At 32.8% G+C, this 72089-nt stretch overlaps 1 protein-coding gene and 2 long non-coding RNA genes across 7 annotated transcripts; all 3 read left to right on the plus strand.

Annotated features, from left to right (window-relative positions):
• The first annotated feature begins 16930 nt into the window (after positions 1-16930).
• On the plus strand, positions 16931-17871 carry LOC128282389 (uncharacterized). The gene is made up of 2 exons (XR_008272654.1): positions 16931-17459; positions 17615-17871. It is a non-coding gene; the product is annotated as an uncharacterized LOC128282389 (long non-coding RNA).
• Positions 17872-27908: 10037 nt separating this feature from the next.
• Positions 27909-28818, plus strand: LOC108486162 (classical arabinogalactan protein 25). The gene has a single exon (XM_017790037.2). It carries the CDS (start codon positions 28172-28174, stop codon positions 28586-28588), a length of 417 nt encoding a protein of 138 aa, XP_017645526.1. The 5' UTR covers positions 27909-28171; the 3' UTR covers positions 28589-28818.
• A 5701-nt stretch (positions 28819-34519) lies between these two features.
• LOC108458529 (uncharacterized) lies at positions 34520-39275 on the plus strand. Of its 5 annotated transcripts, XR_008272831.1 has the most exons (8): positions 34520-35072; positions 35182-35331; positions 35463-35545; positions 35692-35896; positions 36653-37143; positions 37411-37478; positions 37661-37755; positions 38940-39275. It is a non-coding gene; the product is annotated as an uncharacterized LOC108458529 (long non-coding RNA). The 5 variants fall into 5 exon arrangements; XR_008272829.1 differs by lacking the exon at positions 35182-35331 and having other exon boundaries at positions 34521-35153; XR_008272830.1 differs by lacking the exon at positions 35182-35331 and having other exon boundaries at positions 34521-35072.
• The last annotated feature ends 32814 nt before the right edge of the window (positions 39276-72089 follow it).

A 72089-nucleotide genomic window follows, 5' to 3' on the forward strand; every position in this document is an offset into this window, starting at 1 on the left:
ATTGTCAGAATTTTTGGTTTGGCCAATAAGTACCAAATTTTTCTTAAAGTTTCCCCTGTTTCATTGTTTGACTAATCTGACCACTCCTCACTACGAATCAAATTTCTCATTGTACAGAATTCAAAATATGTTCTCGTTTATTTCATTTGAAACTAGACTCATTAAGGAGTCTAAGCATATAAATTTCATCTTATGACCATTTTTGTACAATTTATAATGATTTTATATAGACAGAATATAGGATCTAGAAGTCATTCTGACCCTGTCCCACATCACTTCAAATATCTCATTATCGGAAATTCTTTTGCTTACACGGTTTCTTTTATAAGAAACTAGACTCATTAAGATTTAATTAAATAATTTATTATACTTCTAACTCATCTCCCACAATTTATGGTGATTTTCCAAAATCACGTTACTGCTGCTGTCCCAAGCAGATTTATTTCCAAATCACTCTTTCACACATACCTTGCATGCATGTTATTTAAACATGCATATCACAAATCAATCATCACATACCTATAACTTCACCTATCTTCCATTTTTCATCAAAAGAACATAAAACAACAACCATTTCCTTCATGCAAAAAAATTATCATGTTTGCTAGTAAATTTAAAGATAAAATCGAAAGTGTAAAGGTTTAAGTACCTTACGGCAACAGCATGGAAATAATCAATTTAGGTCATAAAACAACAATAGAAATTCATATTTGCTCACCACAAAACACATGATTTTGGTCATCAACAACCCAACTATTCATCTCATAAACTCAAGCCGAAAACCGAGAATCATGCATGGGGTTTGCATGCTATAACAACTTACTCAATAATCCAAAATCATCAAATTTTATTTCATTTCACTTACCACCAAAAGAATAGCAACGCATCAGCTGAATCCCATTCCGAGCCTAGCCTTGTGCAAGCTCCTTCCCTTTCTTCCTACTACATTCTCCTTTTCCCTTAGCAAGTTTCTTGAGGAAATCAGCCCCTAAAGCAAACATGCAATAACCTATCCCCTCACCTCACCCTTCCAATGAACAAAGAAATTCCAGCTGAAAAATTCTCTCCTCCCCCTTTTTTTTTCTAACTTTTGGCTATCAAGAACAAGGATGGACAACTTGTTCTTTTCACCCTTTTCTTCTTCTTCTTCTTATTTTTTTTAATACTTATTTCCTATTATAAAACCATGTAGTCATTATAATATTAATACAAAATGCTTATATTTTGTATCCCATACCATCATGGTCGGCCACTTCCTCTAAAGTGGGGAATTTGACATGCAAGTCCACATTTTTTTCCACCATGCATTATTTGCCCACTACAATTTAACCATCACATTTCCAAAGTTTCACACATAAGTCCTTTCTAATAACTTTCACATACAATTGACAAAATCAAAGCATGAAATTTTCACGCATGCACTTTCACATATATTAAACAAAAAATATAACATCTAATTATTTCTGTGACTCGGTTTTGTGATCCCGAAACCACTTTCTAACTAGGGCCAAATTAGGGCTGTCACAGCCAGTGTAAGACATGTCTGGGACATGCATCGGCTACGAGATGTGTCAGTATAAGACCATGTTTAGGACATGGCATCGGCACGAATATGTGAGAGCTAGTGTAAGACCATGTCTGGGATATGGCGTCGGCCTCAATTTTGATAGTCAGAGTAAGACCATGTCTGGGATATGGCATCGACTTGATGGATAAGCTAGTGTAAGACCATGTCAGGGACATGGCATCGGCATATGTTTAAGGCTTAGTGAATGTCCGATAGTTTTCTGAATGGTTCAACGGTGAGAGTTACAATTTAAGCTAAATGAGAAAGGTTATGACCATATTGTGAGTGGTACAGTACTTACATAAAATTGATGAGATGTGAATTCAATTCATGTTATATGATTAGTAAGGAATGAATATGAGCATGTTGAGTAACACAGGTATGCATGCCAAGCTCATGAGAAATGACTTCAGTTTATGATGCACATTTAGTGAAGATGTAAATAGGTAATTCATGCTTATGAGAATGATTTTGTGATGACCTTCTGATTATAGGTCTATACTTATGATGTATGAATAAGTAACCTTACCAATTTGGTGAAAATGAATTAATATGGTGTGATAAACATAATATCGTTAATTTACACTAAAATAGTTTTGGACAGCAGCCATAGTCTGAATTTAAAAATCCACCAAAAATTATGTAAATTGAGTTAGAGGCTGAATAAAATATTAAATTAAATTCTAATTAGTAAAATTTCACATAGAAGAAATGATGTAAGCAAAAGAGTTTCATATTATAAAATATTTTAATTGTTGTGAAACAGAGTCAGAATGACTTCGAAATCCTCTATTTTGATTTGATAAAATGATTGAAAATTGTAAAAAAATATTTATGAGTTATAATTTATATTCTTAAAATTATTAATGAGTCTATTTTAAATAAAAATATATGATAACATCATCCGAGTCCCGTACTATGAGATAATTAATTTTTAGTGAAGAGGGTTCAGAACTGTCAAACAGCAAAAAAGGGTAACTTTAAGGAATAAACTCTACTAATTGGTTGAACCAAAAATTCTGAAAATTTTATGGTAAGAATATATGTGAGTCTTGTTTCAGGTAAAATAATTTGGAGTTCCGTAGCTCTAGATATAAATAATTTAGTGACTATGACTCGAGAAAACAACTTGACTAGAACAAGAGTGAAAATGCAAATAGGGTTGTATTACCATGAGAAGCAAGTTGATAAATTGCTTATTATTTTCATACGGTCTTACTAATCTATAAAGCTTAATCCTTTTCTTTCCTTTCCTTTAGTTTTTTTAGGTTAGCTCGGGGTTGGAGATCGTCGGAGGAGCATCACACTATCAAGTCGCTATCTTTGGAATAATGAAGCATATATTAGAAATTTCAAGTGAGTGGCATGTATAGAGATCTAGTTGATTGACATGTATTAATTTGCTTTGGCCAAATGTGTTGGCTTATATTGAGTTATATGTATATGGCCATGAGATGTGGCTCATATTGATTATAGCTTGTAAGCTTAGCTATTCATGTCATGTCTAATGTTTATAATGTTATTATGTTTGTTTGCCATGCATGGTTAGTAATATGACATGTGTGTCGAATGTATGCTCTATGACCAATTGAGGTGGTCATAGCCATATATAGTAATTGCCGTTATAAACAAAACATGATAATGATTGAATATGAGTGCTTGATGAATAAGTTGGTAACCATAGAATAATGATAAAAGTGGTCATCAAAATGACAAGTCTTATGAATGTGAAATAAGGAGTCTAGACTTGGTATTGTATGAGTAGATGCATTACTTGTAAGAGGACATGTTAATGTTAAGGGTGTGTCTTAATAAAGAGTGTTTAATCACTAAAATGATGTCATGATTTGCGATTTTGATGTGCATAAGGTTGTAAAAGATTATGGGTAACATGAAGGCTTGGAAAATAGCCTAAGTGTTGGCCACACGGGCTGAGATACGGCCGTGTGTCTCAACCGTGTGAGGGACACGGCCTGGAGACAAGGGCGTGTGGCCCAGCCGTGTAGTTCGATGTGCATGCTGACGTCATAAATAGAGAGTTACACGACCTGAGGACACAGGCGTGCCAAAGCCACACGGGCGTGTCCCTATGTCCACACGGGCGTGTGACCCTGTTTCATGGGAAAATTTTCTAAGTTTTCCTGAAACTTCTTAAAGTTCTCGGTTTAGTCCTGAATCGATTTTGATGAATGTTTTGGGCTTTGTAGACCCAAATAAGGGACGACATGCATGTGTTTGAAAGGTTTTGAATTAAAAGAGATTTTATGGCCCGATTTTTGCATGAATGTGTATGTTTAAGTTCGATAATGCCTCGTACCTGTTCCGGCGTCGAACACAGGTAAGGGGTGTTACACATATGCCCGTGTTCTAGGCCGTGTAGCACACACAGCTGAGACACACGCCCGTGTCCCTACCCGTGTGCTTAATTCTGACCATTTTGTTTTCTCGAATTTAAGATGCAGGGGACACACGGCCTATCTACACACCCATGTACCAGGCAATGTGTCACACACGCCCGTGTGTCTACCCGTGTGGACAAAATAAAGTCATTCCTAGCTTCATTTCTCACCCAAAATCATAACAAATTCCTACACCAAACTTACATCCAAATACTAACCAACCCAAGCATTGAATTCAAACAATTAATAACATCTAACATGATATATTGTTACAAGCATTCATGCTTAAATCTTACCTTTCTGAATCAATCAATAAGAAACACTTATGTTATCTCCATAAAATAAACTTAAATACATATATATACATGTACCAAAACATAATCATCACTAGCCATTCCAATGGCTAGATTACTATAATCATTTACATTTACAAGCCAATATGACCAATATAACCTACACATGCCATTGTAACCATGATTGCTTTACCATATTGTACCGACATGGGCTGATAGATAGTGTGAGTGATCTCCGCTAAGCTTCCAATCCAAAGAGCTTCTGATTTACTCAAAAATAGGGAAATAATACTAAGTAAGCATAAAATGCTTAGTAAGTTCGTATAACATGGTATTTAACTTACCATTCATTCTATTTTGAGCTAACCATGTAAGGCATATTCAATAAATTTGCCCTCAAGCCCTACACATATCCTCATCGCCCTTATTAGTCATATAATCCATAATGACATCAAAAACATATATGGGCTCAACAATAATCAAGTTTTCATGCACATATGGTTTCCACAACATGTATTCATTTAACATGTATAAATCATCTCTTTGTATTTCAAGTATAATTTCATAATAGTTCATCTCGAGTTCAGATCATTTTATATCAGAACTTTACCCATATTACTTGGAATAACAAGGTCACGATTAGTACACTCAAGGTGTACAAGTCTATAATCAAGGATGCACATACTCATCAAATAAATTTCATGTACAATATCATCATTTCATATTTTCATATATCAATTATCACGTATCGTCAATTTCATGTATTTCAGGCCGATATGTGTAATAACTCATTTGTTATTCATATCTTCTCATGTAAAGAAATTTTACCCGTTGAATTTATCTAAAATATCGATGGATATGCAGGTAGTACACTCGAGGTGTACGAATCAGGATCCATCAATTCATGTCTAATGGTACCCATAGGGTAATATATCAGAGATTACACTCTCGAGCCATACATGTATACAACAGGATCACCACTCCAGGCCAAATCCTTTTTATGACATATGCTAAAGAGCTTGATCTAGATTACCCGCCTGGGCTAAATCCAATCCATAACATATGCTCGAGAGACCTTATATCAGGATTACCCATCTGGGCTAAATCCTTTCTGTAATGAGGACAATAGGATTACTCGTTCAAGCTAAATCCCGTCAGCAACAAATGCAGGACCTCAGTCATTTCGGAAAATCACATATCCATCATTTTTCCATTTATTCAACCGGGATTTAAACATTTTTCAAGCATTATCAGGCATGCGATTATTTTATATGTCCATAAAATTCATATAATTTAAATGATCACATTCCACATTCATTCCAAGCATAAAAGTAACATTTTTTATCGTTTATCCTTTATCGGGCATTATCGTTGATCGGGCTTTGTCAAGTATATTTTCACTGTCATATACTAATCCGATATTTATATAATTCACAAACACAACCTCTAATTCAAGAATATAAAATACACAATTTTGTTACACGAACTTACCTCGACAAATATTCGCGTACGAAAAATCTACTAATCCGATATTTTCTTGTTTTCCTCGTTCTAGGTCCGAATTTGGTCTATCCGGTTCTATACGAGTAAATTTAACATCAATTTATCATATTTCATATTCAAGTGGACTCAATTTTCATCCTAGGCAAAACTATCATTTTACCCCTAACTGTTCCATAAATTCTCATTTCGTCCGGAGGTTCGAAATATGAAATTTATGCAATTTATTCCCTATTACAAGCCTAACCAAAATCCCGTTACAAAATTTACAGCACATGTATTCATAAAAATTCAGAATTTTTCATCAAATTTCACAACTTTACATTTTAGTCCCTAAATCATGTTTTCATTAAAAATCACTTTGTAAAAGTTGTTTATCTATCAAAAATCTTTCATATTCTACCATAAATTTCTAATTTTCAGCATATTCTTCCATGACCCAAATTACATACCTTGATAACTTTTCAAATTAATCCCCCAAATAGATAGATTAGACTATCTCGATTCCAAAAATACAAAAATTACTAAAAACGAGACCTAATTTCATACCTTTTTAAGCTTGGAAAGTTTTCTTCCTCTCTCCTAGGGTTTCCATAGAAATTTTGGGGAAGAAGACATGAAAATAAAATAATAATTTCTTTTTAATTAATTATCATTTTTTAATTTTTGTGATTTCCAATTTAGTCCCTAATCTTTTCTAATTTTTCCATAGATGAGGCACAAAAAATCTACATACTTTTCTTTAATGGTCTAATTACCATATAAGGTCCTCTAGTTTTGAATTCCATAGCTATTTAATCATTATAGCTACTAGAATTTAACTTTTGCATTTTATGCAATTTAGTCTTGCTTGTAATTAAATACTTAATCGATAAAATTTTCGTATCAAAATTTTCACACAACATGACAATCATAATACGGACCATATAATTAAATAAAAATAAACTTTATTTTCGGATGGATATGTGGTCTCGAAACCACTGTTCCGATTTCACTGAAAAATGGGCTGTTACAACTCTCCCCCGTAAGGATTTTCGTCCTCGAAAATCTTACCAGTAAAAAGATTCAGACATTACTTTGTCACAGTTTCCTCTAGTTCCTAGGTAGCTCCCTATATATCATGTTATTGTCAGAAAACTTTTACTAAAGCTACATTTTTATTTATCAGTTTTTCCCTTCAAGTGTCAGAATTTCAATCAATCTCTCGCTGTAAGTTAACATTGATCAAAGTAATAACAGATGATGATTTGATCGATACTGTCATAACACATATACTCATAAAACATTGTGAACTCATAAAACAATAATTCCATTTAAAATAATTAGCCAGCTTTCCAATATGATAGATATTGCATTTGAACATAAACAATTTCATATGCCTCCGAGAATAACAGAACTTATAGAGTACCCAGAAGATTTTGCTGTAATATCCCTGATTATAACTGCTGCATTCAGATATATGTGCAATTTCATCACTACTCCACTGACTAATAAAGTCATCAATAATCTTACATTATTCAGCTCACTTAAAGAGTTAATTCAAAAGAATTTTCGGCTAATCTGTTCTGTAAATATCATATCTGAATAAGTCATTTACTCATGAATAACTTCTTCTTTAACAATGACATCACATATTCAGAATAATCCTTAGAAAAATTTGATATCTCTTTTAATACCATCTTTACTTATTAACCCATTCTTAATTTTGACTACATTATTAATCATTCAGCCTTTGAACCCTTCTCTCACACTTATGAACTTAATCAATATAAATCTTGTGAATTTTCATCAGTTTTAATCTTGTATATTTTCATCGTATAAAACTGTACTGGTAAGGGGGTAGAGATCGTAAGTCTCAATATTTAACTTTCATAAAGACACACGCCTGTGTTCTAGGCCGTGTAGCACACAAGGTTGAGACACACGCACATGTCCCTGCCCGTGTGCTCAATTCTTAGCATTCTGTTTTCTCGAATTTAAGATACAGGGGACACACGGCCTATCCACACTCCCATGTACCAGGCCGTGTGTCACACATGCTCATGTGTCTGCCCGTGTGGACAAAATACAGTACAGAAATGTAACCGTATATCCAGAATTTCTTATAACTGGTTTCAGAATCGGAATTTAAATTGTAGATCTCTATCAAAAATAGCAGAAATTAACACATCATGTAATCTGACAATCCCAAAAATAGATAATTCAAGCAATCTATCAAGCGAGAAATCTGTTCATGCCAGGATAAAATGTGCAGGCTTCGTCAAACAATCGATAATTACGCAAATAGTATTTTATTTTTTTTTATTTTTCATAGACAGGGAGAATCTTGATATAAAATTCACAATAACTTTGTCCCATTTCCATTTCGGTATTTTCACTAACTATAACCATCTTGAAAGTATCATCGCTATCTTGCTGATACATCCAGCATTTAAATATAGATTAAAAAATATCACTTTTCATTCTGGGCTACCAATACATCTTTTTCAAATTGTTGTGCATCTTATCATTTCCCAGATAAACAGACATAGTACCACTGTGATCATTCATGTAAAATTTTATATAAAACTTCCAAATTCTTCAGTACACAGGCTTTATCTTGGAATAACTATCCTGATTCAATAATTATCTCATTTTGTACCCGTTTAACTTACAACTCATTATCACTTTTCTGGACTTCATAGATCTATTGTAGAAACAGCAGCTTAGCTTTAAGCTTAGCTAAAATTATTCTTTCATCAGACAATAGCAATCGAGTATTTCTTGCTCATAAAGCAAACAAAGAAGTTCCTACTCAAAATATCAACAACTATATTTACTTTTCCTAAATGATAATCAATTACCAAATCAGGGTCTTTCAATAATTCAAACCATCTAGTCTTGTTAGATTCAAATCTTTCCATACCATCGGGTGTTTTAAAATTTATGATCAGTATATATATATGGTATTTTCACCATACAGATACTGTTACCAAATTATCAGTGCGAACACAATAATTGTCAATCCAAGGTCATATATTGAGTAATTCTTTTCCTGTAGCTTTACCTGATTGGAAGTATAGATCATTACTTTACCTTTCTTCATCAAAATACAGTCTAATCCATTCAATGATGTATCACTGTGATAATAAATTCTTTACCCGATTCAGACTAAACCAGAACTGATGCTTCGACCATCAGGGCATCCAACTAATCAAAACTTTACTAACATTTATCAGTCAATTCACATCTTACATCTTTCTGTAATATCCATATCATTGATGTAGCTATCATAGAAAACACTTTCACAAAAATTAAAAATGATTTTGAAGCTTTAAACTATTCCGGGGTCACAATCATCAAATACGTTAAAACCATAATACTATAATAGATCTGACAATTCCATGATATAAATGGGACAATACCTCAACCTCAATGATATTTTTCAAATTAAAAAAAAAAAGGAAAACCAAGGGTGGCTCCAATATCAACCAGTGCAAAAATACAGTTTCCATAATCTGTGTTCCATATTACCAAATTCCTATGCTCAAGTCAGAATTCATAACAGTAGTAAGTATAGTTACCACTGACCAATGAATATCTCTCATAGATAAACCATGTTTGAATAATAAAGAGATTGATGGTATCTCAGAGAAAATTCAGAAGAGTGAGTGATATCACGTATACTCAGTAGAAACAACTGTAACAAAGACAATATAATTTTACATATTCACAATTCAGGGCTTTAATCAGTAGAAGTAGAAAATGATATCATATGAACCTTATCATCCAATCTTATATCAATCATGATAAATTAGAAAGCCCAAGTAAGATAAAGTAAAACCACTCATGAATCAACTAGACTTACAGTAATTCCATTTAAAATAATTAGCTAGCTTTCCAATATGATAGGTATTGCATTTGAACATAAACAATTTCATATGCCTCTGAGAATAACAGAACTTATAGAGTACCCAGAAGATATTGTTGTAATATCCCTGATTATAACTGCTGCATTTAGATATATGAGCAATTTCTTCACTATTCCACTGACTAATAAAGTTATCAATAATCTTACATTATTCAGTTCACTTAAAGAGTTAATTCAAAAGAATTTTCGGCTAATCTGTTCTGTAAATATCATATCTGAATAAGTTGTTTACTCATGAATAACTTCTTCTTTAACAATGACATCACATATTCAGAATAATCCTTAGAAAAATCTAATATCTCTTTTAATACCGTCTTTACTTATTAACCCATTCTTAATTTTGACTACATTATTAATCATTCAGCCTTGGAACCCTTCCATTCTTAATTTTGACTACATTATTAATCATTCAGCCTTTGAACCCTTCCCTCACACTTATGAACTTAATCAATATAAATCTTGTGAATTTTCATCAGTTTTAATCTTGTATATTTTCATCGTATAAAACTGAACTGGTAAGGGGGTGGAGATCATAAGTCTCAATATTTAACTTTCATAAATACACACATATCCCTTATCCTGTATCATTAACATGTTCATTATAAAAAATTTATTTCATACATTTATGAATCTCGTTTCATCATAAGTAACATTTTTACTCAAGCACGTGAGTATCACTCCTAGCAATATTGGAATTAGCTCGATTGGAAAGCATCTCTGTCTATTTGTAAAATAATTTCCATCAGAGTTGGGAGATATCATACTATCACAGGTTATATAATGGCATGTATTTCTAGACTTCATATATGCTATGTTTAGTACGATAACTGACTAAGCCGTAGCTCTGATACCACTAAATATAACTCTCCAAACTCGTATTTGTCGTCTGAAAAGCGTTACGGAGCATTATCAAAATTTTCAGAACATTTACAAATAAATCATGTCAATCACTGTTCTTTTTTCGAGATTATTCATAACATCCCTTCAATGGACCCTCGAGCCCTAATACGATCACTAGAATCGAGTCAGGACTTAATCAGAGACTCTGAGAATTTCTCGCGAAATTTTAAAAATTTTCCAAGATGTAGGGCTCACATACCCGTGTGGTCCAAGGGACACGCCTGTGTGACCTTAGAACAGGCCCATGCTACAAGCCGTGTTCAACCCCGTGTAACTCTCTGACTTGTGCACATAGCCATGCCATACGCCCGTGTGCTATGCCGTGTTGTTAATTAAATTCTTTCGAAATTAGGTGTAGATTTCACACGGCCAAGACACACGCTCGTGTTCTAGCCCTTGTAGCATACACGGTTGAGACACACGCACATGTCCCTGCCCGTGTGCTCAATTCTGAGCATTCTGTTTTCTCGAATTTAAGATGCAGGGGACACACGGCCTATCCACACGCCCATGTACCAAGTCGTGTGTCACACATGCTCATGTCTCTGCCCGTGTGGACAAAATAACGCTATTCCTATCTTCATTTCTCACCCAAAATCATACCAAATTCCTGCACCAAACTTACATCCAAATACCAACCAGCCCAAACATTGAATTCAAGCAATTAATAACATCTAACATGATATACTGTTACATGCATTCATGCTTAAATCTTACCTTTCTCAATCAATCAATAAGAAACACTTATGTTATCTCCATAAAATAAACTTAAATACATATATATACATGTACCAAAACATAATCATCACTAGCCATTCCAATGGCTAGATTACAATAATCATTTACATTTACATGCCAATATTACCAATATAACCTATACATTCCATTGTAACCATGATTTCTTTACCATATTGTACCGACATGGGCTGATGGATAGTGTTACTAATCTCCGCCAAGTTTCCAATCCAAAGAGCTTCCGATTTACTCAAAAACAGGGAAATAATACTAAGTAAGCATAAAATGCTTAGTAAGTTTGTATAACATGGTATTTAACTTACCATTCATTCTATTTTAATATAACTATGTAAGGCATATTCAATGAATTTGCCCTCAAGGCCTACTTATATCCTCATTTCCCTTGTTAGTCATATAATCCATAATAACATCGCAAACATATATGGGCTCAAAAACAATCAAGTTTCCATGCACATATGCTTTCCACAACATGTATTCATTTAACATGTATAAATCGTCTCTTTGTATTTCAAGTATAATTTCATAATAGTTTATCTTGAGTTCAAATCATTTCATATCAAAACTTTACCCATATTACTCGAAATATCAAGGTCACGATTAGTACTGTAACACCCCTTACCCGTACTCGATACTGGGACAAGGTACGAGGCGTTACCAGACACATACTTAGACACTTTCGGAAAATATGGGTTATAGGATTTCATTCTAATTTAAAACCGACCAAACAACATCATAGTGTCTCAATTATAGACCTACAATGTCCAAAACATACATTAAAAGTGATCCGGGACTCAACCGAAAACTGTAGAAATTTTAGGAAAATTACTAGGGTTATGCCTCACACGCCCGTGTGGAGGCAAAGCACACGCCCGTGTGCTTAGGGACACGCCCGTGTGTCCCACCCGTGTTGAATTATTTGAATATATTTTTCATTTCAAACCTATAGGGATTTTTACACGGCTAAGCACACGCCCCTGTCCCTGGCCCGTGTCCCTCATACGGCCTAGACACCTAGTGTCATCGCCCATGTTCAAAAACCCGGATATTCTGTTTATGATGTCATCATTCATTTTGAGGCACATGGCCAAGGTACACGTCCGTTTGCTAGGCCGTGTCCTCAACACGGTTGAGACACACGACTGTGTCTCTACCCGTGTGTTTACTACCATGAAAACTGACCTAAGATTTTAAGTACAGGGGACACACGACCAGGCAACACGCCCATGGGGCTGACCGTATGTTATACACGGCCTAGACACATGCCCGTGTGTCTACTTGTGTGGACCTTTTTAGGGCTATTTTCCAAGCCTTTGGTCACCCTCTTTCATCATACACACTTAAAGACATCAATGGTATTTAACATGGCCTAATTATACTCTTAAACAACCTTGACATAACTCATTGCATGTTAACATCATCTCATCGGTTTAGTACATGCTAAATTATCCTTTTCGTATTAGGGAATAACATAGCACATTTTACATTTCACACTTAGGCTATATTATAACCATATACCATTATATGCTATGTCCACTCTCAAATTATTAGGTCCCATTTCAATCATCCATTCATGATAAGCCTCATCATCATATCTCATGAAACATTTAAACATAGACATGCATCATTTGTAGGTTTACAACCTACATCAATATGAGCCATATCTCATAGCCATATACAAAAGAATAAGTATATCATTTAGGCCCTTACATTGGCTAGCCAAATGACACATATAACAAAATAACCAAAAATTCTATGTATGCCATTAAACAAAATAAAAGTATCTATATACCAAAGCAAAACAAGTCAATAGTGTGTTGATTCTCCAACCGTCTTCCAATCTTCACAAGTCCACGAGCTTTGTAAAACAGGGAAAAGAGAAGGGGGTAAGCATTTAGATGCTTAGTAAGTTCGGATAACCGAAAAGTAAACTTACTGGTTTATTAGCATACAACCATATTTAGGCAATAATTTCAACAAGCATGAAATAGTTTCCCTATCACATACACTCAATCATCAAGTTAGTCTTATAACAATACATCATGTCATTAGTCTTAAATAAGCTCATCAATTCAATATTTCCATTTCTATTTCTCATGTTAATCCGGTTGAATTCCTCGAAAATCTCAATGGATAGCCCAATTACCGTCAAGTCATACAAGTGATCATCTCTAGTACGCACTCCCATGAACCTTATATCTTACGGCGGGATTACCAGTCTAGGCTAAATCCTCCATAGTAGTAACTCATAGAGCAATGTCGGGATTACCAATCCAGGCTAAATCCCTTTCAATGACAATTGCTCTCATAAGCTCGGATCTGAATTACTAGTCCAGGCTAAATTCAGTCCTCAATCGGATTACCCGTCCGGGCTAAATCCTTAATGCACTCATATTCTTCGGGAGGCTCGATCACTCAAGGAACACGCGTCCAGGCTAGATCCTTTCTATTTTGAGATCATCGAATTACCCGTCCGGGCTAAATCCTTTTCTGCAACACATGCAGGATCCCATGTCATGTAAGCCATAATTTATCCATCGAATCTCCCTTTCTATTTCAACCGGGACATTTATCATTTTTCATTTATACAAGCACATTTTATGTATTATCATGCCATGAATATCCAAATTTTCATACATTCAAGAATATGCTTGTTTAAGTATATTAAGAGTTTACTTCGGGTTATACGAACTTACCTAGTAATTGCTTTAGTTTCGTATTTCAGTTATTCCGAATCCTTTCATTTTCCACGGTCGACTTCTAGAATTGGTTCGTCAGGGTCTATATCAATAAAATTTGACTATTAATACATCAAATTTTCCATTTTAGGATTTAAAACTCACCCCCGAAAAAATGACCAATTTGCCCCTAACCTTTTACACTTTTACAATTTAGTCTTAAGGCTTGTATAATGAAATGCATGAAATTTCTAAGTTACCCAAGCCTAGCTGAATATTTTTCTTGCCTATAGCAGCCCACATTTTCTTTCATTTCACATTTTTCTACCCATTTTCACAACTTTTACAAAATGGTCCCTTGAGCCATTTCCATGAAAAAGTACTTAGTAAAAGTTGTTTACTATCCTTTAAACTCTCATATTCCTCCATAAATCATCAAAACACAAACATCTCATGCATGGGTAAATTTATAAACATGAACCTTAGCTTGAAATATGGGTAGAAATAGAGAGAGCATGTTACAAGGATCTCAAAAATACGAAGAGCATTAAAAACGGGGCTAGGAAGCACTTACTATTGAGCTTGAAATGTTGAAAACCCTAGCTATGGAGAGCATGGAAATTTCGGCAGCATGGAGAAGATGAATGACAACATTTTGGCTTATTTTTCCCTTTTTATTCTTTAATTAACCAAATGACCAAAATGCCTTTCATTACTAAACTTCCAAAATTTTCCATGTATGCCCATTTTTGTCCAAAAACTTAAAAATTGGGAAAATTACTCTTTAGGGACATCTAATTAATAATCCATAGCAATTTCATACTAATTTCTTCTAGAACCCGAGTTTTGTAATTTATTCAATTTGGTCCTTAATTTCCGATTGGACACCTTACACATAGAATTTTTTCATGAAACTTTAACACATGCTTATTTTCATATCCTAGACCTCATAATGATCATAAAATAACTATTTTAACATCAAATTTTTGGTCACGAAACCACTATTCCGACTAGGCCCTAATTCGAGATGTTACAAGTATACTCAAGTTGTACAAGTCTATAATCAATGATGTACATACTCATCAAATAAATTTCATGTACAATATCATCATTTCATATTTCCATATATCAATTATCGCGTATCGTCATTTTCATGTATTTCAGGCCTGTATGTGTAATAATTCATTTCTTATTCATATCTTCTCATGTCAAGAAATTTTACCCGTTGAATTTATCTAAAATATCGACGGATACGCAGGTAATACACTCGAGGTGTATGAATCAAGATCTGTCAATTCATGTCCAGTAGTACCCATAGGGTAATATATTAGAGAGTACACTCCCGAGCCACACATGTATACAACAGGCTTACCAGTCCAGGCCAAATCCATTTTATGACATATGCTCTAAGGAGCTTGATTTGGATTACCCGTCCGGGCTAAATCCAATCCATGACATATGCTCAAGAGAACTTATATCAGGATTACCCGTTCGGGCTAAATCCTTTCTGTAATGAGGTCAATAGGATTACTCGTCCGAGCTAAATCCCATCAGCAACAAATGCAGGACCTTATTCATTTCGAGAAATCACATCTCCATCATTTTTTCATTTATTCAACCGAGATTTAAACATTTTTCAAGAATTATCAGGCATGCAATTATTTCATACATCCATAACATTCATATAATTTAAATGATCTCATTCCACATTCATTCCAAGCATAAAAGTAACATTTTTATCGTTTATCCTTTATCGGGCATTATCGTTGATCGGGCTTTGTCAGGTATATTTTCAATGTCATATACATATATGACATTTATACAATTCAAAAACGCAACATCTAATTCAAGCATACAAAATACACTATTTTGTTACACGAACTTACCTCGACAAATGTTCGTGTACGAAAATCTACTAATCCGACAGTTTTCTGTTTTCCTCGTTCTAACTCCAAATTTGGTCTATTCGGATCTTTACGAATACATTTAACATCAATTTATCAAATTTCATACTCAAGTGGACTCAATTTTCATCCTATGAAAAATTACCATTTTGCCCCTAATATTTCCATAAATTCTTATTTCGTCCCTAGGCTTAGAATATGAAATTTATGCAATTTACTCTCTATTCCAAGCCTAACCAAAATCCCATTACAAAATTTACAGCACATGTATTCATAAAAATTCAGAATTTTTCATCAAATTTCACTACTTTACATTTTAGTCCCTAAATCATGTTTTCATCAAAAATCATTTTGTAAAAGTTGTTTGTCTATCAACAACCTTTCATTTTCTACCATAAATTTCTAATTTTCAGCATATTCATCTATGACCCAAATTTTATACCTTGATAACTTTTCAAATTAATCCCCCAAATAGATAGATTAGACTATCCCGATTCCAAAAATATAAAAATTACTAAAAACGGGACTTGATTTCATACATTTTTAAGCTTGAAAAGTTTTCTTCCTCTCTCCTAGGGTTTCCATAGAAATTTTGGGGAAGAATACATGAAAATAAGATGATAATTTCTTTTTAATTAATTATCATCTTTTAATTTTTGTGATTTCCAATTTAGTCCCTACTCTTTTCTAATTTTTCCATAGATGAGTCACCAAAAATCTACATACTTTTCTTTAATGGTCTAATTACCATATAAGGACCTCTAGTTTTGAATTCCATATCTATTTAATCCTTATAACTACTAGAATTCAACTTTCGTATTTTATGCTATTTAGTCCTTCTCATAATTAAAAACTTAATCGATAAAATTTTCGTATCAAAATTTTCATACGACATGCAATCATAATACAGACCATATAATAAAATAAATGTAAATTTTATTTTCGGATTGGATATGTGGTCCCGAAACCACTGTTTCGATTTCACTGAAAAATGGGCTATTACACTCCATTTGCTTCTCTGTCTGCATGTTGAAATTAAATAGTGTTCAAATTTGATGCCAACATCTTAATCTCTCCAATATGCATCCCTATTTTAGATATGTCGGTTATCTTTTTTTGAATCTTCACAATATTCGTTTTTGTATCCCCTTCCACAACAATATTTTGAAAACCCATATCATTCGCAAATTCTAATGCTTGGATGCAAGATATAGCTTTGGTAGAAAAGGCATCTGCAACATGAACATTCTTTCGCACCCCACTTCCCATTACCAGCCCTAGATCGTTTCTGGCTACAAACCCTGAACACGGCTAATGAAGATCTGGTTTGAAAGCCGCATCAAAGTTCACCTTGACTTTCAGACTTTGTGGAGGCAGCCCCTGAGATTTCATGGTCACCTTCTTTTTAGTTAATTTCAGTTTAATCTCATCCATTTCCCTTATAAAGCTCTCACTTTTTGTACTAATCTCCTGAATTGTCTGTCTTTTTCCTTCCATCACATGTTGATTACGGGCATGCCAAAGTGCAAACATAGTAATCGCTATCTTTCAACAGGTAATAACACAGCTCTTCTGAAAGAGAAAACCAAACTAGCTCCATATATTGTTCGTATCAAAGACGAAAGAGAAAACCAAACTAGCTTCATATATTGTTCGTATCAAAGACTTTTAGCCAACCTATACAAAACTTATCCCATACCTCTTTTGCAGGGCCACAATTCGTGATAACGTCCACCGTTGTTTCTGGAGTAGACCCATATCTTGGGCATATTGAAGACAGAGCAATCATTCTATTGTAAAGAATATAGGCAGTAGGGATAAAGTCATTTAAAATGCGCTAGATTGTAATTTTAATTTTAGAGGGTATTTGTATCTGCCAAAGCTTTCTATATTTTTCGTAGCTTCCCTGTAAATCATTTTTTGTAATCTGTCGACTGAGGAGAACCCTGTAACCACTGCAGACAGAATACTGTCTCATTCTTTCGCCCTTCCAAATGATCCTGCCTTCCATAATAGAGTAAGATAAAGGAATGCATTTGATGGCTTCAGCCTCTTCGTTTGTAAACAAACTGGTAATAAGCTCATCCTTCCAGCTTTTAAAATCTTGGTCAATCAAATCTGCCACCATAACAACGGTAGTATTAATCGGAGTTTGTTGAATTTGTCCACCAGCCTATTTTTGAATCCACCTATCTCTCCAAATTGAGATTTGTGTGCCTGATCCCACTCTCCAACCCGCCCCATCTTCCAACACCTTTTTTACAACATAAATACTTTGCCAAATATATGAAAGGTAAGCTCCCAACTGGGCATTCCGACAAGGTAGTATTTAGGTAATATTTAGCTTTAAAAATACGCGCAGCTAACAAATCAGGCTTGATAACTAATCTCCAACCTTGTTTTGCCAATAAAACAACATTGAACTTACGTAAGTCACGAAAACCCATTCCCCCACTATCCTTCGAGTGGCATAAATCTGCCTATCTGCACCAATGCATTCCTCTTCGATTTGAACTTTTCTGCCTCCAAAATCAATTCATCATCTATTCCAGTTCAAAACATAATGTTTTAGGTGATAAAAAAACATAAGATGAATATATAGGAAGAGCTTGTAACACTACTTTGATAAAGATCTCTTTCCCTCATTGCGATAGAAGTCGAGCACTCCAGCTATTAACCTTTACCCTCATTCTGTCCCAAATCTAATGAAAAGCCTTTTTCTTTTTCCTTCCCACCATAGTTGGGAGTCCCAAATAACGCTCTATACTACAGGCTCTTCGTACTCCTAACTGTTTAACTATTTGCCTACCAATTTCCTTCTCAACATTCGAACTAAAGAAAATCAAAGACTTAATCAAAATTTACTTGTTGACTAGAGGCTCATTCATATTTCCCTAAAATTTCTTTAATCACTTGCCCTCTTTCTTTCGTGGCCTTGACAAACAAAATACTATCATCCATAAAAAAAAATGTCACAAAAGGACTCCCTCGACATACTTTTACGCCTAGCATCGTTCCTTTTCTTTTTGTTAGATTCAACAAAGTGGAAAAACCCTTTGTGCATATTGGAAAAAAGATATGGGCTTAGAGCATCTCCTTTGTCGAAGTCCTCTCCCTAGAATAAAGACTTTACTAGATTCATCGTTGACCATAACTAAGTATGATACAGAAGATATGCAATGCATAATTAGAGCGATTCATTTTCCATCAAAACCCATCTTATTCATCATTCCTTCAATAAATCCACATTCTACTCTATTATATGCTTTGCTCATATCAAGTTTAAGAGCAAAAGAGCCTTTTTTTTTTTCCCTTTCCTCCTATTCTTTAGGGCTTGCATCAATTCATACACCATAAGTACATTATAAAAAATAAGTCGTCCAAGCACAAAAGCTCTTATGCCTCATCAATACAATCATCCAACACCATCTTCAAACAGTTTGCAATTACTTTGGAGATGATTTTGTACAACATAGAGCACAAACTAATAGGACGAAAGGCAGTCATAACATTGGCACTATTATTTTTCAGAATAAGAATAATCTTTGTAAAGATCTCCTTTAAAGATATCTCTCGATTAAGGGCCTTGAGACAAAACTTTGATATATCGGTACCAATAATATGCCAAAATTGTTGGTAAAAAATAGCAAGAAAGCCATCATACCTTGGCGCCTTAGTTGATCCCATATCTTTTACCACCTTCTTTATCTCCTCTTCTTTAAAATCCTAAATAAGGGCTTCATTCATGTACTATGTCACACTCTTGGAGACCCCCTCATAAATCTCATTTTCATTGTTGCGACCTGAAGTTTCAAAGATTCCCTTAAAATATCGAACTGCAACCCTCAACATCTCAGCTTCCTCTTTCCTCATAATCTCATTCTTATCTTTCAATCCCTTTATTCTATTTATCTTATGCCTATAGGTTGCATAATTATGGAAAAATTTTGTGTTCTGGTCTCCATACCTTAGCCAATTAGTTCTGGATCGTTGCTCTTAATGTAATTCCTCCTTGTTAATCTCCAAATTCAGCTCTAGCTTTGCTTTGATAATTTCCTCCAAAGTGTCATCATTAAGTGCTGCATTATACAGGTCATGGAGTCGGCTTTTCAATCGACTAATATTCCTTCTATTTTTCTTTTTCCTCTTTAAGGCCTACAGCTTTAATCTTGCTCCAACCGATAAAAGACGATCTAAGACATGCAAATGATTATTAGCATTCCACAAAATTGTAACTTTTGCCTCATAAGAATCTTCCAATAACTATGCCATTTCAAAATTAAAATAAAAAAAAAAGTTATTAACCTGTTTACACGAATGCACCATAGCTACAGTATCTATTAAAAATTGGAAGTGGTCCGAATAGGAATTATTCAAATGCGTTATAGTATAACTAGGAAAAACAACATACCAACTTGAATTTGCGACTCCTCTATCCAGCCTCTCTATAATGTTATTGGAAGCAAAATTTCCCTTTTCCCATGTATACCAACGCCCTGGATAGCCCATATCAATTAACCCACACCTATCCAATGCATCTTGAAAGTCGCGCATTGGTCTCTCCTCTCTACATCTTTCCCTTTGTTTCTCCTGATTTGACATGATTTCATTGAATTCACCCATAACAACCCACGGATTATCATAACTATGGCAGAGATGTTTAAGTAAAACCCATGATTCCTCTCTTCTTCTTCCTTCTAGGGACCCATAAAACCCGTAAAACGCCATTCATACTACCATCATCTCCAGTAATCATCACATCTATATAGCATGAACTAAAAATACAAAGGTCAATAGTATAATCATCTTTCCATCCTAAGCAGAGTCCACCTCTCGAACCATTCATTGAGACATCAATACCGTTACAGTAACAATACTTCCTTCTGATCTTTTCCATTCTACCAGCATCTAATTTAGTTTCAATAAAGAAAATAACATGGGGACAATACTCTTTCAACAAATGTTGAATTCTACGAACTGACCGTGGATTCCTCAGTCCAAGGACGTTCCTACTTAAGAGTTTCATAATGTTCGGCTTACCTGCTTAACAAGTTCAACCATTTGATCGTTCAGACAATCCTCTTTCCATATTTCTAATGCAATTATCAACTCTTGTGCCCTTGGAACTAACGAAACATCATATAGTCTGAGCCTTTTTTTTTTCCATCCATAACATTCATGGGCATATCTTCATTCAACATTCCTACATCCATTAAGTCTGACACCTCCTCATCCGTATTTGGTAACTTTGATTTGCCTGCTCGGTTGATTCCCAAATTACTTCTCGCATTGTGTATGAATTTAGAGAAATTGATATTTATATTGGATTTCCCTATATCCTCTCTTGGTTCCCCCAAATTAACTCCCCAATTTTCACTCGGTTCCCTTAGCCGAACACTGCCACCGATCGTCGCCTTCTGTGATGGAGCTTTTAAAGAAATATTCCATCCTAATGGCAATTCCTTGCTACCTTAAACCATTGGAATATGACAGAAACTTTTTCTATGACCAAACCTTCCACATAAGAAACAAAAAGTCGTTAACTTTTCATATTTGAAAACCGCAAAAATTTCTTTTGTTTTTGCTATCATGAGTTTTTTCTTCCACTTCAGAGGATGATGAATATCCAGCAAAACCCAAATTATCATAAAATTATTTAGTCTAGCTGCAACTACTTTCGCATCACATTCAAGGAATTCTCCAATAAAATCTCCAAATTGTTTCGCCATTGACTCAAAGTACATGCCCGTCGGAAGATTGTGAATTTGCACCCAAAAAAGCAGTTTTTAAGAGCGGTACTTCGATTGGATCTTCTCCTTTCTGTAAATTCTAAAAAACAAGTAAATGATTATTGAAAGTCTATGGCGATCCCTTCACCACTCTGGCCAGATCAGCTTCACAATAAAATCAAAAAAGAATTCTTTTGTCCCTTATATATGTGATTGTAAACCCACCAAGAGGATGCCACAGATTGGCCAACACTATTTTCATCGACTGAAAAGTGACTATTATAGTTGTAAGAAAACATCCTACTAAACATAGATACGAGGTTTCTTCTAAAGGATCATTCACTTGATCAATCTCCCATCCCTCTATTTCCCCATTCCCCTCTTCATCCTCCAATCTCAAGTCCACCAAAGCCTCTTCCATAATCTACTCAATATTCTCAAATCAACGTAAACTAAAAACTAAAAAAAAAAAAGAAAAAAAAATGCTACCGAAAAGCATACGAAAAAAGGCTATCGAAGAGCATACTCATTTTTTAAGTATTGAAAAAAATAGAAATTAAATATTATCATTTAAGAATATGTTAAAAACATAAAAAATAGAAATTAAATATAAACATATTAAATACATAATACAATTTATTTATTTTTGTTGAAAAATTAATGTGCAATAATTCGCGGTTTAGGGATTTCGGAAGTCTAACTTTTCTAATTAATCTAATTTTACCTCTTGGTCATCATTTTACCAATGAAGTAATTTAATCCATTTTATCTTTTGACCTCACTAAATTAAACCGATCTAATCGAACAATTGCTCAATAAGATCTCCTCTTGATCTCATCTATCTAGATAGTCCCTTAGAGTTGTCAAATCAAAATTTTCAATTTTATTTGGTTTAGTTCAAATTTTACAATCTAATTCCTCAACTTTAAATCAACCAATTAACATTTCAATCAATCAACTAAGTATATACTTTTTAATTATATATCATATTAAAAATATTTATTTTAAAATTTAAGTTGTTTTAAAATTAGATGGAAAAGATTTTTTGGGTTATTAAGGTATCGACTGGAATGAGCTCAATGAATAATCTTTCGCGTTCAGTAAATTCATTAAGGGGGTAGACGCTGACCACGAATTTTAAAACTGCTTCATATTTAATGTGAGAATTTAAACCTTCGACTACTGATTAAAATAAGATTTTATCTCTTTCTCTTTTATTAAAAGGTTTTATTTTTGGTTGGGAGGGGTGGTTAGACATAAAAGGCTGTCTTAAGTCAGTCCAGTGACTAAATGGCAAGTATTGCCATGGATCATAAAAGAAATTTAAGTGAGGGGGACCTTCTTAGTATAATGTTAGGAGATGTCCTTAATATTTACATGAGATTATGATAAAATTCGAATAGTAGTACTAAATAATATGGTAGTGAGTATTTAAGCAACTCATGTTGGCAAGCATAAAATAATTAATTTGCTCCATTACTTGGCTTTTGTTTTTTTTAATATATAAAAATATATATTTCATTATAATTATTTTTATTATTATTTACAAATGGCATAAAAATATTATTCTTGCCATTTAACTTGGTTATTTTTCGGTTATTTAAATGGCGAAAACTGAGATTGAAAATTTTGAATAACATTTTATGGATTCTGAAATAATAATAATAAATATGTTATAGTTTAAACGTTAAACATTAAACTGCTTTTTTTAGCTAAATATTATAAAAAATAAATTATTTATTTAAATAATATGTGTTTAAAATTATTTATTAAAATAATATAAAATGAATAGCATTTTAATAAATTTAACATCATTTGTGACAATTTGAGTGTAAGTCAAACATCAATCCAACAAGACAAAAATCTTCGTCACCTTAAGATACTAAATAGACTATAAAAATAAAAATTTAAGTTATAGTTCAAAACATATTATTTTAATAAATAATTTATGACTAGTAAATAATAATTATTTTCAAAATGTTTTGGTAAAAAGTTATTAAAGTTGAGTATTTAGTTAATAATAAATATTTATTTGTTATAAATTTGGATGGGAAGGGTAGTTAGAAATAAAAGATGGTGTTAAATCAGTTGGGTGAAAATAATGAGAGTTGGTTGCCATACAACATAATGGAATTAGTTTGCTCCATTACTTACATCAAAAGTGGAAAACCTAAAAATATTTATGTCATTTCACTTCCTCACTTACCTACGCTACCATTGTCTTGTTATTGTTGTAGTGGTTCATGTTCATGTCGTGGCTATGGCTATGGCTATTGTCTTCTGTTCAATAAACCCCGTAATTTACGCCAACTTCACTTATCCTGTCCGACATAACTCTTGTGTTTCTTTAAATCTTCTTTCTTAGTCTTTCCTCTTTTTAAATAGTTTCAAACAAATATTTCTTATTACGTAATGTTCTAACTTAAAATTTTTAATTTAATTTGATGCTTCATTGCATCAATTCAGTCAATGAAACAACAAAAAAGGATTAAAAGTATAAACTACAAATTATATGTTTGTAAGACGGTAAATCTTTAACTATTTTATGAATTAAAATATCGTTATACCCTTAATCCCTCGAGTATAGCTTTTTAAGAATTAAGGTTATACTTCACTCTTCGTAAGCTTAGTTTATTCTTCGAAATAAGTACCACATTTTGGAAAAACCCTCACATAACACTTCTTGGAACACTAATTGGGTGAACTTCTCTCCAAACACCACTCTACAATATGAAAAGTCCTCGAAAACCTCTCGATCCAGGCACTCTTGCACACAAACCACGTGAAAGCCTCACTGAACCACCATTTATGACACCAATCGTCAAACACTATTTTTATTTGACATGATTGATAGAGTTTGTCCAATCGTCAACCTAGCAACCACACCTAAACCCAAGTGTACCACGACAAACCAACTAATGTAATCATCTCCGATCACTAATAACACTAGGACATGTAGTATATTGGGATTACAATTCACAGTATATAACCAAAAACGATTCCCAAATTGGGAGATCAAATCTCTCTCTCTCTTTCTCTGACTACCCTCTTCATCGTATATCACCCTTAACCTCTCTTTAACCGCCTCTATAATGACTCTTTACCTTACCTTAAGCTAGGTAAAACGGCAAATACCTTCACAACTTCCTTTTTTTTTTTTCTTAAAATTATTTTTTAAAAAAACTGTCTTTTAGAAACTTCCCATATTATATAACCAACTAGAAAATCCATTTTATGTCTTTTTTTTTTTTAATTTCATTTTTATGCTTTAAAATTTTTTTTTTAATTTTCACCCATATAATCGATGTTTCAATTCTAGTAAATATAATATAAAGGGTTGCCTATGACCCCTTTCAATAGCAAGTAGAGGTGATCATGGGTTGGGCTATCCAGCCTAGCTCGAAGGCTCGCTCGAAAAATTGGAGGGTTTGGGTAAAAATATAGGCTCGAAATATGGGTTTGGGCAAAAAAATGAGGCCCGTTTAGAAAATGATTCAAGCCTCGGGTAAAACTTTTTGGTTCTGCCCAGCCTGCCTTACCTGAATTATATACTAAATAATTTTTTTTATTTTTAATCATATTTATTTTTTTATTTTCAATTTTAAGATAGCCAATTTTTATTATATTTTCAATTTGTGTATTGTTTTAAGAATTATTTTAGTCTCATTTTTATTTGTTTCTTATTTTAATATTTATTTTTATATTTTTAAATGTATTTGATTTATTATATTTTTAATTTTTTATTTAATGAAATAAGCTAAAAAAATTAATATGGGCCGGACTGAGCCAAGCTCGGGTTTAAAAAACAGGCCTAAAATTTTATCTGGATCCGGCCCAAATCCGACCCGCCTAGCCCACGATGACCTCTAATAGCAAGTAGGAAGTCCTAGGTGCTTTGAAATCTCAATCTCAAATATTACAATTTTAAGTTTATTTTGATGACTAGTTCAGATACATTTGATTTATAGTTTTAAAGGATTTATAAACTAATATTAAATATCTTTAATTCAACAAAAAAATATAATGTAAATTTTAAATATACTAAAATTGTATACAAATATAAAATACTTACAATATAGTAAAATGTTGTTATAGAATGATAAGGATAAAGACCAAAATCATATTCAAGTTGTTTATCTTGAAAAGATTCAGACCGAACTTGAAAAAAGAAATAAATAAATTTAGAACTAAAGAAAACAAAAACAACTAAAAAAATTCAAGAATAAAAAATAAAGAGTCAAAGTATAGATAAATAAAGAAATCCAAAATTAAAATAATGAAGATGGATCAAATAAATCGATGGATATGAATAGAAGATAGTTGTTCAGCTGAACCCCTTTAAAATATAAATCTCAACAAATTTAATTAATGACTCTAATCAACCCTACAATAAATAATCCTTAACAAATTGAAGGATGAATAATGAATTCCCATGTCTCCTTAAAGAAAATCCAGAAGAAAAATCGTTTATAAAAATTACAAGAAAGCAATCTTGTACGAAAGAAATTAACTTCAAGAACTGAAAATTTTATTAATGAATGAATCAATGCTTTTAATGAATTATGAAGAGGATTTTATATAGGTTAACTGATTATATTCAAAAAAACTTTCAGGTATAATGAAACTCTAATTAATCTAAATAATAGTTTTAGTATAACTAAATTTTCTTGTTGAGTAAGAAATATAAAACTCTTAAACAACTTTAAATATTTAAAATATCCTAAAATTCAAATAAATAAATAATAAAATAATAAAACTTAATAGATAAAATATCGGTAATCATATATAATCAGAATTAGACATTAAACTCGAACTTAATATGCTTTAAACTTGAATTAAAACCTAAAATTCGTAATTTCTCGTAATAAATCGTCTAAAAACTTTGATCGCACAGTCTTTAGTAAAATGGTCATAACTTAAGCGTCTGGAGTCGAAATCGAATGATTCAAAGTGTGAGATAACTCTTCGAACGGTATGTAGACATCTCAACTAAAAAATGCTTAGATTCCATGCAAAAATTCATCGCAAGTCAATTGATCTTCCTAATTTGAAAATTAACAGCTTAATTAAATTAATTTTAATAAATTCTACCCCATCCATGCATGTATCTTAGCGGAGACTATTACAGAGATGGTTGATTGTATAATGTAAAATCAAATTAGTACAAAGAACAAGGGACAAAACTTGATTCAAATGGAGCGGTGGTTAAATTTCTTGCCAAACACCCATTTATCATGGATTCAAATAATGTTATCCCATCTTCTACTTGAATATTATATATAAAAATTAGATAAAATCCATATATAACATATACACAAAATGAAATAATTAAAGGTCCACACGTGTATAATAATTCAAATTTAAATATTTGTTTAAATGTATAATTTCTTATATTAGTAATTTTTTTTTGGTAAAATCATTTTTCTTGGATACCAGTTAAATCTTATATTAATAATATTTAAATGTATAATTTATTATGTTCATTATTTTTCAAAATGATCGTGTACCAGACTGTAGGGTTTTAACTTTTCAATACTATCATGAGGTGGGAAACAAACTTTTAGAGTAATTTAAACTTTCCTCAATTCAAACGAAAAACTAAAATAAATGAAAAGAAACCCTTACATGAGAAAAAAAGATTATTTCAAATTTTAAAAAATTGTTCTCACTTTTTTTAATTAAATTTGACCTTTTAATTTTTAAAATAATTAAATTTGACCATCAACTTGTTAAAAAGAATTAAATTATTGTTTCCTAATAAAAATATTAATTAAAATATTAAATTTTTAAACATAGTAGTTCGAATAACAATCTACATGTAGTTCATACTAATTTTTAAATTTTTATAAAATTTTTATATTTTTTAATTTTAAATAATTTTATTTTATATTTTAAAATTATTTATTGATATGACATATAAGACAAATAATATTATGTCAACATGATAATATATATGGAGTGATATACGGTTCTTATACCAACATTATTAAAAATTAACAATATAGTCAATATATACATTAAAAAATAATTTAACTCTTTTTAAAAAGTTAAATATTAAATTTAACTTAAAAAGAAAATAAAGAGTAAATTAATAAAATATATAAATATTAAAAGCGGGGTTTAACATTATTCCTATAAAAATTAAGCACAGTTGAAATTGATTAGCCAAAATATAAGGATTTGCCGAAGTCACGGGCTGTAAAGGAAGAATCATCAGCTAACGAACATGTCACACCAAAAAAACAAAAAATCACTAATCTTTTTTCTGTTGTCTTCTTTTCTACATTGCCAACCTGTATTTTCTCACCACTGACCCCTTGTAATTTGCCACGTTACAATTTGGGTCTCAATAGAGATACCCTTAGTCTTTCCTTTTTAAGGGACTCCATCATCACTCCCTACTGCCTCTTACCTAAAGCCTCACTCCTTTTTCTCCCACCTTTCCTTTTTGCTTTTCTTCACTACAACCCCTTCTTCATTTACCCACATATTATATATAACATTTGACACTCAACCTTGATTTCTTCATCATTAGGAAATGGCCTCCTTTTGCTTTCTCTTACTACCCATCATGATCATGTATTTCATTGCTTCATCACCTTTGCCATCTTTAGCTTCTCGGCTGAGTTCAGATACCCCAACGATATCAGCATCACCAGTATCAGTGTCGGATCCTCCATTGTCCCCTTTCCAACCATTATCACCTGATATTGCTCCTTTGTTGCCATCTCCTGGTGGAGTGGTGCCTACTAGTGGCTCATCGATGCCAACCATCCCTTCCACCCCAAGTCCCCCTAACCCCGACGATTTCATCGCCCCCGGTCCAACTTCCGCGTTCGAACCGTTCGGACCATTGCCGGTTTCTTCTTCATCTCCAATATTTTTGCTTTCGTCTCTACACTTGACAACTTTTTCGGTTCTGGTAGTACCTTACTGCTTACTGCACCTACTGTAAATTCATTTGTTGATTGTAATACTTTACTCTTTAATTTGCTCATCTTCCTTCATTTATTATTATTTTTTGTTTCAACTGCCATGGTGCATCATTATAATGTATCTAGCTAGCTACTGTAATAAAATCCGAACTACAGTGTATGATTGAGAATCATGAATCATGTGTTGTTCTTCGCTATTAAAGCTATCATGGCTTTTAAAATCCTTTAGTGAAAACTTTGAATTTTAAAATTTGGATTTAAATTTTAATAATGGTGTGAATTGAGTACTATTTATTTTATGCTTTACATAATAAATTAATCTCAATCTAAATCTAAATTTTAAACATTTATTTTCAAGTATTACATCAAATTTTAAAGAGAATGATATAGGAAAAATAGGGATGTTTATAATTCAGTTAAAATTGAATTAATCAACTAAATTAATTTAATTCGGTTAATTAATCGGAGGTCGATTAATAATTTTTAAAATTTTAATTATTAGTTAATTCAGTTCAAATCGAGTAATTAATCAAATTAAATAATTAACTGAATAAATAATATAAATTATATATAATTTTTAACTATTTGTTTAGTTGTTAACTTTTAAGATTTATGTAGTGTTTTTAATGTCTTATTTGTTATTTTCATTTCCATTTAATTTTTTTAAACTATTAAAAAAAGAAAATGAATATTAGTAATGTTTTTTTATATATTTTATACTTATTTTAATCAAAAATAAAAATATATAAATTTTGGTTAAGAGCAATTCGATTTTGGGTATTAATCGAACTTACCATTTGAACACCCTAAATAAAAGTACCATAGAAGTTCTTATAGTAGGAGTGAGATTACATTTTATACACTTTACTCAGAAAGAGATAAATTTGTTATTCTGTTAAAAATTTCATCAATTTCTATTATTAAAAATTGATCTTTATACATCAACATGACATACATGTAGCACATCACGTATTACTATTTGATTATTTCGTTAGACAAGTCAATTTTTAATAACATAAATAGATAAAATTTTTAACAAAGAAAATTAATTTATAAAAAATAATTTATTATTTTTTAAAATCTACAAACGCCAAATAATAATGAATTATGAAAATGAAGGGACGCTATACCGGCCGGGGATATGTTGATGATCCTATCGGTTGTCACATGATATAGTAGGTGCGTGGCATGTGAGGCAGACCGAATGACCAAAAAATTGGTGTCTTTTTGTTTCATTTGAAGAATTAGAATCCATCACATGTTGGCTGATTGTATGATTAAACATATAGAAACAGGTGTTTAGGTAAACATGTTTTGTCTGTTTTGAGACTGCCTTGCAATCCAATTACTTAATTGGCGCTTTTTCATTTATTTATTTCTCCTTTTAGAGTCCCATACTGCACTTACAACACCACCTACACGTGAATTATTCATAGTTAAGTATTTTGATATATACAATAATTTGTGTTATATTTATATAAAAATATACTACATATATTAGGTTTCAAGCTTTGGGATCTAAGAAATCTTCACTTTACTACCTTTTTGGTTAATCCAGCTTTGGGATCTAAATTCAAATTTTTAAAAAAACATAATTAGTAGGACACAATCCAACATAATCACAAGATTGCTTGTCTTTTTTAATCTTTAACTCACTCCCAGATTAAAATTTTAATTTTATTTAATCAGTAGTAAATTGTCAAGTAAGGAATGGAAATCATTTAAATGACAGGTGTTCTTGGATTCAAATGAAAAAAAAAATTCAAACTATCAAGCATTATAGTTGGAGGAAAAAATATATTTATCTTTTATTTTCTTCTTTAATATGCAAGGTTCAGAGACCCATAGACCAGACTAAGCAAACACTATTTTCATATTATACATTTTGATTTCGCTTAATATTTGATTTAGTATTCGAGTTATACAATTTTTTTAATGTGATATTTACGTTATTTTTGATCTAATTTGATATTCGTATTTGATAAAATTTGTATATTTTGATATTTAAAGGTAACGATATTAATTTTTTAATATTTAGTTTAGATTTTAGAGTTGATTTGATGAAAGTTAATTGTTAATATTATTAGGTTTAAATTTTGCATGATTTTGTTAATACAATACATTTTTGTGTTAATTGTAAATTTGTTTAATTTTATGCTTAATTTGTCAAATCTAAACCAATATGGATATGATATAGTTTGAGTTTTAGGGTTGATTTGATGAAAGGTAATTACCAATACTATTAGCTAATTATGAATGTTCATCAAATTAACTATAAAACCTAAATTAAACACTAAAAGTTAACATTGTTATATTCAGTACTAAAATGTATAATTTTGTTAAATACATGTATCACATTGGAACAAAAATAATACAAATACCACATTAGAAAAAAGCTGTCAAACTAATGTACCAATTTAGGCATTAAGTTTTTAGTTTTTAGATAGTCACACATCTATTTTCTTTCTTTTTTTATCACTAATTATGAAAAATTACAAAGTAATTACTAAAATTTTTGAGTTTGTCTTTTTTGGTCATTCCCCGTTAAATGTCTAATATGAAAATGACATAATAATTTTTAAGATTGGCATAATAACAAATTTTGTCCTCAACGTTTACATATTGTGCCAAATTGATCAGAGTTTTAAAAAATTTAATCCTTAATATTTATAAATTATATCAATTTAATTCTAAATTTAAACGAGTAAAAATTCAAAGAAAACCTGTAAACCGAGGCCCCCACACATCAATTTCATCGAAGCACTTCTAGTTTTAGGATCTCATAGAGCTTTTCAAAATAAATAGTTGAAATATACTCAACTTTCAAGAATACTTCTTTTGGTTTGAGTTAGAGTTAGGATTATGCCAAAAGGGTTTTGTGCGTTTCATAGGATTAGACAACTTTAAAAAAATATTTTGGTTCCACTACAACACCCTTGGTATAAAACAATAAGAGAGATTGATGATCTCTAAACTAATTATAATTACGACAAAGGTAAGTACATCTATCGAACAATAGTATAGCTATGGTGATTAGGGAATATTGTATCCATAAGGACTAAAAGTACTAGTAATTACCGTTTTCTTATTATTTACCCGATAAATTGAAATGATTGTTTTTAATTTAAATTTATTAATCTAATTTAACTATAAATGCAGCAGAGATTGAAATGGGAAAATAATCGAAGATAACTAATGAGAAAGACAATACTCAGGAAAGAATCCACCTAGACTTCACCTATTATTCTGAATCTGAATTAAACGATTTATTCATTTGTATCTTGATCCGTAGAAATCCCTAAATTATGTTAATATCTCTTTCGAGAGTAAGAACAACTGACTCTAGGTTGATTAATTGAAATCTCTTTCTAATTAAAAACCCTATCATCGCATTAACTGGATCTATACATTCCCCTGTTAGATTTGACTTTAATCCGGTAGATTTATGTCGTCCTATTTTTAAGATTGCATACAACTCCACTCAATTATGCTAGATCTACTCTTAAACAGGGACTTTTGCTCCACTGAAATATGCACATTAAACATGAATTAATATCCTAAAAATATTAAAACACAAAATAAGCATACATAAATGAGAACAATAATCAAGTATTTATCGCTTAAAAATAGAAATTAAATTATAAGTTTCATCATAGGTTTCATCCTCCCTAGGTATTTAGGAGATTTAGTTCATAATCCTAAATAGAAACATCCTAAAGTTAGGATAACAACAAGACATAAAGAAACTCACTACAGGAAAACAGAGCATTAGCGGCAATTTTGGTAAAACGCCACTAAAAACTAGAGCATTAGCGGCGCTTTTGGTAAAACGCCGTTAAAAACCAGATATTAGCGGCGCTTTTGGTAAAACGCCACTAAAAGTAATATAACTCCTAAAATCCTAAACCCAAAAAAAATCATAAACACTAATCTATAACCCTTAAAATAGTAAACCGCTAAACCCTAACAAACCCTAAACACTAAACTATAACCCCTAAAACCCTAAGCGCAGCAATAGGTGCATTTTTAGTGGCGCTAGGTTATAAACGCTGCTAATGTTAAATTATTTTGTTCAAAACTTCGTCGTTTAGCTGTCTTATTTTTTACCCACACCTGATACACTTAACATTTTTTCCGTTTTTCCCCAGTTCTATTTCCCCCTTCTTCCTCATCCTAAATCCCTAAAGTATTATTACCCACTCCCAAATTCGACATCCTAAATCCCTAACGAATTTAATAATAATAAAAAGTAATTTTAACAATTAAACTTAAATTCAGAAATTTGAAACATAGAGGAATTAAATTATTAAGAATAGAAATATAATGACTAAATTTTAATTTTTGAAAAGTACAAATACTTATCTCATATTTTAGCTTTTATAGATTAAGTGGTTTAGTATTCAATTTGTTAAAGTATGTTAAGAGAATTACTTTTTCTTTTTAAGATTTAACACTCCTATGCGAAAAGATATTATTTAACTCAGATATTTGTTAAAAGTTTATATAAAACTTAATTTAAAAGTTTATATAAAAATTAATTGTTATTTTGGCTATAATCATAAAGTTAATTGTGTTTCAATTTTTATTATATATATATATATATAAATACATTCTTATAACTTAATTTATATGTGAGAGGGTAAATTAATAATTTCACAACTGAATCAATATACTTGATTAACCCATAACACCAACTTAATAAAAAATAACTATAATTATAAATTTTTCTTTCCATTTATATGATTCAACTAAAATATTTTTAATATTTAATTTATATAGACAAACAATTATTGCACTCAAATTGATATAAATTATAAAATTACAATTAATTTTATTTAAAAGTCGATTCAAACAATGGATGCTTTGAATTGTAAAGTAAAATAATCATACTAGAATATGGCACACTCATTGAATTTTTATGTAACAAAATTAATAAAATTTGATGTAATAACTAGTATGCCATTTATATAAAAATCTAAACAACTAATGCGGACCATACTTAAAAGAATAATGCTTGTATTAATAAAATTTTCGTAATATTTAATTATTTTAGTACATACGCATAATTTCCATGATTAACTTTATATCACATAATGTTATTAATGATAAAAGATCTTTTTATTTTTATCAAAATAATATTTTATATGAAAATAATAAATATGATTTTATAAAATTATATAAACTAATTTTGTTATTATATATGTAATATGCAACAGCAATTTATTAATAAAATTTTATTTTAATTTGAATGGGTTTAATTGATTTTTACAATAATTTTAAGAAGTTAGCGCTAGCTAGCATATAAACATAATAGATTACCTTTAGCGGCGTTTTTTTAAAAAACGCCACAACTGTCATTTTTTTTAACCAAAACTCCGTTGTTTTAGTTTCATCCAATTTATTCCCAGTGCTCCCGATTAGAGCTGATCATGGGCCGGGTGGCCCGACCCGGTCCGAAGGCCCGCCGGAAAAATGGGAGGGTTTGGGTAAAAATATAGGCTCGAAAAATGGGTTTGGGAAAAAAAACGAGGCCCGTTTAGAAAACGGGCCGGGCCTCAGGTAAGAGTTTTTGGCCTGTGCTCGGCTGTCCTACTCGAATTATATATTAATATATATATTTTTATTTTTTAAATTATTTTAAATTTTTAATATAACTATTTTTTATTATATTGTTAATTTGTGTATTGTTTTAAGAATTGTTTTAGTATTATTTTTATGTTTTTAAATATATTTGATTTATTATATTTTTAAATTTTTTTATTTAATAAAATAAGAAAAAAATTAATATAGGCCAGGCCGGGCCGGGCTTGGGCTTAGTAATTTTATTTTGGGCCGGACTTGGACAAAATTTTAGGTCCATATTTCGGGCCGGGCCAGGCCCGGGCCTAGTAGACGGGCCTAAAATTTTATCTCCAACCCAGCCCGGCCCGGCCCATGATCACCTCTACTCCCGATAGCTGTTCTTTTTACCCTTAACAAAATTTCCCCCATTCCATCTCTTCTCCTTTAATCCCTAAATTTTCATCCCCAAGTTCCCAACCCATTTGCCACCGAAGACGCTGACTGGACCACCTGGTGCATCGCCCTCGACTAACCTCTCTGTTGCGCCGCCGTCGCCGTCGTCGTCGCTCTCCACTCCTAAAAAATAACTTTTGCTTACCCGCTCGTTACTCCCTCTTCTTCTCATCTGTTTTTAAAGCCCTATGTATACTGATTGGTTGGGCTACTTTGGTCTCTCAATGAGAACTTCACATGCTGAGGCTTAGCTGTCAGCAGTAGCCCAATCTTGAGAACAATGATTAATTTGTTTATCAGTAGTTAACCTAGTAAAAAGTCTCTTGAAGAGCCATCCACATGTATTCTTTTTCTTTTAATAACCTCTTTTTCCCCAGATTCTGTGGCCAGGTGGTACATTCTTTACAAAAGCAGGGAATATTCACGGAAAATTTGAGAATACTCAGCCTAACCAGGCACCTTCGCAGAACTTCAGCCAATTTGGTGGGGGTAATGTCAATAAACCAGGGTCCTTTAAGGAACAACTTGAGGCAGCTCGTAGAGCAAGCAACATTAAAAAGATGCTTTTCGGTGATACTTTTTTCTTTGTTTTTGTCAGATCATAGTGGTGACCTGCTGTGACTTTTGGATCTGTGGTTCACATGCTTGCAATTCTCATATGAGCATTGCTTCGAATGATCCAATTCCTTGGTCCAGAGTTGAATGATTATATTTCTAATGACAATTTCTGAAGTCCTTTTGGGTCTAGGTTGCCGTGGTCCATAACATGTTTATTGAGATTATTTTTATATTGTGAAATTTGTTGAGCATGTTGCATATATGTTTTCCCTGGAGCTAGAACTTGATTAATGGTGAAAACACGGTTAATATTTTTGTCAGATGGAGCTCCAACAGCCTTAGTTAGCTTAATCGGGCAGAAGCAATACAGACGATGTGCAAGAGACATATATTTTTTCACTCAGGTTGAGTTGCTATTTTCTAACATGACGTTGATGTTTTTTCCTAATTTCTTCATTTCTGGTTGTATTGACTTTGTCATTATGAATATAGTTAACTATATACGTGAAGCAACTTGCTTACGCAATATTAGAACTTGTAATCATATCAGTTTTCCCTGAGCTGCGGGATCTTGTGGTGGATCTTCATAGAAAGAAACATATTAAAGTTGCATAGGAAGTTGCGGTTTCTATTTCTGTGAAGGAAGTCTGCTGTTGTCTCAATTACATTCATGGAAGTTTAGAAAATGAAGAACGATGCAGTCAACCATCACCATTGGCTTTGCCTGTGACATTCACTGCTATACCAAAATACTAGTAAGCAGTGCTATATATATATATATATATATATATGAATGTTTTTGTTTTGTTGGGTTTTAGGAAATTTTCATTTAATCTCACATTCTAAATGTACAGGAATGTAGATTTAGTGTGTATAGAATGTTATATACATTGGCTTACTCAGTCGGCAATCAGCAGCCTGCCTGTTGGAATTTTGTGTTGATTTGTATTTTGGACATTTGAGAAACAAAGTCGGTGATATTCGTTATTCATTCCTAACCACGACCAGTGGTTTTGGAAAATTTTCTATTATTAGTGGAGCTCAAAATGAAACGACGAATTACTTTGTGAATAGTTGGTATAGGTATAAATAGGTATATTTGATTTGTTCATTTATAGACATGTATGTTCAAGGTTGATATTTTTACTATAGATACTTAAAAATATATCTCCTTCATTTTCATTTTTGTTTAAGTTTATTTTTGTTGCTTGGTGTGATTCCTGGAGTTCTTTCCTTTTCAAACATATTGGAAGTTTTCACTCAATGATTTTCTTCCTTATTTATTATTTGAAGTTGTTATTTATTTTATGCTAGTCTTGATTATAATTATTTCAGTTTATGTTATAATTACTTGTAATCTGGAGTAGGTTGTCTATTTTTGTTTTCTTTTAGTAGTTTCTATATTTTCTGTATGACCTGCTTATATTTTTTGGAAAGCTTCTTCAAATTAGCCTGCTCAGGTATACCTGTCTAAATGTTTTTTTCATTTTGTTCATCAATTTTCCCTGCAGACTATGACTGAGAGTGGCATTGCTGATCAGATGCGGCTGACAGAACTAATATTGAATGATATATGCTTCTTTGAAAACCTTGCTTATGCGTGTTAATATCTTCTTTAATATCTTCTGTATGCAGATCTTGTGTAGTTTAGTATTCGGTGGTTAACTGCCAGTCACTTAACCATTGATAATGTTGGTATTCAGCCACATTAAGTTATTAGTTGTGGCTGTGCTATCAAGGTAATAATTTGGTTTCCTCTGGCTTCTCAACTCTCTGAGCTTTTGTGTTCTCAGTGATATTTAAAATAGTCAAGGGGATAAGTTAGTACACTTTTTCGCTTAAATGCTCTTTTTCTTTATTAAAACGTGCTTGTATTTATGACTGATTCATGGATCCATGATTTATGTTATTGGTTATCTTACAGTTTTGTTCAATAGTGCTCAAATTTTTGAGAAAATATTTGGAGACGAATTGATCATGGATATTATTGGTTCTCTTGAATGTAAGTATATCACTATTTGTTTATAGATATATTATCAGGGACTGTTGGTGGATTGAATTGAATGTTCAATTTGCAACTTCATTTGATTGTTTAGATGCGGGCTTGTAGTTATAAGATTTTGTACAATTATTTTTTATGATAATAACCTTTTAATATATTTTGCCTTTTTGAATGTTCCTATGTTTTATGTCTATTTCCCAAAATTTGTCTATTGCTTAATAGTTTAGCTTGTTTTGGTAAGGCAGTTTCTTCTTCTCTGGTTTGCAGATGATCCTGATGTTCCTCAGGTGCAACACTATCGGAATTTTCTGAAAGAACATGTTGTTTTTAAGGAGGTAATTTATTTTTACATGTAATTTATTTTTACATGGGTCTTGCTGCTTATAGTGGAGTTTTATAGAGGGAGTTTAGATCAGGTGAAAGAAAATCAGGAGTTCTATAAAAAAAAGGTTCATTCTTATTTATTTTTACATGTTTTTTTGTTTCTTTTCCACTTAACTGCAGTGTTGTCTTCCAGGTTTTTTCTTTATTGAAGGAGACAGCACCTTTATTCAAGAATTGTTTGCTAGGTTGAGATCACCCACCACATCTGCTGAGTCAAAGAAGAATTTGGTAATCATGATATTGAATTTTAATTGTATAATGATTTTCATTTGATTATGATTGCTGCTTCCTTTATTCTAATGCTAATTGTTATGAGCAGCAGATTGTAAGATATCTAACTTTTTTGACCTTTAGTTAATTACCCCTCTTTTTTTCCCCTTCTTTTTTCTTTCAATTTGAGTAAGATGCATTTTCTTTTATCCATTTAGATGTTAGATTTAGGCTGAAATAACCCCCCAAAAAAGGAAAAATAGCTTTTGAACTTTCACTTTGTCTAGGCATGTCCTTATACTTCTATTGTACCCAAATATTACATTAATCTTTAATTTGCAACCAGATATGCCCTTTACCTTTAATTATACTCAAATAAACCCTAAACTTTTAATTTGTATTGTATTTAAGCCCTTGACATAAATCTTTCATTTGATATAAAGGCTTTGTATGGGAAAAAATTGAAAAATGAGGGTGTATTTGGGTACAATAAAATTATAGGGGTTTACTTAAAAAAGTGAAACAGTTAGGAGTTTCTTTTAGTATTTTACCTTATATTCAGCGCATTGTTTTCATGTTTAGCAAGTAGTTATTTAAAGTGACTATATAATTGTCATCTGGATCTTGATCATCATCAGTAGGCCTATTTATGATCCCTTGAATAATTTATCCTTAGGTGATTCCATCACTATATCCAGTGCTTTTCGTTTGTAAGTCATTCATGCATCTTAGTAAAAGAAAATAGTAATATACATTTATAAGAATTGAAAACATAAAATTCCTTATAAATTAATAAAGATTGACCACCAACTGAATTCTGGATTGGTTACTAGCTTCTGCATTTTTTTCGTTTTATCACTCTTTGCACGTGTAGTTGCTCTATAAAATAGAATAAGAGAAATGTTATGTAAACATGCCATAGCCCTAAAATTGGATTTTCACTAGCGTTGATGATGCAAATTAATCATTATTCATTCCAATATATTTGAAGAAAGGAACATTTGTTCAGATAAAATATAGTATATATTCTCTGCTCCTATCTAATTTATCATCAATTTGCCTTCTCAACGACTGTTATTTTACCAGAATCCCCACTGATTGAATCATACCTTTGAAACATGCGAGCTATAATTTACTGTGTAAGCTGATGGAGTTACCATAATATAGCTCTTTTATGTTTTGACTGGTGACAAATGGAACAGGAAAAACCAACTACACTAGATTGCAGTCCAAGAACAATTTGCAGAAGGCACATAATGGCTGGCTCCTACCTCTACAAATGCATATGGAAGGCATTGCAGTAGTGAATAAGAATGATATTGATCAACATGCAGTTGACACCGTATGTGCTCTGAATTCGAATTCAGGTGTGAGTTTCAGATATTTTATGTGCAAAAAAGTATTAGAGTGCCTTATGTTTGTATGTTAAGCAGATTATAGTTAGAACCTGCAGTAGGATTGATCAAAAACTACACCCAGTTTTGTAATAGTCTACTTGCATATTTGTATATATTTAATAATAATCTCGTGTCAACTAATTATTCTATTTTTTTATTTAATTGTTTTGTTTTCAATATTTTTTTATTTGAGTTGAAAGAAGAAAAACATGAATTGTAATTTTGACTTAGAAAAGAGAATATTCATTACCAGCTTAAATAATTAATGTTGATATTTCACATGGGAATGGATATTCAAATCTTATACTTTACATGGTTATGATTTAAGTCCTTATTTCATTTAAGTAACTTCATTATAATATCTTATTTTATTAATATTTTTATATTTAATCTAGTTTTTATTATTTATTTTAGTTTTGATTCTAAATTTTTATTTTTATTTTAATATTTAAGATAATTTGAGTTCTAACTTTTAGATTTTAATTGTGTTATTAATTTATTATTTTAAATTCTAAATTTAAATTTATTAATTTTGTATTTAGTTTTAAAGTTAAAATTTTAATAGAAAATTTAATTCGATAATGAATTTTAATAGAAAATTTTTATATTTATATCATGGACATTATTTTATATTTTTCATGACATTTATAATATTTTATAATTTTTTTGAATTTATGACATTTAGCGGCGTTTGTGGGAAAAGTGCCGCTAAAGGCCATGACCTTTAGCGGCGTTTGTGGAAAAAGCGCCGCTAAAGGACATGACTTTTTAGCGGCGTTTGTGGGACTAAAAGCCATGACCTTTAGCGGCGCTTGTGGGTAAAGCGCCGCTAATTAAAAGGCCATGACCTTTAGCGACATTTTTAAAAATAAACGCCGCAAACTTTTGTGGCGCCATTTATAGCGGCGTTTTTTGTGGCGCTTGTAGAAGAGCCGCAAAGAATTTTAACGGCGCCTAAAAGCGCCGCTAAAGGCCTAAAAACGCCGCTAAAAGTCAGTTTTGCTGTAGTGACTTAATAAAACTTCCAAGGAAATTAAATGGAGATTTTCGATCTTGAAGAAGATCCGCTTCTGAGTTGATTCCGATGGCGTTCTTCGAGTGCTTTCTTCAATCTTCCCCGAGTGCCCCTTTAGATCTTCTTCTAATTGGTATTTATAGACTTTAGAATGCTCAGTAAGCCTAAAAATTGGGTTCTTTCACATATTTGGGAAGCATGATGCGATATCTACACGGGATGGCATATGGGCCTATGGCTAGCCCGTGTGGAAATGCCCTGTAACACCCTTAACCCACATCCATCGTCGGAACAGGTTTATAGGATGTTACCGGAGTTTACAAAATAATTACACATAATTCCACTATTTACTGTTGTTTATATCAAAGCTTCCACTCGAGTCATGGTCACTAAATTATTTATACCTTAAGCCACGGAATTCTAAATTAAGATCCGCTTAACCTAATAAATTCTTTTAATTCACTAATTTCACTTATTCACAAATTCTTCTAAATTCTCACTTGACTCATAAATATTAAATTACTATCTTGTTCAATCTTACTTGTCGGATTTAGTGATCTCAAATCACCGTTTTTGACATCACTGAAAATTAGGCCGTTACATGCCCAGGCCGTATAGATCCTGGAAACAGCTTTATTTATTCGATTTTGGCTCGTTTTTTCTCCCAAATGCTCTCATAAGTATAGAAACATGAATTTAAAGGATTAGGAGTATCAAATTCACTAATTTATATAATTAATTATCCAAAGACGCATTGAGATTAAAATGTTACTTTTACAACTTATCAAAGATGAAAAAGAAAATTAGAGAGAAAATATAAAAAATATTTTTAAATTAAAACTAAATTGACACGATGTATAAATGTTAAGGGTTAAATTTGTTATTATGTCAATTTTAAAAGTTTTCATGTCATCTTTCTTGTAGTCAATTAACGGTTGATGACCAAAAAAGACAAATCTGAAAATATTAGTAATAATTTTGTAAGTTTTCATAATTTAATAACAAAAAAAAAAAAATACTAATAGTCTAGTGACTACTAATATAGTTCACCCTAGTTTTTAAATAGTCATACCATCAATGACATGAGAAAAATGTAGACACATGCATGTTCATTGGTTAAATGTGTCATTTTTTTAAATACCATAAACATTTGGGTGAGCTATACAATCATTCACCCAATTATCAGTGTGTTTTTGTTTTGCTCACTAACCATGAAAATTTTTAATTTAGTCACTAACATTATCATTTGAGTCTGTTTTGATCACCCTCTGTTAAATTATTAACTGAAATTATGTGATATTTTTTAAATTAGTATATTAACATATTTAATCCTCAATTCTTGCATGTTTTATCAGTTTGTTCCTAATCCTAAATAATTCAACACATTTAACCATCTATATTTATAAATTTTATCAATTTAGATCTCAAACTTTTCAGCCAATCAAATTTTATTTTATTTTACAACAAAATTCTTTTGTTGCTGCTGACGGACAGACAAAGAAGACTTATTCAGTCCTCAGCACCTTATCCCCCTCTTCCACCAGTTAAACTGCGTTTTTAACGTCAGTTTATATAATATTTAAATAATTTATTACATTATAAATATGCATAGTATTATATTGATAATTCAAACAAATTTAAAAATAACAATAAATTTGAAAATATAAATTATTTCTTTTTAATATATATAATAATTTTTTAAAATTTTTATTCATATAGTTTTAGAAATTAGCGAAATTGAATTCCATATATTCTTGCAGTGCTAACAGTTTGTTTCTCGTAAAAGCAAACTCCTCTATTCCTTGGCATGTAATGTAATGTACATCACAGTCTCTAGAATTTGGCGGTAAAAATAAAATAAAATTTGATAGTTGGAAAAGTTTGAGGGTTAAATTGATAGAATTTATAGATATTGAGAGTTAAATTTGTTAAATTATTTAATTTTAGAACTAAATTTATAGAATATGTAAATATTGATGATTAAATATGTTATCATACCAATTAAAAATGTCACATCATGATTTTCGTTAACAATAGGAGGGTGACCAAAATAAATTAAAATTATAATATGAGTGACTAAATTGATTTTTTTCATAGTTGCATGATTAACCAAAACAAAAATATGCTAATAGTTGAGTGACTAAAGTAAGTACCAAAGTGAATATATATATATATATAATTTAGGGATCAATTTATGAGTTAAGCATAAATATAATTATTATAAGTCATAATTTTCATATTAAAATATACAATTTTTTTACAAAGAAAACCTTAAGTTAGAGGAAGGAATTGTAAATGTTGGGATTTGAATCATGGTGGTTGATTCTGCACCTATGCGAACCGTTTCAATGCTAAAACGAAACATCAAATGACCATTTTTGCACCAAAGAAAATTTTTGTCTACCTAGTCGCATCAATCTATATTAGTCAATTTCGGTCATATTAGGCGAAACATGATGCACTAGTTGGTGCACCAAATAATATTAAAAAAATAATTTTTATTGTTTTCTTTATTTGAAAAATTGAAAACTCAACAATTATATTAATCAAGATCACACTTAATCCAACAAACTTTAAAATTTAAAATATTATAAAAAAATAAACTTACTCAGAGGTCAAAAAAAAATTCTCTCACCTTTACCTTCTTTTATTTCTTTTAGGGACGAGGGAAAGAAGCTGAAGGCCTAAATCCCTAAAATTTGGGCTTCCAGCTTGGTTTCAAAAACATCTTTCACCTTTGATGTATATGTTAACATTAAATGGGCTAATGTTGTGGATTATGTCGTCGAGACGATTTTTTTAATTTTGAATTTATTGAAAGATAGATTTTATTTTAGAATTTATTAATAAGTATTTTAAATTTAAAATTTTAAATATTAAGATATATATTAAATATTTTTAAAAATTTCAATAAATATAAAATGAGATGTCGAAATAGGTTAATATTATCACGTATTAAATCCAGTAAAGAAAATAATACACTCACTAATACGATACTAATTATCTTAATTTCGATCCCATATCCTTTGAGAATTAAATCTGTTAAATATGACTCCTATTTTCAGTCAAATTTAAAAAATAATCTTTCAGTAAAACTCTGTTTACTTGTTTCAATCAAACACTGATTAGTTTAGATTATTTTATTATTATTTGACTTATGTATTTTATGTTTACGTTTTGAGGGTTCTTTGCTTTCGGATTTTCGGGATTTAGTTTTTATCTCCATCTTTTGTACTATTCATTCTTTTACCATTATAGTAAAATTATCTTTGCCCGTAGTTTTTTATCCTTTTTGGAGAGGTTTTTCCACGTTAAATTTGTGTGTTCAATTTCTCAATTTATTCCACTATTTTTCTTGTTCGTTGCTTAATCGAGTCGATCCTAACAAGTGGTATCAGAGTTGTTCAATTTTCATAGATCGGCTCATTCAAAGATGGCAACAACAAGGTTTGAAATTGAGAAGTTCGATGGTGAGACAAATTTCAATCTGTGGCAAGTTCGGATGATGGCAATTCTAGTTCAATCCGGTTTGAAAAAGGTTGTTACCAGGAAAAAGCCTGAGAATCTAAATAAAACAGAATAGGAAGAGCTTGATGAAAAGGGTTTGTCTGCAATCTAGTTGTGCCTCGCGAATACGGTATTGTAAGATGTATTGATGGAGAAGACCTCATCTGCCTTGTGGAAAAGGTTAGAAACTCTTTATGCGACTAAGTCTCTGTCTAACCGTTTAGTGTTGAAACAACGTCTATTTACGTTTCGCATGAACGAAGGTGAGCTTCTTAGATATCACATCAGTCAATTCATTACTCTTTTAAATGATTTAAAGAACGTTGAGGTTCATATTGATGATGAAGATCAAGCTATGCTATTATTGTGCTCTTTACCTCCTTCATACAAGTCTTTCAGGGAGACCCTGATTTATGGCAGAGACAAACTCTCATTCGAAGAGCTTCATTTGGATAGCAAGATAGATAGGAAAGCTTCCGTTTTGGTAGCATCAAAGAAACGAGACAAAAGGTGTCGCTATTGTAAAAAGTTAGGTCACGTCAAAGCAGATTGTTATAAATTGCGAAATAAAAGAGCTGCTGAGAGTAACGAGGAAGATGTAGCTGGTGCTAATTTGGCCAATGAAAATGGTAATGATTTCTTGTTAGTGTCAACGAGTGATAACTCCAAGCTTACGTTTGAGTGGATCCTAGATTCAGGATGTTCTTTCCACATGTGTCCCAATAGAGAATGGTTCTCCACATACAGTTCGGTTGAAGGTGGAGTTGTGCGCATGGGAAACGATTCATCTAGTAAGGTAATTTGTATTGGTACTGTTAAAATTAAGATGCACGATAGGACGATTAGGACACTCTCAGATGTCAAGTATGTACCTGATTTACAAAAGAATCTCATCTCCTTGAATATTTTAGACTTGAAAGGATGTAGAATTAACATCAAGTCGAGCAGCATTAAAGTATCTCGTGGAGCTCTCGTTTTGTTAAAAGGTAAAAGAGCATGCAGTCTTTATATTCTAGAAGGTTCTACAATGACCGGTGAAATTGAACGACCCTCGTCCGTTACGGAGTTGAAGTCAACTCGTTTGGAGCGGAGGCAACTTGGTCATAGGAGGGAAAAATGTATGACTGTTTCGTTGAAGAGAGGTTCTCTTTTGGATGCAGGTTTTGAAAAGTTAGGGCACCGTGTTCATGAAAATCAGACCCGGGTTAGTTTTGATTTGACAGTGTACAAGTCGAAGGCTAGAAGTCTTCCAGTTTCTAAGCACAAATTTGACTCAGTTAATTCCCTGCATAGTTCAAGATAGGCTCGTGGCGGGCTTTGGCAAAGATGGCGTTGTGGAAATATGAGTCAAGATGAAGATTTGTTAAATATGACATCTATTTTCAGTCAAATTTAAAAAATAATATTTCAGTTAAACTCTATTTACTTGTTTCAATTAAACACTGATTAATTTAGATTATTTTATTATTATTTGACCTATGAATTTAGCCTATAAATAGGCTCTTTTACAACTTTAGAAAAAAAACACCCATTAGAGATTAGAACTCATAACACATTTAGAGAATTTTGTGTTTACGTTTTGAGAGTTCTTTATTTTCGGGGTTTAGTCTTTATCTCCATCTTTTGTACTTTTCGTTCTTTTGCCATTATAGTAAAATTATCTTTGCCCGTGGCTTTTTATCCTCTTTGAAGGGGTTTTTCCACGTTAAATTTGTGGTGTTCAATTTCTCAATTTATTCCGCTATTTTTCTTGTTCGTTTCTTAATCGGGTCGATCCTAACAGAGTCAACAAAACTTTTAAGTGCTCTATTACTTTGATTATACCTCTATATATATATATATATATATATAATATTATTAGTGCTATATTACTGTTATACCATAACTAAATAATAAACTTTTAACTTATGATTTTTCTTTTAAAATTTCATGACATTTTATATTTGGATTAATTATATAAAATTGCAATTTTCATTTCTAATCATCATAACATCAATTTATATATCATGATATAATATAAAATTGATATAAAAAATATAATGTTTTTAAAAAAGTACAAAATCATTTCACACCTATATGTATTGCTGAAAAAATCTCATATATTATTAAAATAAAAATGATTTTTGGAAAGTGACCATATATTACTAATTTTCATATTTAATAAAATGTGTGGATTCAATTTAAATTATTTATCATAACAACTTGAACTGCTATAAGTTTTTACTTTATCAATTAAAATATATAATTTATTACCTATAAAATAGTATATTAAAATATATCTTCATTTATTCATAGTTGTTTTAAATTAAAAACCTTATAAAATTGTAAGGAAAAAATAAAATAAGCCAATTTTTTTCTCAATAAATGATTTATTTTATTAAATGAGATAGTCAACTCAAATAATTTAATAGTTTATAGTCCATATTTTGGTTCGATAATCAAGATAGACAGAAGACGTCTCTATTTGGATTTATGAACGACGTAATAATTATTTACTCATTCATGATTCCATGAACTATGAGCTATTTAAATTAAATATGTCTTTATCATGAATTTTAACATTGTTTAATTATTTTCATTTTCAAGAAAAACCATTTGAGTACAAAAATATATACATGACCAAAAATTTATTAATCTAAACTGTTTGAAATGTTACAAGTAATTATAACCAAAAAATAAATAAATAAAACTATGTTAAAAGCACAAATTCTAAAAGATGATTGGAAACACAAATTATTCAGCTTACTTGCGGCATTTCTTGAAATGCTAGAGAATAAACTTACTAATGGATTACTTATTCACACACCTAAAATCTAACTCATTTTTTATATAGGTTGGGCTTTGGACAAAATTTTTTTTCTAAACTCGACCCGACCCGACTCGACCCGAATATATTATATTATATTAATTATATATGTTAAATAATAATTATTATTTATATTTATATTGAATCACTAACACAAGAATAATTAAACTTATTACTCAAACCCTCCCTCAAAAAAAAACTTGCCTAACTAAATAACTCAACTCAAAATATAAAATCTTAAAATGATATTTAATACAATAAAATATTTATTATATTTATTTGTGTTTTTAATAAACATTTATTATATTTATGGTAGTGTTTTTTAATATAACATTTTTAATGTGCTTCTAATGTGTTAGAGAACTTTCATTTTAGCATTTTTTTAGTGCATTTAGTGTATTATATATATTTTTAAATAAAAAAATATGGGTGGGTTGGGCCTAAGTTTACCATTCTTAAATTGTGTCAGGCTTAGGCAAAAAAGTAAGTCAATTTTTTAAACTGGGTCCGGGCTTGAAAAACTAGCCTAGATCATTGCATGGGCTCGACTCGAATCCCACCCATGAGCACCTCTACTAGAGAATATGACTTAGTAATCTTAAAATTATACATAAACTTAATTTTATACATAAGCTTTGATTTTGTGCAATTTTTACGTATCATTTGTTACTTAATTCAATTCTCACAAATTATTAATAAAATTATTGATAGAGGACCACTTTATATTTATATATATAATTACATACACTAGATATTATATTTATTTAATATAAAAATAAATTGATGTATTTATTTCTTCACATATGTATGATTGAGTCAAAATTAAAATTTTATGTATACATTTGAACCCAAATCAAAGTTTTATGTGTAGAATTACACCAAATTTAAATTCATGTATCAAATTATACATTAAAATTTATATATAATTTTGAGATTTATCCCAAGCATCTAAAACCTTATCATATGTTTGGAAAACATCATTTCAAGATATATATAACTTTTTATTATTATAATTTAGTTAGATTATATCAAATGTTTCGATTCATTTTGCTACTCTCTTATCTGTTATGTAATAAATCAACTTCTTATGTTATGTTTATAAATAAAGGTTGTCATGGGCCGATCGACTTATTAGGTCTGATTTGGGCTTACATTTTTCAACATAGATTGATTTGATTTATTTTACTGTTTAAAAGCAACAAAAATTTTAAGTGGTTTTATACTATTTCATAATTTTTTATATGATTAATATTTTAACAATTTAACTATTAAATTTATCAATATATTTACACTTGTTATGTATATAAAATTTTGAATTGATCTAATATCTCTATCATATCGATCTAAAATATTATTTTATATATTTAACAATTAAAAATTTTGACATAACAAATAGTCAAAATTTTTAATTTATGTCGAACTTGACGGAAAATAAAATATGATAACGGATTGTTAAAATAGTAATCATATAAATAATTACACCGTGTAAGTGAATCCATCTCCTTAATCTATTGTTAATTTAATAAAAGAAAACCATTTATTAATTTATTGAGATCCTAATATAAATAAACAAATAATAATTTCTTTAAATAAAATGAGATAAATAAATAATTTAGACATTATCACCTATATATATTATAATAAATGAAAGATATTCTCAAAAAAAAAATTAAGGACAAAAATAAATGAATAATTTAAATTGTGTAAAAAATTACACTTCAATACTAATGATAATAAAATAATTAATAATGTACTTAATAAAAATTAAGATATAGTAGTTGATTTGTTAATTGTTAGATTGATAATTAAATAAATTTTAATAAGATATATTTAAAAAGAAATCACGAGTACACTAAATGTAGTTTTAGAGTAGCTTTATAATAGTTTAAAAGCTAGCCTTGAAGAAGATTATTTGCACTTATGCTAGTAGCTTGTTAGGTGCTACATGTAGTTTCATGCGCCGTGAATAAAAACTTATGATAATTGTGCACAGAAAAATATATGAAGGTCAATTGATTAAATGAGGCTTATTTGACTTGCTTGAACTAGTCCTACTCATGGAACACATGGAGAAGTCTATCTACTTAAAGTATTGGTAGCCTAATGAAATACTCAGTAAAACTAGAGTTATCACGGTAATCAGTGTAAATCCTAAGGGATAAAGATGTATAGAGCTTAAATCCCTTAAGACTTTCATCTTGTAGAGAGGCACTAATCTAAACTGTTGATGTAATTAGATTTGCACCATTGAATCTTGGAGAGCTCAACTATAAATAGAGGTCTCCCCTTTCATTTGTATTTATCCCATTGTACTTCATTCATTCTTGAGTTAAAAAATTTATTGAGAGCATTTATTCAAACACCTTGTGTGCATTGCTTTATTGTGGCGTTTTACAATTCTCCCGTCGCTCTTTCATTTCGAGTGCTTCTGCTATATTTTCTAGTGCCTTAGAGAATTTCAGGAAGAATTCTCTCTTTTCGAGTGTTAGGCTGACTTAGGTTGATTTGAAGTAAAAAAATCGCATAAGGTTGCGCGATTTGCCAAACTTAAGTTCTAGCCCCATGACACTAGTAGCTTATTAGGTGGTACATGTAGCTTTCTAATTAGAAGATAATGGATAACTGATAAATTTAAAAAAAAAGTGTAAATTAAGTATTGAATTTAAATATAAAAGTTATTCCATACATCAGTTAAAATTAAAAATACTTGATAAATATAAATAGTAAATTATGCAAAATTTTATTCTATATTTATCATTAAATTTTAAATATGTCACATTATTATAGACAAAATCAAAATTTAAACTTAAACTATTTAAAAGATAATATAATGTTAAAATAAAAATTGAATTAACTGAAAATATTTTGCATTAAGTGATAAGTAGCTCTTATCTACTTATTAATTTTCACACTTTTTATAGTTTCTTTTTTCACATGTAATCTTTGATGTACTAGGTAATATGATTTTTTTTTTAAAAGGTGGGAAGCATTTGTTGAGGCATTTTTCATTCAGTGCTTGGACCAATGTCAATTGCCTCTAGAACTGATGATCTGGAAAATTGTCATGTTTGGATTGACAAATTTTGACTACAAATATGGTTGGGTTGTGATATTCTTAGTTGATTATGATTCTTGCAAGCTTGTTCTTTATATCCAATCTACCTATACATGGTATCTTGAAGATTTGTTGGGATTGGATCAATCTCAACCGACATCCCTAAAACTAAGGAACATATCAAGTCGATTAATGGGAAGATATCATTAGTCGATTGGAAGACTTATCCTTTGTGGTTTATATCATATTTATCTTGATTATGTTAAAGAATAATTAATTGTACGGAAGAAGCTATGTTAGCAAGTCCATGCTCATATAAAGTATGCGAACTTGTATAGGTTTTTATACATGAGTTGAGAACACTTATTTTGTTTAGCCAAGAACCTAAATCGAATGCATTATTCTGTAATAATCAAATTTGTTACTTAGTTAAGTGTCCTAATTCAAAAGCACCTAATGTTATCTTTTATGGTGTTGATGGCCAGGATTTCAAGCAAAACTTTAAATGAAAAAGAGCAAAAAAAGCATGAGATATTATTTAAACAATACATGAAGGTACAAGTATTGTTAAAAGATCCAAATTTCAAATTTTTACTACTAAATTTGAAAACATGATAACGCAGGAAGAAACCATTGGAGAATTCTATGCTAAGTTATGTGACTTGTTTAATCAAACATTTGCTTTTGGAGATGTGTATACCAATGTTTAATTGGTGAGAAAGGTTCTTCTTTCCCTACCTAATAAATTCAGTATCAAGGCCATTGCCATTGAAGAACCAAAGACATTGATACAATGTATATTGATGAAATGATTGGATCTTTTCATACATTTGAGATCAATCTTGATGAAGCAAAGAAGAGTAACTACGCACCGGCGTGCGTGCGTCGAGGCTAAGAATCGACACAAATACAATAAAAAATTATAACAGTATACTACAAGTATGATAGGTCAATTATAATATTTTTAACTGTTACAATGGAACACTTCGAGTATTCCAAGGATCAAACCCAATAGAGTTTGGGTGGTAAGGTGATTAAAAAAGAAAATGGCATGCAACTAGGAAGTCTAACTAGCTACTCACTCAGTTTCATATTACGACAAATCATATTCATGGGGTAATTACACTATTTAACTATCAAACACTAAAAGAAACTAAATTGCAAAATAGTTAAAGTTACACAATTAATAATTCAATGAAAAAAAGCATGTTGACTTCCATGTTGCTAATTAATTATTAGATTAGAGATCTAAAGGTATTAAACTTCTAATTGGTTCAATTTTATCTCCCAGTCACCATTTTACCAAATTAGATGATTTTGTCCAGTTCATCTCTCAATCTTACCAAACGAAATCAGGACAACCAAATTAGTTCTCAATAGGCTTTCCTCTCAGTCTCACCTACCTAAATATTCACCTAGATTCGTCAATTCTAAATTTCAAAGTTTATTTGATTTAGTCCCTGCACCAAAAAATAACTAAACAACATTTTCATCAACCAAGCACCATAGATTTAGTTACCACTCATCATCATCATACAAATGATGGTCAAATGCATGCTCAAATAGTTTATTGAAATAAACACAAAGTAGTGTTAGAGGAAGCTTAGGAATTTCTTGATGGAAGCTTTAAAAAGGATAATGGCAACAACAATAAAGGTGAAAACACAACTAAAGTTAAAAATTTTTTGCTTTTGAAAGTAAACAAGGCTGCAATATATTGAAGGATTTGACGTAAAATCAAATACAAAGTAAACTTGAGTACTAAATTGTAAAGAAAGTGAAAAGTTATAGTAAAAACTAACTAAACTATCAACCAAACAAATGAAGCTAAAAAAAGTAAATGATCTAAACCTATAAATGGAGAAGAAGCTAACAACTAAGCTAAAAAGATAAAAGAAAGTTGGCTCCTCTTAGTTTACAGCCAAAAGAGTCTTTTAACAATTGAGAAAATCAACCCTAACAATGACAAAATTGCCCTTAAAATGTGTGTGTTGACTTGGGTTGGTGTTGGAAAAAAGACTACCACTGCAACATTTTTCTCCGAGTTAGGCAGTAGTGTCGTGACATCCTTGGTGATGACCACGATTTATTCACTTCAATGATATCGCGACCTTAGAAGCTCGATGTCGTGACTTTGGGCTCAATGTCATGACACCACTCCCTTAATGTTGTGAATCTGTCAATAGTCAGGTCCAGGTTGATTTCTTGTTGAAGTCTTGTACTCTCGAGGCAAAGAACATTGGAGTTGCAACATCCATAGCATCAATGTTGCAACACCCACATTGAATTTTTTTTCCTCAAGGTCGGGCTATTTTTGTCTCCCTACACCAACTCAAACAGATCTTTAGGTTTTTCATAGCACCATTTTGCCAATTTGGGTCTCAAAATAAGTAAAACTAAGTAAAAACAATTATCAATGATAAAAACTAGAAGTTAAAAAAAGTATGTAAAAGACTCTCGTAAATTGCTAGAGAATAAGCTCTTCAAGTATTTTGGAGAGCCTAATTTGATATATCAAATTATGACAGATCAAGGAGCAAATCCCGAGAAAATAATATTGCTCTCTAGGTGGAAAAAAATGTGCCTATTGAGACTGGAATAACTTTAAATGATCTATAGGAATATATTGCCTTATTTACCAAGAATTTCAACAAAGTATTTAAATCCAAACATAGCCAGAGGTTTGAAAAGTTTAAAAACACTCAAAAAAGGAAGTCTAAAAGATTCATTATCAAGGATAAGCCATCCAAGAATAAGAAGAAAGGAATACAGTGTCATGAATGTCATGGATTAGGTCACATTCAAGCAGAATGTGTCAATACCTTGAAGAAAAAAGAAGAAGAAGTCCTTTTGTGTCACTTGGAGTGATGAGTCCAACAGGGAATCAAAATATAATGAACTTTTGAGCAATTGTATTGCTTTCACCACTAAATCCAACATAGAGAAAAGTACTTGTGATGAGCCCATAGAAAAACTATCTAACGTCGAGTTTTTGAAAAATTAGAAGACTATGCTTGACATATTGTAGATGGTTTGTGATGTTAACTTACGATTACTTAATGAGAATAATAAGCTTAAAGAAGAAATTCAAAATTTGAGAAATGAAGTGAAGGAGAAAGAAAGCCTACTTCCTACTATAATAAGCAACCATAAGAAGACACAAAAAGAGCCTGCTAGGGAGATGCTTTAGAAATTAACTTAATGAGTGGGAAATTTCATGAAATTCTGGTTATAGGAAGAGGAAACCCTAAAAATAGAGGTTTGGGATATATTGAATAGAAAAGGGGAAGTAGTGGTAGAAAGTAGTGGGAAAATGTTCTACCACAACCAAAATGGTCAAAGTTGAGAAGAAAAGTAAATGTTAAATACAAGATGATATGTCATTATTGTGGTGGCTCATGACATATTAAACCAAGATGCTACAATATGCTTCATAATTTAAGATGGAAGCAAGTAGAGCCTGCACTTGTGCCTACTAGAAATAACACTAACCAAACTAAAAAATTCACATGGAGAAAAAAGGATTAGAAATGTTTACTTGTGGTACACAAATCTTTGGAAGTAGATGTTGATAATGTTTGATACTTTGATAGGGGTTTTTCAAGCCATATGACTGGTAAAATTCAATACTTATTTGACTTTGATGATTGTGATACTGAATGTGTGACATTTAGAGATGGAAATAAGGGTTGAATTCTTGGAAAAGAAAGTTTAGTTGTATTTGGTTTACCTAAGCTAACCAATGTTTTCCTTGTTGATGGTCTGAAGGCTAGTCTCATTAATATTAGTTAGTTATGTGACTAGGGCATACTTGTTAACTTCACCAAAAATAGTTGTTGTGCCATTACTAAAAGAGGAGAAAAAATTATGGAAAGGGCCAGAACTCTCAACAATTTTTATAAGGTTATACAGTTATCCTAAGGAAACAAAGTTGGTGTTACTTAAATTGAGCTATAGAATGAAAAGCTCGATCACATCCTAGCAGTATGTGGAGGCTATATCAAATGCAAATAACACAAGGAGTCTCATAAAAAAATGTAATTGGTTCAAAGCGCTGCACCATTGGAACTTTTCCATATTGATCCCATTAATCCAATATAGACCAAAAGTATAGGTGTTGAGAAGTATATCTTAGTTTGTGTTGATGATTACTCACGTTAACTTGCATACGATTTCTGAGGGAAAATTAGGTACCTTTGAAGAGTTTCAAAAATTGTGTAAAAGATTTATGAATGAGAAACGCAGGGCCACTGATACCATTATCAAAATTAGATGTGACCATTTTAGATAGTTTGAGAATGAAGAATTTGTTGATTATTGTGAGGAAGAAGGCATTAAACATGAGTTCTTTACAGCAAAAACACCTCAACAAAATAGTGTTGTTGAAATAAAAAATAGGACAATTCAAGGGATGGCTCGTGTTCTTCTCAATAGTAAAAACATTACTTACAAGTTTTGGGCAGAAGCTATCAACACAATAGTATACATTATCAATCATGTGCATTTGAATCCAAAGACACATATGACTTACTACAAGTTATAGAGAGAAAGGAAACCTAATGTCGATTACTTTCATATCTTTAAAAGTATTTGCTACATACTAGAGGATAGAGAGTATCAAGGAAAATTCAGTTCCAAGAGTGATGAGGGAATATTTTTAGGATACTCATAAACCAACAAAGTTTATCGCGTCTACAAAAAAAATATCAAAAGGTAATGGAATATTTTAATGTTCTTATTGATGATGAACATACTCGAGTAAAAGATGTAGATGAAGAAGAATGTGCAGCTCAAGTGGTTCCAGATCTTGTGCCTACTCCTGATGGCACGAATCATGAAATTTAGAAATTAGAGACGAAAACATGTGCTGGAGATGATATATGAGCCAACCAATGATGAGCACTTGGAACTTTGAGCAAGTGTCAAGAAAAATTATCCAATCGATGATGTAATAAGTGACATTATTGATGGTATGAGAACCAGACCAAATTATAAAGATATGGTTAGGTCCGCTTGTTACACTTCAAAAGTTGAACCAAAAAGGGTGGAAGAAGGCCTGCTTGATACAGACTGGATACAAGTTATACAAGAACTCCAACAGTTCAAAAAAAAATTATATGTGGCAGATGGTGCCAAGATCAATTAAAGGCAATGTCGTAGGAACAAAATAGATATTCAAGAATAATACAGATAAAAATGGAGTGATAATACGCAATAAAGCAAGGCTAATAGCTTAAGGTTGTACATAGGTTGAATGAGTTGACTTCAATGAAACATTTGCTCCAGTAGCTTGATTGAAGGCATTAGGTTATTGCTTGCACTAGCTACACAGTTCAACATCAAGCTTTATTAGATATATGTAAATAATGCATTTCTCAATGGTTTTGTAACACCCCTTACCCGTATCCGACGTCAGGACAAGGTTTGAGGTGCCGGACTTAAACATAAACATTCATACCAAACCGGGTAATAAAAATGTGTCCAATTTAAAACCATTCATACATATGCATATTGTCCCTTACACAAGTCTACGAGGCTCAAAACATACATTGGGAAAACCGAGGAATTTTGGAACTTTTAAAACACTTAAAAAATTTTCTTGTTTTGGAGTGTCACACACCAGTGTGGGTAGGCCGTGTGGTCTCACATGCCCATGTGGCTTGGGACACACCTGTGTCCTTAGCCCGTGTAACTCTCTGTTTATGACATTATCAACAAAATAGGGTCACACGGCCAAGTCACACCCTCGTGTGCTAGGTCGTGTGGCAAATTTAAGTTTCATGAATTTTCATAAATAAGTTGTAGACTTTACACGGCCTGGGCAGACGCCCATGTCCTAAGGTCGTGTCCTTTACATGGCTGAGACACATGGCCGTGTCTCATGTTCGTGTGTTTACTATTGGGCATTCTGTTTCTTAAAACTAAGGTGCAGGGGACACACGGCCGAATCACATGTCCAATGGGGCGAACCGTGTGTCACACACGGCCTAGACACATGTCCGTGTGTCTACCCGTATGGACAACTTTGAGACTATTTTCTAAGCTAATTTCCACCCTTATGTGCTCAAACACATACATAATTTCAAGGGCATTTAACATGGCATAATTAAGTGCTTAAACATCATCAATTAAGTCATGTTCATGGCAACACCATATCGACTTATAGACGTTCATGTTACCATACCTTGTTAAGCCAAGTTTATCAAATCACATGTAATATGTAACATCGATTTACTCTATTTTTACACATTCATATCTTACCATGCCATTTACTCACGATTCCATCATCAACATCCTTGATCACATTCACAATTCAACCATGCCAAACGATTTTAATGTATGACCTTAGCACATGCATGGATATATGACTAGGTTTACACTCCAATAATCAATATGAACCATATCTCATGGCATATACAAAATGAATAGTCAAGTCATTATTAGCCAGCACATTGGGCTAAATTAATATGACACATAAAAAAAAGACCAAGTCCCCTATACATGCCATATTCAAAATATCAAAACCAATTGTACCCAAATGACTAAGTTGATAGTGTGATCAATGCTCCGACGACTTTAGATTCCTGAGATAGTTTGACCACACTATAAGCAATGGGTAAGCTTTAAGCTTAGTAAGTTTGCATGTAAATAATAAACAACATTAAACATGATATAACATACACATAGCATATTATAAATTTGCACATAATCATCAAATGATTATAGGCATATCTTACTCATTTGCATCCTTATCGATAATGCATCATAAATCGAGCTCATTTCCAATGAGTTTTGCATACATACCTGTACCACTTCATAATGTAATCATAGCCTTTCACATCATTAACATAATCTTTAAATTACCCGTTGAACCACTTGGAATGCTAAAGGATACCCGGGAAATCTTGTACACATAGTAAGATGCCAATGCCATTTCCCAGAGTACACATGATAATGCATCATAAATCGAGCTCATTTCCAATGAGTTTTGCGTACATACCTGTACCACTTCATAACGTAATCATAGCCTTTCACATCATTAACATAACCTTTAAATTACCCGTTGAACCACTTGGAATGCTAAAGGATACCCAAGAATTCTTGTACACATAGTAAGATGCCAATGCCATATCCCAGATATGGTCTTACACGATGTCCCGTATCAATGCCATGTCCCAAACATGGTCTTACATGAAATCATGTATCGATGCCATATCCCAGATATGGTCTTACACGAAATCACACATAACCTAATGTCATGACATTTGTATCCTATTTATTCCTAAGGTTCAACCGGGAATTTTATCACATCGAATCTTCGTCGAACGTGCTCATAACAATAATCAAACAATTCATGCAATATCAAATAATAAATGCATAATATAAAGTTGCATGATTTGCACACAAACTTACCTCGATACAAAATATGGACAACTAATTCGATCTAGTCCAAAATCTTGTTCTTTCCTCGGTCTAAGTCCGGACTCTGTTTTTCTTCATCTATAATAGAAAATTTAGCTCATTTAATCATCACATATTCAAATCAGTCCAAAAACCATACTTGGGAAAAATTATAGTTTTTCTCCTAAACTTTCATGTATTTTCAAATTAGTCTCTAGGCTCGTAAAATGAAATGTACTCATTTTCTTTGTTACCCAAGCCTAGCCAAACCTATATCACGCTTATACTAGCCCACATTTTTCATCAAATCATATTTCTACTACTCATTTTTACAACTTTTACAAATAAGTCTTTTTAGGTGTTTTCATGAAAAACCATTTAGTAAAAGATGTTTATAACACATAAAACTTTCATATTCCTCCATTAAACATCAAAATACATGCATGTCACACATGGGTAAGTTTTTGAACATGAACCCTAGCTCAAAATAATTGTAGAAATAGTTAGATCGATTGATGACAACTTCAAAAATGTAAAAAACATTAAAAATGGGGCTAGGATGCACTTACTATCAAGCTTGGAAAGTGAAGAAACCCTAGCTATGGAGAGCTTCAAATTTTTGGCCTGAGATTGAAGAAGATGAGCAAATTTTGCTTCATTTTTCCCTTTTTAATCTTTTAATTACTAAATGACCAAAATGCCATTTTTACTAAACTTTCAATTTTTACCTATCCATGCTTATTTTTTTCCACAAAATTAGAAATTGGACAAATTACTATTTAAGGACTTATAATTAATAATTCATGGCAATTTCATGCTTAAAGCTTCTAGAACTCGCATTTTGCAACTTTTGCAATTTAGTCCTAAATGTCAAATTGGAATTTTATCAATAAAATTTCTTCATGAAATTTTCACACAATCATGAAAACATATCATAGTCCTCAACACATTCATAAAATAATTATTTCTACTTCAGATTTGTGGTCTTGAAACCACTATTTCGACTAGGCCCAATGTAACGCCCTAAAATTTGGGCCTAGAAGTTTTGGGTTTTGAGCATAGGGACAGTGAGAAGGTTGCACTTAAGTGATTAGTTGTGCAATTTAGTGTCAGAATGGGCCTGCTGGTCTGGTGGTAGATTGTATGTTAGTGTACCTTGAGGTTCTGGGTTTCAACCTTCTTGCGGGGCGTTTTGTGGAACTATTTTTATTTTTGATGATTGATAATTTAGTTTAAGTTTTTAATTGATTTGAATTTATAATTTTTCATTTATTTTTATTTTGATTCTTATTATTTATTTTTGTTTTTTCATGATTTCTTTCTCTCCTATTTTCTTTCCCTATTATTTTTCTACTATTTGTTTTTTTAAAAAGTGATTCGAAAAGAACGTGTTGTCTTCGATTGCTGGAAGTACGCTCCTCTGCCATCTTCTTCATCGTCGAAGCAGGTGTGGGTTCCCAACTTTTTCCTTTCTAATCATGAATCCCAATCTGACTTTGTGAATAGTCAATTGAGGATGGAATATCGTTGTTTTATGGTTGAATTGTGTGAGATTTTGTATATTTTTTATCTAGTGTGATTTGAGAAGTGTTTCAGGGTTGGAAATAGTGTTTTTGGGGATGTTTCAGAGAGGATTCATGACATCTCCAAAGGCCACACGAGTCTTTACCGTGGCACACGGCTGTGTGGATTTGGGAATTAGGGTTCCGGCTAATTTTGGATGTCACACGGCCTGGCCACACGACCGTGTGTTTGATTCGGGCTTAGGGATTCCACACAAGCGCGTTATGGGATGTCACACGGTCGTGTCTGCCCTACACCTAAATAAGTGAAATGAAACAGTGAGTTACACGCCCTGCTCATACGGCTGTGTCTATGCTTCACACGGGTGTGTGCCTCTATCACACGATCGTATGCTACCCTACATATGGGCGTTTGGACCCCCACACGGCCTGGAGTGTCCCACACAGTTGGAGCACACGGACGTGTGGCCCTATCTAACCATTGTTTTTAGGTCAAAGTTACTTGTAATTGCTGCTCTGTATGATCTAACCCTTGGTTAAGCTCTAGTGAAGGTATTTTCGACTCTGATATGAGTTTGAATAATGTGTTATTTGTGATTGGGTATGTGACATGTTTGATTCTGAGCCCGATTAACTGGGTGAGTGTGTGTACAACTGGTTCTGTCTGATTGATTGGATGTGAATGTCTGCTTCTGATTAATTATCTGAGACTAGTATTCTGCTTGTGTACATCTAACTGCATACATACATACATATGCATAAACTATTTTGGGCAGGATTGTGAAGAGAAAGGAGTTTGATCTGATCTGCAGCTGCTCTGCTAGTTATTACTGATAGCCCCTAGTACCCAGTGGGTCGTGGGTGTTCCCAATACCCTGAGGGTCATGGACATTACTGATAATGGTATAGCAGATTACCACCTTGCACTGTACTGCATGTACGTTAGCTATACTACGTACCACTATCTGATCTGCCAGTTTATACTACACGTCTGTACCGCGGTTTACTGATTGCACAATACATTTTATACGCTAGCTTTGCTGCATAATATATCTGATCTGGCAGTTCATACTGCATGTCTATACCGCGGTCTTCCACATGGAACTATACAGCTTACTGATAGCCCCTATTACCCAGAGAGTCATGGGCAGTCCCAATTCCCTGAGGGTCGAGGACAATGCTGATGTCCATCGTTGCAGGACAACCCGGGATGACATCATATGGAGTGTAGGGTTGGATGGATGGGTTGATTATATCCCCACTTGAAGTGATTGGTTGGAAGAGCTTACAGCTCTATTGAGGTGTGATGCGGGACGGAGATGGTGTGTTGGCTGGATGGGTAGGTTATTTTATAACTCATTTGCGCTCATATTCATTTGATTGTATCTGTGTGACTGAATGTGACTGTACTGCTTGATAAAGATATCCGAATGATATGATTGACTGAACGTGATACTGTATTTGGATGTGATTGACTTATTGACTGTAGGGCACTAGTGCCTAAGAGGATTCTGTAGATATGATTGCTACTGTTTGAATGGATAGTTACTGAGAGGGACTAAGGCTCCAACTGAAAACTGATACTGATTCTGGAAATGGGTTTAGGCCCAATTTGTGACTTCTGGGAATTACCGTTACTATGTATGACAGGGTCATATGACTATAAGGTAACATATGGTCTGTATTTGTTTTAGTCGGTCTGTAAGCATGTTCTTTTTCCGAACTGCTTCTGGTTTCCTGGTTTCCCTTCTGTAGTTTAATTGGTTAGATCTCACACTGAGCTCGAGTAGCTCACCCCCTCTTCTGTTTTCTTTTTCAGGATGAAGTTTATGTTGCTCAACCAAAAGGATTTGAAGATCCTGAATATCTTAAATTGTGTACAAACTTCATAAAGTTCTTTATGGCTTGAAGCAAGCACCTCGAGCCTAGTGCAAGTGTTGGGAAATGTACCCATGTTGTAGTAAACATGTGATTGTTTTCTATATATTTGAACGATGAATAAATAAATTTCACATTTACTGTTATGTCTTTTGTATTTTTGTCTTGAATATTTTGCATGCATAGCAAAATTGTGGCAAGTAAATATTAGCTCATTGATTGGCTAAGTTTAATCTGATGATAAGTGGCATTGTAAGAATGTTTACATTGTGAGAAAGACAACTTACTTCAATAGATAAGCTAAACGAGTTCTTAATCCCTTAATAAAATCAAAGTGAGCATTTGGTTTAAATATTGAGAAGGGTTATTATGTCGTCTACAATTTTAATTGAGGAGATGGCTAGTCTTGGCTATCGGAGCAGTTGACTCTACGGGTAAAGACATAGATGTATTCATTGCCATGAAGATACATTGGAATCGACCTAAGATAAATTAATTCTGAATCTGTTTGTAAATTAATTCATTTGTGACATTCAAGGTGTAATTTACCTAAATACTGAGTTAGTCACTAACCATACGCATGTAATTCATGTGCTTTGATATAAGTAGAGACTTACGCTCTAAAGATGATGAAGCTAATAGTCGGTATGTTGGGAACATGACTTGTGTATGGCATGAATTTACTAACAATAGTGGAATTCATAGCTCAATTAAATAGTTAACAATATCTTTTCATTGGCATTGTGTGGATTGATAAATATGGAACGTGGCCATGGGTTGCTAGTTCTCGAATGAACAATTTATTAGAAGGCATAGAGTTACATTTGTTATTGCTCAAATATATGTAAATGACATGATTTTTGAATCTATTTTAGTACTGTGTAGAAATACATTTGTTAAAATGATGAAAGAGTTTGATATGAGTATGGTTGGAGAACTATCGTATGTTCTAGGATTTTAGATAAAACAACCTGAAAATGAGATATTCTTGTCACAAGAAAAGTATGTTAGAAACCTCATGAAGAAATTTGGGATAGATAGAGCCAAGCCTATTCGAACACCAATGTCAATAAGTGAGAAATATGCACAAACTTAGGGAGAGTGCCAGTTAATTCAAGTACCTATCGAAGCATAAGTGGTAGTCTATTGTACTTGATTATTAGCAGACCAAATTTGAGCTGTAGTGTAGGAGTTTGTGCTCGATATCAATCAAATCCCAATGAGTCACATGTCAAAGTTTTGAAACATATTCTCAAGTACGTGTTTGGGACACTTGATTTTGGAATTTGGATGTCTAAAGATAGTGCTATAAGCTTTGTAGGTTATAGTGATGCAGACTGTGTAGGGAATGTTGGTAACAGGAAAAACATATCTGGTGGTTGTTTCTATCTCCACTCTAATCTTGTTTCGTGGTATGGTAAGACCCAATCATCCATTTATTTACCATAAGTCGAGGCAGAGTACATTGTAGCTGGTAGTTGTTGCTCACAACTATTATAGATAAAGCAAATGATGACGAACTTTGGAGTGGCACTATCGGTGGTCACTGTCTACTATGATAATTCAAGTGCCATCAACATTTCAAAGAATCTTGTCTTGCACTCAAGGATAAAGCACATTGACATTCGACGCCACTTCATTCATAAGCTTGTGGAGAATGGAACAATACACCATGTCAAAACTGAAAATCAACTTGTTGGCCTCTTTACTAAAGCACTTGATGCAATGATCAGTTTTTTAACATCACAGCAATAATGTGCAAGCGTACACTGTTGGTGCAAGTATAGTAGACAGATGTGAGTCTGTCAGATATCAATCCCACAGGGATAGTTGTCTTTTGTCTATTAATGTCGGTACAATAACTAGATAGAAACAAGATAAATTGTGAGGATAGTTGTCAAAGTAATAACTTGAAAACACTAAAATAAAATATGATAATGATAAACTGGGATCCTCAACATGAATATTCAGCAGAATACTAAGTGCTTACAAGGTATAAAAGGATAGATGATTTCGAGGCAATAAATTTCAACATATATCTTACCAAACGTTACTCCTCTATTTAATTTGAGACTTAAACATGCATATTAACCCCACCTTTTGATGATGGCAATATGGTACTATTAAGAACAAGTTGACTAAATTTCTCTAATCCTCACTTAACATCCGTTGTAATGTTTGTTGGCTCAAACTGTCACTGCACTTTCCAGTGTCAGTGACTGCAATAATACTTCCGTGTTAAGAAACATTCAAACCCTATGATTAAACAATAAAAGCAAGATTGAATACGATAGCATTTAACCAAGAATGCATATGTACTTCCATACAAACAAAAAATAGAGTCACTAGCATTTAGAAAGAAATAAGAAAGAATCGAGTGGAGAATACTATTTCCAGACAACTCGACTGAATCTCTCTATTCCCTCTTGTCTCGCACTTAGGTTTCCTTGTCAGAAGTTAATCTACATCAATTTTCATGTTGGCTCACCCGTGAGAGGCTTAAGCTGCCATAGCCGCAAGCTTCAAGGTAGGATGAAAAAGATGATGGTCAAGAAAAAGCTCTCCCCACTTTTTTTTTTCTTCTCACGTCAACCTTTTATGTCCTCCTCCAACAGTATAAGTGTCTTTTCCTCAGAAGCTAAACTTTTTCTTGTTGATCAAACTATTGAAAATATTGTTGAGAATGTGTCTAAAAATTGAAACTAGTCCATCTGCTAATGAGTTTGTTACTAATATCATGGAGCCTGATATTGTTGCTAATAATGCTTCTATTGAGAAACCTCATTTTGAGTTATTAGGGGAAGAAATTGATGACGTAGTGGTAATTGGGGTGTCCACTTGAGAGCTAATATTTGAAGCAGAAAGGGGTATTGATTCCATATCATTTGTAACAGCCCAATTTTGGGGGCTAGTCAGAATTGTGATCTCGAGACCACAAATCCAGATTCAACTAAAATATTTTATCATTATTTTGGAATCATTGCACTTTTATATTAGTGTACGAAAAATTTGGTGAGTTAATTTTGATGTTTGTGAGCCCAATTGTAAAAAAAGGGACTAAATTACATAAAGTGAAAAAGTCCTAATTTGATAGCTAAAGGTGTTATTTTATTAGAGAATAAAAATTGAGGGATTTTAAAGGGCAATTAGACCCTTAAAAGAAAGCCTAGCCGACCATAGAGTCAAGATGAGACAAAATTTTCAAATTTGGTGAGTTAGGTGGCTTATTTTTTACTAAAATAGAAATAAAGGAAGGAAGGATGATATCATCCCTTTTTCATCTTCTTTCTTTACCAAAAATCAGCCATTAAAGGGGGTTTGAAAACTTAAAATTTTCAGCAACTTGAAGCACTCACAAGTAAGTGATTTTCATGTCCATTGTTGATGATTTTTGTATTTTTGAGACCCTTGAAGCATAAGCTTTCAAATGAGGGGTCTATTTTGCAAAATGGTTGAAAGTCTAGTGTTTTGACATGAGAGTATTTAGGGTGTTTTCTGAAATTGTATGGAAGAAAATGAGTCTTGGGTGTCTTCTAAACAACTTTTGTGAAAGGTGTTAGCATGAAAACACCTAATAGGACTAATGGGCATAAGTTGTAAAATAGATAATAAATGTGTGAAATAATGGGAATTTGGAGTTGCTATAAAAGTCAAAGAGGTTCGGCTAGTCTTGAGAAATAAAGAAATTCGATAAAAATCGATTTTCGGGCCTAGGGGTAAAATGGTCATTTTTTAAAAGTCTAGGGGCAAAATGGTCATTTAGCCCAATGATGAATTGTTGAGTGCTTAGGTTGATAAAGCGACTTAATAAGTACATTTTTTTATTATAGATCAAGAAATACCGAGTCCGAACCTAGACTGGGGGAAAGCCAAGCAAACCGACTAAATTGGTTAGTCGCCACATTTTGTAATCCGAGGTAAGTTTTATGTAAATAATACAACTACATTGTTAATTATATGTGCTTGAATTATTACAGCATAAATTGCTTGATTGTGAAATTGAGAATGTATAATGATAAATGAGACAGTAAAATTGTCGTTGAAACCTTAGGAAGTAAATCAGATGTTCATGCCATGACATTTGGGTCATTCGTGTGTGAGCTAGCGTAAGACATGTCTAGGACATGCATCGGCCAATTATGAGAGCCAGTGTAAGACCATGTCTAGGAAATGGCACCGGCATTGAGACGAAGGCTAGTGTAAGACATGTCTAGGACATGCATCGGCCTCGAGACGTAAACCAGTGTAAGACATGTCTGGGACATGCATCGGCTACGTGATGATAGTTAGTGTAAGACCATGTCTGGGACATAGCATTGACTTGAGATATGAGACAGTGTAAGACCGTGTCTAGGACATGGTACAGGCACCTTACCCTATGCTTGAGGCCTATGTAATATCCGGTAGTATTCCGAATGGTTCAATGGTGAGAGTTATGTTCTTAACCTAATGAGGAAAGTATAACCGTGTTGTAAGTGGTACAGGTACCTAATTGGCACGTATGAGATATGAGTTCAATATATAATATGTGACTTGTATGGATGGTAATGAGTAAGTTATGCTTATGCCTACCTTGATGTTATGAGCATGTTGATTATTGATAAATTTTCGTTGTATACTTACTTATATGCAACTTACTAAGCTGTTATGCTTACTCCCTTCCTTTTTCATTTCCTTACAGTGCCACCTAACTAGCTCAAGGATCACTGAAAGTCAGAGAGATCGATCACACTATCAACCGAAGCATTCGGTATAGTTGGATTTATATTTTTGAATATAACATGTATAGGACTTAGACTTTATTATTTTGTGTCATTGAGGTTTGACCATATGTATTGGGTTGGGTTGGAAACCCTTCAATTTGTATTAAGCCTTGATGATGGATAACATTTATTTTGAATTTATAAAAGATGCATTATCATGGTTGAATGAATGTCTATTGTGGCTGATTTGGTTATAGGAATTATGCTTATTTTGGTATTGGTTGGTATTTGTATAGAATTGCATATGTAAGGGTGGTAATATGGCTTGGTAAATACCCTTATATTGTCCACACGGGTAGGCGCATGGGCGTATGTCTAGGCTGTGTGTGACACACAGTCTACCCCATTGGCGTGTGGTCCAGCCGTGTGTTCCCTGCACGTAAAAATTTTAAGTCAGTATGCATGATAATAAACACACGGGGCATGTGCCTTGGCTGTGTGACATTTTAGGGTTGCTGACGTCAAAAATAGAATGTCCATGTTTTTGCACATGGGCTAGTACACGGGCGTGTCATGGCCGTGTGAAAGACACGGGCCAAGCACACGGGCGTGTGCTAAGCCAAGTGGAAACCTCTATAAGTGTGCATTTAAAATAAATTTCACATGAGTGGAGGACATGGGCATGTCCCTATATTGCTTAGGCCGTGTGAGCCACACGGACCATCAACACGACGATGTTGAATTGGCCACACGGGCGTGTACCCCTTTCACACGGGTGTGTGGCCCTATGTCAAGTGACATTTTTCTATAGTTGGAAAATGTACCCGAGTTGGTTTCGAGTAATTTACGATGTGTGTTTTGGGCCTCGAAGGCCCATATTAAGGATATGCTGATAAGTTTGAGAAAGTTTTAAATTTTCCAAGTTTTAGAGACTCAGAAATAGTTGTAAGCAAGAGTTTAAGTGAGGTAACACCTCGTATTCCGTCACGGTGTAGGATCGGGTATGGGGTGTTACATTTAATGGTATCAGAGTATGGTTTAGTCGGTTCTAGGACTAACCTAGCGAGAGTACGAGTCTAGCTATACATGCCATAATTATATATTGATAGTGTGACGACTTCTGACAATTATAAATTGTATTTTCATATAGTAAATGGATCCTGATAGAGTTACGGCAGATGACGTGGAGAGTAACGCGCCGACTCCTGCTGAAGGAACAGCGCCAGTTGAGAGTGAGCCCGTGACTGTGGGCCAAGGCGGAGGGGCTAAAGAAGCCTATCTTCGAATGATAGATGCTTAGTACACGGAGTTCGTCCATATGAACCCGAACACTCCACCTTCCTCACCTCCTTCGATCCCTTAGTATGTCTCAGTAGCTCCGTAAGTCGCGGACATGTTTAGGAGGGAGAAACGTCCAGTGGATAAGATTCAAAAACAAGAGGCTGAGGAATTTTAGGCTAGTATAAATGATGACCCAAAAATAGTAGAGTTTTGGTTGGAAAATACCATTAGGGTATTTGATGAACTATCATGCACTCCTGAAGAGTGTGTGAAGCGTGCAGTGTTAGTCCTACGGGATTTGGCATATCAGTGGTGGAATACTATCGTATCCATTATACCGAGAGAGAGAATCACTTGGGAATTCTTCCAGGAAGAATTTCGAAAGAAGTATATTAGCCAGAGGTTCATAAACCAGAAAAGGAAGGAATTCCTAGAGTTGAAGCAAGGTAGTAGGACAGTGACATAGTACGAACGAGAGTTTGTGAAACTTAGCAAATATGTGAGGGAGTGCGTGTCCTCAGAAGCCGCTATATGTAAAAGTTTGAAGATGGTCTAAATGAAGATATCCGAGTGTCCTCAGAAGCCGCTATGTGTAAAAGTTATGTATAGACTATAGACAGCTCAATAAGGTAACGGTGAAAACAAGTATCCTGTGCCAAGGATAGATGATTTATTCGATCAGTTGAAGGGAGCCACGATGTTCTCCAAGATAGAATTGAGATATGGTTATTATTAGTTGAGAGTTAAAGAGCAAGATGTACCAAAGATTGTTTTTTAGACGAGGTACGGGCATAATGAGTTCCTCGTCATGCCTTTTGGTTTGACTAATGCCCCGGCGGTGTTTATGGATTTGATGAATCGACTGTATTTGGATAAGTTTGTAGTCGTTTTTTTGATGACATATTGATTTACTTGCGTGATGAGGGTGAACACATGGAGCATTTGAGAACTGTATTACAGACCTTGAGAGACAAGAAATTGTACGCCAAGTTCTATAAGAGTGAATTTTGGCTTAAAGAGGTCAGATTTCTAGGACATATTGTGTCGGGTAATGGGATTAGAGTTGACCCAAGCAAGATCTCGGTTATTGTTGGGTGGAAACCGCTAAGGAATGTGACTGGGGTTTGAAGCTTTTTGGGATTGGCCGGATATTATAGATGATTTGTAAACAGATTCTCTATGATATCTACACCGATAACTAGGCTGCTGCAAAAAGATGTCATGTTTGAATGAACTGAAAAGTGCCAGCAGAGTTTTAAGAAATTAAAGGCTTTGTTGAACGAAGCCCCAATGTTAGTGCAACCTAAGTTTGGCAAGGAGTTTGTGATATATAGTGACGCCTCCTTGATGGTTTGAGGTGTGTACTTATGTAAGAAGGTAAGGTTATAGTCTATGCCTCAAGACAACTTAAGCCACACGAGAGAAATTACCCGACCTATGACTTGGAACTAGCAGCTATAGTATTCGCATTAAAGATTTGGAGACACCATTTGTACGGTGAGAAATGCTGAGTATTCACCGATCATAAGAGTATTAAGTACTTGATGACTCAAAAGAAGTTGAACTTATGGCAACGATGATGGTTAGAGCTATTAAAAGATTATGAGTTGATTATCGATTACCACCCAGGAAAGGTGAATGTGGTCGCTGATGCATTGAGTAGAAAATCATTATTTGAGTTGAGAGCATTGAATGCCAATTTGGCATTGTTAGATGATGGTTCGGTTCTGGCAGAGTTGAAAGCTATATCGATGTTTTTGCAAGAAATCCGTGAAGCCAAGAATAGTGACAAAGATTTGCGAGTTAAGAGAACTCAGTGTGAGTCGGGGATTGAATCAGATTTTTGGATTATGTCTAATGTTCAAAGATATGGTTTGTGTACCCAAGGACAATGAGCTTATTTAGAAGATTCTACGAGAAGCGCATAGTGGTTGTTTGTTTGTACACCCTGGTAGTGTGAAAATATACAATGACTTGAGGAAAGTGTACTGGTGGTCAGGGATGAAAAGAGACATTTCAGTATTCGTTTCCAAATGTCTAGTGTGTCAGCAAGTGAAGGCTGAACACCAAGTTCCTTCGGGTTTACTTCAACCTATCACGATCTCTGAGTGGAAGTGGGATCAGATTACCATGGACTTCATAATGGGTTTGCCATTAACCTCGAAGAAAAATGATGTTGTTTGGGTTATCGTGGATAGGCTAACAAAGTCGGCACATTTTATACCAGTGCGTACCGACTACTCCCTTGAGTGATTGGCCGACTTGTATATTTCCGAGATTGTGAGGCTACGCAGGATACCGTTGTTGATTATTTTGGATAGGGATCCGAGATTTACGTCGAGGTTTTGAAAAAAGTTACAAGAGGCTTTGGGGACTAAGTTGAGTTTTAGCATGGCATTTCACCCGCAAACTGACGATCAATCGGAAAGAGTGATTCAGATTTTAGAAGATATGTTACGGTGTTGTGTTCTCGAATTTCAAGGTAGTTAGGAAAAGTACTTGCTATTGGTTGAATTTTCTTATAACAACAGTTATCAAGCAAGTTTGAAGATGACGCCTTTTGAAGCTTTGTATGAGCGAAAGTGTCGAATGCCTTTATATTGGACCGAGCTTAAAGAAAGTTAGATTCACGGATCGATTTAGTCAAAGAGACTGAAGAGAAAGTTAAAGTGATTCGTGACTTCTTGAAGGCCGCCTCGGATAGACAGAAATCCTACGCGGATTTGAAACGGAAGGAAATTAAGTTTCAAGCCAGTGACAAGGTATTTTTAAAAGTATCTCCGTGGAAGAAAGTCCTCAGATTTGGTAGAAAAGGCAAGTTGAACCCTCATTTCATAGGACCTTATGTGGTTACCGAGAGAGTAGGGCCAGTTGCCTATCGATTGGATTTGCCACCTGAATTGGAAAAGATTCATGATGTGTTTCATGTGTCCATGCTAGTCGATATAGATCGAACCCTTCGCATGAAGATTTTAGCTTGGGAAGCCAAATAGTTGAGAAGTAAGAGTATAGCACTTGTAAAAGTTTTGTGGCGTAGACATGGAGTCGAGGAAGCCACATGGGGACCCGAGGAGACTATGAGAGATCAATACCCGAACTTATTCACCGATAAGATTTTCGAGGACGAAAATCCCTAAGAGGGGAGAAATTTAACAGCCCGATTTTGGGGGCTAGTCAAAACAGTGGTCTCGGGACCACAAATCTGGATTTGAATAAAATATTTAATCATTATTTTGGAATCATTGCATGTTTATATTAGTGTACGAAAAATTTGGTGAGTTAATTTTGACATTTGTGAGCCCAATTGCAAAAAAAAGACTAAATCGCATAAAGTGCAAAAGTCCTAATATGATAGCTAAAGGTGTTATTTTATTAGAGAATAAAAATTGGGAGATTTTAAAGGGCAATTAGACCCTTAAAAGAAAGCACAGCCGACCATAGAGTCAAGAGGAGACAATTTTCAAATTTGGTGAGTTAGGTGGCTTATTTTTTACTAAAATAGAAATAAATAAAGGAAGGATGATATCATCCCTTTTTCATCTTCTTTCTCTACCAAAAATCAGCCATTAAAAGGGGTTTGAAAACTTAAAATTTTCAGCAACTTGAAGCACTCACAAGTAAGTGATTTCCATGTCCTTTGTTGATGATTTTTGTACTTTTGAGACCCTTGAAGCATGAGCTTTCAAATGAGGGGTCTATTTTGCAAAATGGTTGAAAGTCTAGGGTTTTTCCATGAGAGTATTTAGGGTGTTTTCTGAAATTTTATGGAAGAAATGAGTCTTGAATGTCTTATAAACAACTTTTCTGAAAGGTGTTAGCATAAACATCTAATAGGACTAATGGGCATAAGTTGTAAAATAGATAATAAATGTGTGAAATAGTGGGAATTTGGAGTTTCTATAAGAGTCAAAGAGGTTCGACTAGTCTTGTGAAATAAATAAATTCGATGAAAATCGATTTTCGGGCCGAAGGGTAAAATGGTCATTTCGTAAAAGTCTAGGGGCAAAATGGTCATTTAGCCCAATTGTGAATTGCTGAGTGCTTAGATTGATAAAGTGACTTAATATGTACATTTTGTTATTATAGATCAAGAAATACCAAGTCCGAACCTAGACTAGGGGAAAGCCAAGCAAACCGACTAAATCGGCTAGTCGCCACATTTTGTATTCCGAGGTAAGTTTTATGTAAATAATATAACTACATTGTTAATTATATGTGCTTGAATTATTACAGCATAAATTGCTTGATTGTGAAATTGAGAATGTATAATGATAAATGAGACAGTAAAATTTTCGTTGAAACCTTAGGAAGTAAATCGGATGTTCATGCCATGACATTTGGGTCATTCGTGTGTGAGCTAGCATAAGACATGTCTGGGACATGCATCGACCACATTATGAGAGCCAGTGTAAGACCATGTCTGGGACATGGCATCGGCATTGAGACGAGGGCTAGTGTAAGACATGTCTAGGACATGCATCGACCTCGAGACGTAAGCAAGTGTAAGACATGTCTGGGACATGCATCGGCTACGAGATGATAGTTAGTGTAAGACCATGTCTGGGACATGGCATCGACTTGAGATATGAGCCAGTGTAAGACCATGTCTAGGACATGGCATCGGCACCTCACCCTATGTTTGAGGCCTATGTAATATCCGGTAGTATTCCGAATGGTTCAATAGTGAAAGTTATGTTCTTAAGCTAATGAGGAAAGTATAACCATGTTGTGAGTTGTACAGGTACTTGATTGGTATGTATGAGATATGAGTTCAATATATAATATGTGACTTGTATGGATGGTAATGAGTAAGTTATGCTTATGCCTACCTTGGTGTTGTGAGCATGTTGATTATTGATAAATTGTCGTTGTATACTTACTTATATGCAACATACTAAGCTGTTATGCTTACTCCCTTCCCTTTTCATTTCCTTACAGTACCGCCTAACTAGCTTAAGGATCACCGGAAGTTAGAGATATCGATCACACTATCAACCGAAGTATTCGGTATAGTTGGATTTATATTTTTGACTATGACATGTATAGGACTTAGACTTTATTATTTTGTGTCATTGAGGTTTGGCCATATGTATTGGCTTGGGTTGGAAACCCTTCAATTTATATTAAGCCTTGAATGATGGCTAACATTCATTTTGAATTTATAAAAGATGCATTATCATGGTTGAATGAATGTCTATTGTGGCTGATTTGGTTATAGGAATTATGCCTATTTTGGTATTGGTTGGTATTTGTATAGAACTACATATGTAAGGGTGGTAATGGGGATTGGTAAATAGCCTTATATTGTCCACACGGGTAGGCGCACGGGCGTGTGTCTAGGCCGTGCGTGACACATGGCATACCCCATGGGCGTGTGGTCTAGCCTTGTGTTCTCTATAGGTAAAAATTTTAAGTCAGTATGCATGATAATAAACACACGGGAAGAGGCACGACCATGTGTCTTAGCCATGTGAAGGGCACGACCTAGCACATGGCCATGTGCCTTGGCCGTGTGATATTTTGGGGTTGCTGACATCAGAAATAAAATTTCCATGTTTTTGTACATGGGCTAGTACACGGGCATGTCATGGCCGTGTAAAGGACACGGGCCAAGCACACGGGTGTGTGCTAGGCCGTGTGGAAACCTCTGTAGGTGTGCATTTAAAATAAATTTCACAAGAGTGGAAGACACGGGCGTGTCCTTATATTACTTAGGACGTGTGAGCCACACGGACCATCAACATGACCATGTTGAATTGGCCACACGGGCGTGTACCCCTTTCACA

Source organism: Gossypium arboreum, chromosome 10, assembly GCF_025698485.1.
Source record: "Gossypium arboreum isolate Shixiya-1 chromosome 10, ASM2569848v2, whole genome shotgun sequence".
In the NCBI taxonomy this organism is placed as follows: domain Eukaryota; kingdom Viridiplantae; phylum Streptophyta; class Magnoliopsida; order Malvales; family Malvaceae; genus Gossypium; species Gossypium arboreum.

Bases quoted from the DNA above. Each gene is read 5' to 3' on its own strand.
- LOC108486162 (XM_017790037.2), top strand. From the start codon at position 28,172: ATGGCCTCCTTTTGCTTTCTCTTACTACCCATCATGATCATGTATTTC.